Genomic DNA, 72,089 nt, shown 5'->3' on the forward strand with positions numbered 1-72,089 from the left:
GCTCCATGAGTGTGGAAGATTACTATAAGGAGATGGAAATAGCCATGATTAGAGCCAATGTTGAAGAAGACCGAGAGGCAACTATGGCTAGATTCATTGGAGGTTTAAAGAAGGAGATAGCTGATGTGGTAGAATTGCAACATTATATAGAGATGGAGGATTTGCTGCACAAAGCTATTCTAGTGGAAAGGCAATTGAAAGCTAAGAGTACTTCCAAATTTACTACTAGTTCCTCATGAAAATCGAATTGGCAAAATAACAAATCTGTGTCAAAGCCAAAAGAAGATGCAAAGGCCAAAAATTCGATTGCTGCACCTAAAGGTAAAATGGAAATTAATTCATCCTCTAGATCTCGTGATATCAAATGTTTCAGGTGTCAAGGAGTTGGACATATTGCTTCTCAATGTCCAAATAAAAGAGCCATGATACTGCTGGATAATGGAGACATAGAGAGTGTGAGCTCAAGTGATGATGACATGCCACCATTGGAGGATTGTAGTGATGTTGAAGTTGCTGAACCTGTTGTTGGAGATGTGCTTGTTACTAGGCGTGCTCTCAACATGCAACCTAAGGCGGGTGGTAATGAGGAGCAACGTGAGCATATATTTCATACAAGATGCCATATAAACGACAAGGTATGCAGCTTAATCATTCATAGTGGGAGTTGCACTAATGTTGCTAGCACCTTGTTGGTTGAAAAATTGAGTTTGCCCACATTACAGCACCCTAATCCATATAGACTTCAGTGGCTGAATGATTGTGGAGACATAAGGGTGACTAAGCAAGTGATGATTTCATTTTCCATCGGTAAATACAAGGATGAAGTTCTTTGTGATGTGGCACCTATGCATGCTGGACATCTACTTCTTGGGCGTCCGTGGCAATTTGATAGAAGGGTTATTCATGATGGGTACAAAAATAGATACACTCTTGTTATGAACAATCACACTATTGTTTTAACACCTCTCCAACCAACCGAGGCCTATGCTGATCAAATCAGAATTACAAGAGAGTGTAAGTTGAGAGAGGAGCAATTGAGCATTCAAGAAAAAGAGAGGAAAGATAAGAAAAATAAGAGTGAGCAGACGAAAGAAAAGAATAAATCAGAATCCAAAGAAGAGAAAAAAAAGAGAGTGAGTGCATTTGCAAGCAAAAGAGAGGTTGAGAGTGCCTTGTTAGCAAAAGAGCAGCTACTTGTGCTCATACACAAGGATGTTTATTTCACTAACGAACTCAATTCTTCTTTGCCTAGTATGGTTGCTTCTTTGTTACAGGAATTTGGTGATATTTTTTCAGAAGAAATTCCCCATGGATTACCTCCTACAAGAGGTATTGAGCATCAGATTGACTTAATTCCAGGTTCTTCAATCCCAAATAGACCAGCCTACAGAACAAGTCCAGAGGAAGCAAAAGAAATTCAAAGGCAAGTAGATGAGTTGCTGCAAAAAGGATTTGTGAGGGAGAGTCTTAGCCCGTGTTCTGCTCCTGTGATCTTGGTTCCGAAGAAAGATGGGACGTGGCGCATGTGTATGGACTGCCCAGCCATAAATAAAATCACTGTAAAGTATCGATATCCTATCCCTAGATTGGATGATATGCTTGATGAATTGCATGGTTCGTGTGTGTTTTCTAAAATAGATTTGAAGAGTGGATACTATCAAATTCGCATGAAAGAAGGTGATGAATGGAAAACAGCTTTTAAAACAAAATATGGTTTATATGAGTGGATGGTGATGCCATTTGGCTTATCTAATGCACCCAGCACCTTCATGAGGTTAATGAACCATGTTTTGCGTTCTTTCATTGGGAAATTTGTTGTAGTGTATTTTGATGATATTTTGATTTATAGCAAAACCTTAGATGAACATGTTAATCATTTGCATGTTGTTCTTAATGTTTTGAGAGAAAACAAATTATATGCTAATCTTAAAAAGTGTTCATTCTGCCATGAATCTATTGTGTTTTTGGGTTTTGTTGTAAGCTCGAAAGGAATAAGTGTGGATGAGGAGAAGGTAAGGGCAATTAGAGAATGGCCTACACCTAAGAATGCAAATGAGGTAAGAAGTTTTCATGGTTTAGCAAGTTTTTATAGAAGGTTTGTAAAGAACTTTAGTTCTATTGCTGCACCTTTGAATGAACTTGTTAAAAAAAATGTTGTGTTTAAGTGGAATGAAGTGCATGAGGAAGCTTTTAATTCATTAAAAGAAAAATTGACCAATGCACCTTTGCTTTGTTTGCCTAATTTTGATAAAGCTTTTGAAATTGAATGTGATGCATCTGGTGTTGGCATAGGGGCCGTACTAATACAGGACTCTAAACCAATTGCTTACTTAAATGAAAAGCTTAATGGGGCATCATTGAATTATTCCACGTATGACAAAGAGTTGTACGCTTTGGTGAGAGCTTTGCAAACTTGGCAACACTACTTGTGGTCAAGGGAATTCATAATTCATTCTGACCATCAAAGCTTGAAGTTTCTAAGATCTCAAGGTAAGCTTCAAAAAAGACATGCCAAGTGGTTGGAATTCATTGAGATGTTTCCTTATGTAATCAAGTACAAGAATGGTAAGGAAAACAAAGTGGCTAACGCATTATCCAGAAGGTATGCATTGCTTACTTCTTTGCAAACTAAATTACTTGGTTTTGAGTTTATAAAGGACTTATATGCTAATGATTCTGACTTTGGCCAAGTATGGGATTCTTGTTCTAAACATGCTTTTGGGGACTATTATAGGCATGATGGTTTCTTGTTTAAGAAAAATAAGTTGTGTGTGCCTGTTTGTTCCTTGCGTGAAATGCTAGTTAGAGAAAGTCATGGTGGTGGATTGATGGGACATTTTGGGATAAAAAGGACCTTAGAAATATTGCATGAGCATTTTTATTGGTCTAACATGAAGCCTGACGTGCAATCGGTCTGTGATAAGTGCATAGCATGTAAACAAGCTAAATCTAAAGTCATGCCCCATGGCTTCAATACACCTTTGCCTGTGTCTAATCAACCCTGGACTGATATTTCAATGGATTTCGTGTTAGGATTACCTCGATCTCAAGGTGGCAAAGATAGTATATTTGTCGTTGTTGATAGGTTTAGTAAAATGGCACATTTCATTGCATGCTCTAAAACCAATGATGCAACACATATTGCTGATCTGTTCTTTAAAGAGATAATGCGCTTGCATGGATTGCCTAGAACAATAGTAAGTGATAGGGATGTAAAGTTCCTAAGTCATTTTTGGAAAACTTTGTAGAATAAACTAGGAACAAAACTCTTATTTTCTACTGTTGCACATCCTCAAACGGATGGACAAAATGAAGTAGTAAATAGAACACTTACTACCTTATTGCGTGCTATCATTCAAAAGAATTTGAAAAATTGGGAGAAATGCTTGCCACATGTTGAGTTTGCTTATAATAGAACTGTTCATTCTACTACTTCTTATTCTCCTTTTGAAGTTGTGTATGGCTTTAATCCTTTGACTCCTTTAGACATCTTACCTTTGCCTACTAATGAGTGTACTAATTTGGATGGTAAGAAAAAGACGGATACTATTAGGGAGTTGCATGCAAAAGTTCGAGCCAACATTGAGAGGAAGAATGAGCAATATGCAAAGCAAGCAAATAAGGGGCGTATTAAAGTTATTTTTGAACCAGGAGATTGGGTTTGGGTTCATATGAGGAAGGAGAGGTTTTCCACTCAAAGAAAATCTAAGCTGCAAACAAGAGGAGATGGACCCTTCCAAGTTTTAGAGAAGATCAATGACAATGCCTACAAGTTGGACTTGCCAAGTGAATATGGTAATGTAAGTGCTATCTTTAATGTGGCTGATCTATCTTTGTTTGATGTAGGTGATGAATCTGATTCGAGGACGAATTCTTTTGAAGAGGGAGGGAATGATAGAGACGCAACCAATGATCGAGACGCAACCAGCCCATCTAAAGATCCTTTGCATGGAATTGAAGGTCCTATGACTAGGGCTAAGACTAAGAGGATGAAACAAGCTTTGGAAAGCCTGATCATAAAAATCAAAGGAAAAGAAGACCAACGTGAGATAGAGGCTGCACCTAATTGGGTCACTTTCATACAATTGGGTGAAGATGCTTTGAGTCCAACCTGAAGACAACACTTTGGAAAGTCCAAATCACATGACAAGAAGCATTCATGGGAAGGCCAACTTTCCTATTGTATTTGGATTTTCGTGCATACTTTTGGGGTGATATTTCAGATGATGTTTTGTATTCCCCAAGTCACATTCAGACTTTCTTGTAGTTCCCAAAGTCACTATAATTACTTTGGGATCTTTTTCCTAAGTTCTGGTTACTTTTCTAGGAGTAGGTGTAACATGCATCTTTTCCAAGCCTTGGTAAATGCAGCCTTGGAAAATGCATGACAAGTAGTGTTATGTAATTTCCTAGGAGTTGCTTCTCTTTGAAGCCATTTCAGCCTTAAAATAGCACCTGATTGTACTTGAGAGGGAGAGAACGTATGAATGAAATTTGAGAGTTTCTCTTATGTGAGAGCTTCACCTTTGTTCTTGGATTAGAACTTGATAGTGTTGGTTCTACCGGCAGGTCGCGGTTAGGGTCACGCTTCTTTTGATAACTTTGGTTCTACCGGCAGGTCGCGGTTAGGGTCAAGTTCCTCATTCTCTACCAGTTTCCAGGACGGTCCGAAGTATGCTCTTATCATAAAGTCTAATGCTTCGATTTAGAGGCATGTTGTCTTCTTTAGGAAGACCAAAAGTGGATTGGATGTGGAATTGGCATATTATATAGTTGTGGATCACTTGTGCACAAATGCCACACTACACCTTACCACATTTAGGGATCCATGTCGATGAAGTATTGATATTTGTAATTATGGAAGCTCTTGTGTTGATGAATAACACAATTACCGCCATAATTCTATATTGATATTTTTATTGGATCGGGTCCTGTATTGAGATGTTCTCTTCTGAATCATATTTATGTGGCCACAAAGTTGTTCAACCCGTGAGTCATTTTCCTAAAATAAGTATAACACTTTTTTTTAAAAAAAAAAATTCAACAATCAATGTTGCCCAAGTGAGAGAATGTAAAATTTTATTTAAAATGTGGGTTAATTGTGTGTTTTATACTATTTGCGAAAAACAGATTGAAAGTGATTTAGATAAATTGACGGGTAAAGCCCAAATAAAGTTGTGATCCATAAAGTTTTGGGCTATGGTCCATCTCAATGTTTTTCTAGTATATATACATATAGGAATGTGGTATGGAGGTGTAGGGCCTGGTTCTTGGCTATTTGGGTACCTTAATGGGAGGGCCCAATAACTATTTTATTTATTTTGGCTCGGTCCCCTCTCCCATCCAAAATCCTACTCTGACTCAATATTATATATATGAGTTAGAGGGTTGTCTGCCCCATTGTATGGCAATATAAACTAAGGAGAGAGAGAGAGAAAGAGCCGGCCCTAGAGTTTCTCCTATACGTAAGAACTATTCTTGAAAAAAAACTGTATCGGAATGGCCGGACTAAATGGTATGTGATTAACCTTTTTTTATATATATTTGAATTAAATTCTCTCGTGTTTTAATTCCTAGTATCATGATCCAGAAATTCTGACATGGAGATCTTACACAGGCGAGGTGTACCACAATGAAGTTTGACAAAAGGATCATCATTCAAGTTTGCCCACGAGCAATCCACTGTAGCCCGTTTCTCATTGATTAAAAGATGATCTTCCCTTGATATACATTGTGAGCCAACAAGAGTGCCAAAACAATGCAAAACAAATAAGATTTTCAGGACATTGACTATGTATATTCCAAAACACAGCTAGCAGGTTTGTACAATGATTATACTGGATCTATCAAAGATTTTACACAACATAAGAAAGAATGAGCCTGGCGAGCCCCATTCCAAATTAAACCAGTTTCAGATAAACCAAAATATAATATGATACATCCACAGTTTGCACTATAATTTTACACATGCAACTTTGTAAAGTCATGTAGCACACTAGGTAAGGTTCGCCATCTCGATACCCAACCTCATACCGGTACCACACTAGCACAGTGTCGGTATGGTACGATATGAATTTTTTTTGACATACCGATTGTTGGTACACCATCCATACTAGATACCGGTACGATATGGTACATTCCGTACTATCCGGTTCGGGTCGGTACGGCATATCTTGATACTGATGAGTAAAGTTTTTGCTTAAGAATTTTCTGAGTACTTGAGGACAATGCCACATTGCTAGTCACCTGCAACTCTTGTGAAGGATTGCACCTTTTGATTTAGATGGCAGTGCTCATGTGAGATTAATGTGTCCAAAAAAAAAAGAAGGATTGCACCTTTGTCATTAACAATAAATGGCAATACATCAAAACGGCACTAATGCAGCAGCAGGTTATATAATGTAGAAACCATATCTATTTATCCTACTTATTTGGAAGTTAGACTTCTCAGTCATTCTCTAGTATGTCTACTTTCCTTCTGTGACATCTGTAACTATGAAGAGTGAAAAGCTTCTTAGCACCTGCAACTATCAGCAAATAAGTGAAAATATTCATATCTATATATATATATATATATATATATATATATATATAATTAGATTTATAAGATCCTACAGTTAATCTGCTTTGCTCAGAAAAGAAAAGAAAGAAAGAAACAACAAATTCCCTTCTTAAAAAAAAAAAAAAATAAAGTACCTCATGAAAAGGTATGGCTGCTGTATTCAGCACTTCTTGAGAAGAATATGCTTCGAACTTAACAAAAAATGCGCACGACCAGATACTTCACTTCAAAGAGCCAAATCTTCAAAGCTTGCGGCCAGTGCATCTTTTCATATCACATTGCCCAGAATCCTGAAATAGTGGAAGAGTCAACAAAGAATATACCCACATCGCAAGCTGAATTCTAGGAGCCTGAGATTCTTCTGAAACAGAGAAGCCCACATACCTTGTTAAGCTGACTAGCTTAAAGACAAAAGGTCTTGTCAAACAAGAAAACAAGTTATTTGTTTATAGAACATTTCCAACTCAGGCAATCAAGCATACTCTAACCTCTATTTTACACAAATGGGACGTTTAATCAAAATTTATAGCTCCAACAATTTGGCAAATTGAGATATATTCACTACTGTCTCACATTTCAGGATCCATAACTTCTACTAGTATGCACAAACATTAATTTATATACATAAATAATGCAAGACTTGCCACAAGCTACATTCTTATAACCAGGAATAGCCAAGACATATCCCATCCATCGTTTAAGCTCATGAATCTTTCTTAACCAATCAAACTTCTGGTAACTAAACCTTGGTTCAAAGCAAGGTCATGTCCTATCCTTTAGAGTAACTTCTCTTTATACCTTCATATATCAGCTCCTGTCTGTTCTTCCTTTGAAGGATCATAATGTTCATGCTACATGAGCCTTCTCAAGCTTTCCTCATGCATGACCACCAACTTAATCAATTCTCCTTCACTGCAAATATCAAGGTTTAACCTGTATACTCACATAGAACCCTCATTAAAATTCTCATAAATTACACTCATTCTGCGTGTTTTTATTTACCTAGAGATATACATGTACATGCTTGATTTCGATGAATTTGGTCTATGGCTATACCGAACAGCTTCTCATGCTATAGACTTAAGCTCATGGTTTTGCTTTGTACTCTAATATGCTTATGTTACCATTGCTATATCCTTGCCTTACCAAAATGCGACTTCCTTCATCTATTTAAGGTCTTATTTGTAGGTCATATTCCACATTTTAGTCCTATCAAAGTAACAGATTCAGTGAGCCTTAATATCCATATTCACGAACTCTACTGTTTCTCTGATTTCTGTTTCACAACCCTTTTGAAGTAAAATCAGCCCCCTCAAAACATTACATTTTCCAAACTTCAAAGCATATACATGAACCACCTTGATTGGTTCTCCATTATATGTAATCCCCCTTTAACATGCTTATTTCTAACAATGCAATATATATTCAAGTTCAACGGATCTAAATCGGCACAAAGTGTGATAAACTTGACTTTCTGAGCATGCCCTTTTATTTTTGTCCAAAGCCAAACGCAGGCACTTTTTATTTTGCATAACCATGAAAAGAGCAAAAGTGCAGAACTTATTGCCATCCAAGATCATTGTTGATGTTACAGAGATGCATTGTTCATAAAATATGTCAAAGAAAAAAAAACCCTCCACTTCAGCCACCAGCTACAATTATCAGAAAGATACTAATTCATCTCCACCTTTCATATAACAGTACTGAGTCACATTATTACATGAAGAAATTTGTCTTGAGCTGAATCCATGTAAAGCTAGTTAAATTAAGAACTTTCTTAGGGTGAATCTCTAACCAGAGATATAAATGTTTCCAAAGTTTATGTAAGAGGTATCTTTTTGCATTTTCAGAATATTGAACACACAGAGCAAGTAAGTGTAACACAACTATTTACGACCTAGATATGTAGACAAATGAAATTATTATACAAAACTGCACACAAAAATCTCCACTTTAAGATCCAGAAAACCTAAAAAATATTCAGACCTATCAACTAAGAGACTGAAATCTCATGAAGGCCAGTAGCAACCATGGAATCTAAAGTCTAAACTCCGAAGAACCACAGAGTTGCTGCCTTGACTCTGATATCCCTTCTCTTCTCTTCTTTCTGAACATCAATCAACCTCCACTATGCCATAGATTCATAAGCAAGAAGGAATCTCGTCTCTAGCCCAACATGTTAACTGCACAGTGAGCTTATATAAACAGAACAGTATATACATGCACTATTATCATTTAGAATTAAGATGATTATTATTTAATATTAAGACTTCATGAAGACTGTACATGAAACATAATTCATAGCAGTCTGATAATTCCATGTAGCAGAAACCAGTAAAACCTAAACCCAGAAACATAAAAATTTAGTACCATGTCGATCCAACAAAAAGCTCGCACCTTTCTTATTCATCGAACTCAAATATTTTCTTAATTTGAAAGAACCTCCAAAACATCCAACAAACCTACTTGAACTGCGCCATCTCAATATTGCAAATGCAATTAAAGTTACATCAAAGAGGTAGATAGGTGCATAGATTGGATGAGTCATGATGTGAGGGAGAGAGTGCCGTCGATTCATAGAGGCATATGGCGGCAGGATTGTCAGATTCTTGAGCTTGGCTCGTGAAATACAAAGAAAGTTTGGATTTGTTAGCTTCTAATTCCGGTGATATTTTCGTTTTTCTCAATTCAATGATAAAATTCGGATCAAATTCATGTTATTGGGCTCCATTGGCACCCTCACAGCATGTGGTATAATTATTTCAGTCTTACTTTTCCACTATTTGTCATCAATCACCAACAAGTATTCAGCTGTATGGGTGCAAAATGTTGGTAACATTAGCTAATTTATGCTAAGCTTGCATCTTAGTTGAATAAAGTCATGGCTCGGACGCACGGGCGAGCAAACGCAAGGCGCGGACTCGGGGAAAATGCTGAGGGCACCCTCGTAACTGAGCTGGGCAAAACTGGCATTTCCCATCACTCCGTGTTAATTAGATGGGCTCTAAGGGGGTAGTTCTATATACACCCCCCCCTATTGCTCAGGACACCCCCCCCCCCCAAAAAAAAACCAAAAAAAAAATACCCAAACTAACCTTTAGTGTAATTACCATATTGCCCTTGAAATTTTCTCATACACCCACCCTTCCTCCTCCTCCGTTTCGTTTTGAAAAGAAAAAAAAAAAACCCCCTCAAACCCCCCTTAAACCCCTCGATCCATTTACATCGTTTAGACGATCTTTGAAGGAGATTTAAGCCCCATTCGAAGCATGGACAAGCAACTAGTGATTTGGGACGAAGAATCGGCCGCAAAGGTACGTGTTCCACCTTGTTTCGAAATTTTTTTTTTTCACGGTTCGTGCTCCGTTCGGCACTGGATCGCCGAACAAAAGGCTTCTGTTCGGCTGAACAGTGCCGAACAGAAGCCTTCTGTTCGGCAACCCTCACCCGAACAGATCTGTTCGGCTGCACAGTGCCGAACAGAAGGCTTCTGTCCGGCACTGTTTAGCCGAACAGAAGCCTTTTGTTCGGCGATCCAGTGCCGAACGGAGCACGAACCGTGAAAAAAAAAATTTCGGGAGAAGCCGGCGAGGTGGTTCCGGGAGAAGCCGGCGAGGTGGTCGGAGATCGGGAGAATGCCGGCGACGAGAGGGAGAAGGGGGAACGGGGGGGTTTTGGGCGTTGGCAAGGTGTTTTGGAGGGGAAGAGCGGGGTGGGGGGGGTTTGGGGGGTGTAGAGAGCAATTTAGGTGAGGGGGTGGGGAGGGTGGGGGGTAATTTAGAAATTTTTAATTTTTTAGGGGTGTCCTTAGCAAATGGGGGGGTGTAGAGAGTATTTAATTTTTTTTTAATTTTTGGGGGGTGTCCTGAGCAATAGGGGGGGTGTATATAGAACCACCCGCTCTAAGGGGAATCTTCTCGTTCGCACGTGGCAAATGCCTTGTTAATTAATCATGCCACATGATTGTGCCATGATTGGGCATTTGTCTTATCCCAATTGAAGCAGATATGATACCATCTGTCCCAATTTTGCTCCACGTGATCCATGGTTTGTTCCAATTTTAGGAAAGCAATGAGGATGAAACATCTTCTGCATCGTGAAGTAGGCGCCCGTGGCCTAATGGATAAGGCGTCTGACTTCTAATCAGACGATTGTGGGTTCGAGTCCCACCGGGCGTGCGTTTTTTTTTAAATATTTATTGCTCTCATGATATTTTAAAATGAAATTTTTAATTATTTGTTTTTTTCCCAATAATATAAGCCGTGCTTGTTTTTTATGCGTGCTTTTTTTTTAAAAAAAATTTATTGCTGTCATGATATTTTTAAGATTATATTTTTAATTATTTGTTTTCTAAAATAATATAAGCAATGCATGTTTTTTATGGAAGTAACTACGTATTATTTGTTTATGCACTTTTTTTTTGAGCTATTTTGTTGAGGTTAAATCATTTTTAGTTATACTCCTTCCTCTCTCTCTCTCTCTCGCGCGCGCGCGCACACACAATGGTTATTTCACTGCCAAATTGGCAATAACACTAGGACAACACCACGAATAAAAAAAGAAAGGAAAAAAAGATCATGCAATTAAGATAGTAGGAACGTACAATATGTCTAAAACGAGCATCAGGTGTGTCACTTATTTTTCCTTTTCTTATCATTGTAATTGAAAAATCAAGAAGTTCCCTATTATTTCAATGCATTTCATACTAATATGAAAAAAAAAAAAATTCCATCAAAAATGCTTCTTGAAAGTTTTTCGCAAGCAACAATAACTATAGATAGATTGAGTTTAATTAACTACGAAATAGAAAAGCCTAAAAGGAGCCTTGCATGGGGCCATACAAGAATTTGATAAGAAGAAAGAAGATGGCATGAGTGAAAGTATGCATAAACCGAATCATATTCATTGAAAGAGTTTTTTTTAAAAAAGAAAAAAATAAATCCTAGGATCATCCACATGATGAACATGGGCTCAATCAATTGAATGAAAGGGTCACTTCACAAGATTTCATAAGTGCAAAATCCTCCTAAATTCACATGCACCCTCCTTGATTTTCCCTACGGTACTTCTATATTAATCATACAAAATGTGGAAAATATGATCAGAAGTTGTGGCTTCTTTTGCTTATACCATCTATCACATTTTAGCATACCTTTTTGTATTTCTAAAACTTATAGCAAATAATGCTTGCATGCTATTTTACATTTTGAAAGGTTAACATATAGGGCTCGTTTGGTTCGCAGGAAAACGAGGGGGGAAAGTGTGGTCAACGGGAAAGTAATGAAATGCCTCTTGTTTGGTTGGAGTTTTCAAAGGAGAGAGATGGGAAAGTTGTATTCTCATGGGAATATGATTCCTACATTTCATGGGAAAGTCTTTCCCATGAGAAACATGGGAAAGTTACTTTCCCATGAGGTGGGAATCACTCCTTTTTTATTTTTTCCCAAAAAGACCCTTCAGCATTAAAGAAGCATTAAAGAGGCATTAAAGACCTAATTTTTATTAAGGGCATAATAGGAATTATACATAACTTTCCTAGGAAAGTGGATGGTCAACCAAACATAAGCACTTTGTAAATTAGTCACTTTCCCATGGTTAACCAAACATGTCAAAAGTACTTTCCTAGGTATCCTCTTCCTAGGAATCTGATTCCCAGGAATCATATTCCTAGGAGGGAAAATACTTCCCGCGAACCAAACGAGCCCATAACTCTATCACGTCTTTTTAACTTTTTGTGTTATAACTTACAACAAGAGACTCTCGGGTTTCCTGGGTTTCCAAGTATCTCTCATTATCATTTATTAAATAGAGAGCCCATGTAGCAAGGGATCTGTTAGGGGTCTTACTTTAGTCCAACCAGAATATATTTAAGAATTAAATCACTTATTTTGTATATAATATACTTACCTGCCTAGTGCAATCATGCCCACCAACAATTATAATCTTACCGAAAGAATAAAAGGTCAAAGCGAGCAACTCTTATCACATTGTATTACATAATAGTCATTCCATCAATTAATTATCCCTATAAGCTGATAAGTCTAGATCATTTGAGACACCATCAAGTCTCTTACCTTCCTACTGCAATCACGCCCACCTACAAACTATAATCTTACCCAAAGAATAAAGGTTAAAGCAACCAAATCTTACCACATTGTATTACATAATAGTCATGCCATCAATTAATTATCCCTATAAGCTAATAAGTCTAGATCATTAGAGACACCATCAAGTCTCTAGCTTACATGGTATCTCGCCACATTATTGGACTCTCAAAATAAGTTAGAAAACATTTGCAAAATAAATGTATATCTACATTTTATATGTTAAAATTTTGATAAAAAATCTCTAAATTGACTTGGTGAATTTTTATCCAATATTAAGAGATATAATCTAGAATATTCTCTTCTATAGTAGGAGTCATGGATTCCATATGCATGCCTGCAAATGTGTATAAAACTTTCATGTAGTATAACATATCCTATAATCTATCATTGGTCAACAATATCAAAGTTACATAAATTTTGCATAAGACTTAGTAAAACCCTCATGTCAATGAGGACTTTCTATAAACTATGATCAGAATATAACGTTTATTAGGATGGTAGTGGTTTAATAGAATTTCTATTTATTCTCTCCAAGAAGGTAATATCAGAGGAGGAGGGACACGGTAAAGGAGTTGTGCGTCTCCTTATCTTGGACAAGTGGAAGTTATATGATAGTAGCATCAATAGCTGTTTTCGATATCTTGCACGACATATGATGGCATAGGTAGAGGTCCTATAATAAATAAGAGAGAGCGAGAAAAAATATATGCAAATAGAACACATGGAATTATTAGTTGATTAGATGGCCACTATATTCTAATACATGGGTCTTTCCTCCACATGCTAACTATTAAAAAATTATATAGAGGGTATTTTTGTTCACCCGAAAATTTCATGGCTAAAAATAAAAGAAGTCTTGCAAACATTACTATTCCGATAAAGGTGGTATTATCTGAAAATTTTTTATATATTATATTTTTTTAAATAAAGTAACATATTAATCAAGTTGGCTTTTAATATTGACAAGTTGAAGATATCCAACATGAAAATATTATATAGCTAAGTTGAGATGTTCCTAGCATATACCTTCACTAAGATTTGCTTGGCCATGAGTAAAATAAGTATTAGCTCCGTGCTTAAGTCACCCACTTCTTTATAAAAAAGGAATCTTTTATATATATATATATATATATATATATATATATATATATATATATATATATATATATATATATATATATATATATATATATATATATATATATATATATACACATTCACAGATATAGCTTATTATATATCTACCTTCAAAAAGTATCGATTTATATATATTTCTCAAATTATTATTTTTTGTATAGATAACTTTCTGTTTGCTATTTGAATGATGGTATTAAGTAATATTATTTTCCTTGTATATTAATATCCTCGACAAAATTATATAAAAATATAGTTCTTTTAAATAAAAAATTGACTGCTAGATTTTTTAAAAAATATTAGAAGAATAATAGTGTCAAATGAAACTCACAATGGTTATTTTTTTAAGTCCATCAACCAAATGGGAGTATTACCTGTGCAAAAGCAAGATGAATATATATATATATATATATATATAAAAGGTAGATATGTGATAAGCCCTATTTATAAATATCGCAAAAGAGTGTTCAAAAAAAAACTATTTTTGTACGGGGCATGAAGCCTGATCTTGTACTCATTCCTGCTACGTGCCGTAGTGGACAAAAGCAGTGCCCGTCTTACACACGTCACGATGAATGGATATAATTGCTGTCCCTGAAACGCTCTCCACGGGGAACAAATCGCCTTGGTCAAGCAGCATAGAGAGGGAAAAAAAGGTGCGGGACATTGAATTCTGACCCACGAATAAGAGTATTTAATGTTTCTGCCCTTTTGACCAGGGCATTTTTAGTCTCAGTCCGTTGTCTTGGTGACCGCATATCAAAAATTGCCCTTCTAAAGCTGACACTCTCTGCTTGATTTGTTACTCATTGAAGCCTCGGGACAGCTCTTTATGACCCTAGAAATGCGCGAGCTTGCATGTTACCTTGCCCATGGCACCCCAAAACGACCAAGCGAGGGAGAGAGCATGACTATTAGGGCTGCAGATGGGTCAGATCACAGTCCGATCCGACCCGACCTGCATGAAATTCGAGCTGACTCAAATTGTAGAATCCACGGAGCCGGATCGGATCCTAAATTTGGATCCGTTCTATTTTTCGGATAGGGTCGGATCCATCCAATCTCGACTCGGATCCAGATCTGATTTGATTAATTTTTTTTGGGCCTCGAAAGTTAGAAAATGACAGCATTATTTGGGCCTACTTTTTCGGTCATGTCTGGGTTATATGGATCTGACCTGATTCGAATGATTCGTCGGATCAAAATTTGTAGGCATGGATTCGATCGGACTCGATCCAATTTTCAATCAGGTCGGATCTGGGTCTAAAATTAGGATTCGAACAAAAAACCGAGTCGGATCGGAGCCATTCAGGACCTGACTTGACCCGATCCATTTGCAGCCCTAATGACTATATGTTTTATAAGAGCCTTGTCAAATGTAAATGGCAAATCATACTTGACAAAAAAAAAAATATGAGCAATGCGATATTTTAGCTTATCTACAACTAAACCATTAAACAATTGAAAATGCCGAGATCATGAATTAGAATAATAAAAAATATGTATTTGACTTGATGTGTATGATAGCCTCAGGAGCACCAAATGGAGGGTTCCAAGGTTGGTTTGATAGGTATCTTATGTAGGCTAGGACCTCCAACGACTTTTAACACAATATGCTTTGAGAAACTTGATTCTAATTTGATCAACCTGGATCCAATTCTGCTTGTTGAATCGTTAACCATTACAATGGAATATCATACAAAATTCAAACCAAAGAGAGATCAGATTTGGAAATTAAAAGGTCTATCCCAATAGCCTCGCTTCTATGCTTAGCGATTGTAGATTCTGGAATTACCCTTACATAGTACGTCCTCAAGTATTTGAAATTGATATTCGAACCCCTAGGCAAATAACTTAATTTGCACGTGTCTAGAATGCCGGATAACTCGATTTCGAAGCCTCTTGGTAAGAACCGGATGATCCAAATTCATATTACCATTATTTAAGTGCATTGGAACATAAGACTAATAACTCAGAAGGGATTTAGTGCTAAGTTTTTCTTTTTAACCTAATTTACGGACTCAGCTTCACGTTTCAAAGTCCATCAAGTATTTTTTTTTATTAATAAAACCACTTCTTGGGGGCTGAAATCGGATGAGATTGTCTATATCTATATCTATATTTTTTTTATTTGACGAATACATATACAGATTTAGTCAGATATAAAAATTTATACTAAATTCGTTTTAAATAGATATAGGTACAAATCGGATACCAAAAGTATGATTATAGATACAGATACAAATTGCATAATTACATTTTATTATTACAGAATCAAAGATATTACTAAGTAAATGCTAAATCAAATTAATGTCATACTAATATGATTATTTATTTTTTAAAAAAATTACGTACACTGTATAAAATTAAATAGAGTTGCAAATGGACCGAATATTTGAATACAAATGGGATAGTATACCTATATCAATATCTATTTTTTTTTGATAGATATAGATACTATACGAATATTAATCGGATACTTAAATTTTTATTTATATTCAGATAAATTTAGATAAAAAATAAATTCAAACAAATACTATCCGATTTATTTTTATTTCTAATTTTTGGTCAAGGTCAAAATAAATTTTGATTCATCCTGGCTGTGACTGTGGCCCATAAACGATCTTTTGAGAACCTAATTGTAGCTGTAGTCGGTGCAGAAAGAATCATAACGAGCTGGAGTTTGGCTTCGCTCCAAAACCCGCCCAAACCACCGCAGGAGCCGCTCCCGCTCTTAGTTGTCGGCGGGATGCGATTCCAAAGAAGATGCCTTTTTGCGGAGGCCAACTAATGTACCAAAACAATTCTCAACATCACATGGCACAAGAAAATTGGTCCCACAGGGCCTGTGGGACTTGTCGCATAAAGCGGATCCCAGCCCCCCCCCCCAACACGTGGCCGCAAATGGCTTGGGGATCACAGTTGGGCTTCGAAGCAGCCATGAAATACCCACAGGGGAGGGAGCGCGCGCCGACTATTATATACCGTTGTTGTTAGCGTGAGGAAAAATAAATAAATAAATAAAAGAATAAAAAACCTTCTAATTTCTCTGTCTCTCTCAGTGGCTCCGAGCTGGAGAACGAAGAGAGTAGAAAAGCTCGGGCATTGTCCGAAGCATCTTCATCTCACTCTCTCAGTCTCTCTCTCTCTGGGAATTGCAACGCTCTTGCTGCTTGGATCGATCCGAGGTGAATCTGCGCCCATAGGATTCGGGTACTTTTTTTTTGCCTGTATCTGTAGTTTTTTTCTTTGGAAAATTCAGGAAATTTGGTTCAGAATGGATTAACTGGACTTATCCGTGGGCAATTTTGGGACCAAAGCGGTTGATTTTTTCTGGTTTTTGTCGTTTTTTTTGACATTTTGGGATGCTTTTTTTCGTCGAAAACGCATGCATTTGGTTCGCTTTTTGGGAAAAAGGTGGGAAATTTTGTCGGATTCGGGGTTGATACGTTATGTTTTGCTCGGCTTTAGCCCTGTTTCTGGAACCTGGTCCAAGGATTACTTCTATTCTGCTTGCTTACAGACGAAGCAAAGCTTGCATTTCGAATCGGTATACAATTTGGGGAAAAAAATCATCTTTTGATTATTCCTATTAAAATTAGATCGTTGATGAATTGATTTTGCCAGCTTGACTGTAAGTTTCTACTTCTTTTTTTTTTTGAAACATATGTAATGGTTTATGTGGTACTGTGATCTGTAGTGGCTTAGTTTGCAGATCTTAAAGCTCTTTATTTCTCCATATTTTAGCTTCTTAGAGGATGAAAGCATAGAAAGCCGAGATCTTGGTCTACTTAACTGCGGGGCGCTTTAGATTGGAGCAAAGCTGGCGGCGGCACTTGCTTTGAGGTATACCGGCAGCAATGGTGGCGGCCATGGAGCTGCCGATATGGTAAATACATGAACAAATCTGTTTTACTGTTGCAATCGAGCTACTTGCATTCTTTCATTTTTGGTGGCTACTTTTGTATCTCCAAAGTAGCTGTCAGTGTCATGATTTATTGATTGTGGGATTTATTTTGTGATTATGTTCTTCATGGTTCCTGGTTCGTGCTGAGTCTGTCTTGAAAATTGTGTTGCTTCGGGCTTGAAAGTAGAAGTCAGTCATCTGTTGTCTTAATTTGTCGTGCGTTGTGGTGTTGGAACCAATGCAAGTGTGATCTTCCTCTTGTATCTTGTGCCATCTGGACCTTTGAATGGCATAACTGTTGTGATTTCATTGATTGCTCATAGTTCTTTTATATATTCTAAAGATGAAGTCTAAGGAGTGCGAGGATGATTTCTTAGAGAGGAGATTGAATAGTGTTGAGATACTGGCATTTTGGTTGGCTTTATGTTCAATAGATCAAATAACAATGTTGATGCCAAAGATGGAAGCTTCATCTCACCCTTAACATGTGAAATGTTATGGATTATATTCAGCAAATCAAAGCAGAATTTGGGATTCCATACATCCCATAAAGAGATAGAAAGCTTTGTTGCATCATACCATCAAGGAAACCAAATCCAAGTGCTAGGGGACATTTTTATGATTTTGTTCATCAACTGCAATTCATGAAGCAGTTTAAACATTTTACAAGAAAAGGGAAAGGGGAAAAAAAAGTGTTGGGAGAAGCTACAAAGAAGAGTTATCTCTGGTCAGGAGTATATTATGCAACCACAAAATTAATTGGGGAGCATTACTTAAGGGCTATAAGTCAAACAGAAATGTTTATGATTAAACTAACAAGAAAATTATTATTTACTAAAAGTTGCTGCTACTTCAAAATGCATTAGATCATAGGATAAAAACAAACCCAATCAGATGTCAGAAAGATTATTTAAAAGTACAAAGATAATTTCAAATTTTTGGACAAAATCATTGAGTAATGACATAACTATCCATGTGATAGCTATTTAATACTTTAAAACTTTGAAGGATAAAGTAATTCAGATATGCTGTTTTTACTGTGATACATGAATCTTTTTATGGGTAATTGTGTTGTAACAACAAAATGAAATTTCCGTCTACTCTGGAACATGGAAACTGATCTTTGGCTTCGTTGATCCCCCCCTTCTCTCTTTAATTTATTTTCTCCTTTTATGATCACAGGAAAGAAACGTGGATTCTAAGGTTCAAGATCTGGAGTCCCCAACTCCATGCTCAGTCATGAAGATGGGCCCCAAGTGAGTTTTTAGCTAATTTCCATTGCCTTCTGGGGATAAGTTTGTATCATTGCCTTCTGCCCCCCCAAGCTGCACAGAGGTGTACATTCTTGCACGCACATGCACATTAAGAATGTGTCATTCATGTGATGAGCAATTGAAGGCCGTGCAGCTCTATTGAGTTTCTGCAAGTTTAAGCAGTTATTTTTCTTCCTTTTTTTTGGCTTTTAAAATTTCTGCCAGCTCTTGACTGCTCCTCTGCAATCCATATTTCCTTTAACCGTGCTAAATTCCTTGAGAGGACATTGAATGTCCTATGGTTGTTCAGAAGGTTTTGCTTTATATACTTGTGGTGCGTCTAATATAATGCATAGGAATACATATTTTTTTTCTACTTTTTTCTTCTTGTTCATTACCGGGAGAGAAAACACACCCAAGATTCCATCTTTTCTTCTAGTTTAGGTTGGTCAGGGTCAGCTGTCTATCTCACCCATCCTATCATTGCTTTAAAACAAAAAAGTGAAACCATATTAAGAAGAGAAGGCAGGCAACTAGTCTGGCCAAGCAGAGATGCATATTTGTTCCATGTAGATGATATAATTGAATCACTAAAGAGAATGATGTGGCTCTCCATGCATTTGACATTAAATTTTACGGTAAAAGATTGACATTGCCTATAATGAATTTAGAGGACGCAATGTTTATCTTTTTCGTCCTCATGCTTGGAATTTTTCAGCAAAACTGAGAGCTGTTTTTCTATGCCCAGTGAGTTTCTCATTAGAAATTCAGATGCCGTGCTTCTGATTAATTGAATATTTATATGTACATATTGAAAGTTCTGTAAAACATTCACCTCAAGTCATAAACGACTATTATCATACTCATCTGTGATGCAACATAACACATATTTAACCATTTTTGCTTTCTTAGCCACTACAAGAAGACCAATATTCCAAAGGTTTTAGTTGAAATTAATATCTGTTAGATACACAAATATAGGTATTGCAAGAAGGCTTCAAGGGAACTTTGTCGCTGTCCAAAGAGCATGAAAATTATAAGCCTATGTAGATACATCTTCTCATGAAGGCAAAAGTCATCGTAATGAACTTTATATTCATAGGAAGCTTGAGCCCATCTAGTGTGAAATGTAGATAGAGATTTTGGCAAGGACATCAGTCTTACCATTCATGAACTGAAAGGGATTAAATTGATAGGAGAAACAATGGATTTCCTTATGAATCCTTCAATCATATTACTCAAGTTCCAACAATATATTAGAAAATCTTGGTCTACAAGAGCATAGGTGCTGTGTACGTTGTTAAGAGTAGCTCTTTAAGGCTCACCTAGCCTTATGGTTTGAATTGTGGCTCTTAGAAAATGCCCAAGGCCTCATTATGAGGTAATATTAGCTAGGAACACACCACATTGAAGGGCTCATGTGGTGCATATGCCACTGCCCTTATACTACATTTTATGTGATGTACAACTTTGTTGCTAAATTAGACTTTTTTTCTTGAGAAAACGGAGGGTGTTAACCCCTACCCAGCCACTAGGTGTAAGCAAGATTTGAACCCAAGTCATTGTGTACCACAACCCAATGACTCTAGTGACTATAGTAGTTGGCACTTGTGATAGGTTAGACATTCCGGCGAAGGCATTGTGTTGTGTGTGGCATTCAGTGTCAAACTCATATTTTATTTTGAAATCTAAGCTTTAAGCATATATTAAAGCAAAAATGATTTAATAATATCTATATGCTTAGTTTCTGCTTGCTTTGATGTGTAAGCTTAGATATTTATCTTCACCAAAGTTTGATGTAGCAATTTGAAATACTACATATTATGCCCCAGATCTGGAGCATGATATGGTTGTGCTACCGAGGGGTACAACCCACGATAACACGAAGCCAACATTACATTTGGATTTCAAATCCATCTTAACTTCCAAATTCAATTTCGTGATCCATTAGAGGCGACCAATATTGGTTCTGAGCATCTATATCAAACATAAATACCAACCCATAATCCTCAATATTTAGAAAATTACTAAGCTATACATTTATAAACAACTAAAGAACTAAAGTTTTGCTATATAATTCGTCAAGCTTGCTAGCATAAACTCCAAGCCTGGATCATCCTTCGTCCTTACTAACCCTATTCGTCTGGAGAGAAAAATAAAAAATAGAGAAATATGAGCGACACAGCTCAGTAAGTAGACCTTTCATTATTTTACCGGATCAAATATAAGTTTTTTCATGCCAATGCATCATTTAAGAAAAACAACAGATATTACAAAATAAAATATTTCATAGTACAATATATTAAAACAAGTCATGAAGCCAATCATGCTTGCATAAATCATTCATTTTTTTCATAAATATAGTTCTAAGTTTGTATTGCAAATAAATTTGTAAAACATTCTTCACATCATTGAGCCCTATCATGGATCAAAACATTGCTCACAAATATTCGTGCTACGGTCACTTTATACCCATGATAGGGCCGTAATCGACTGCATGTCACAATCTGCCAACTATTATACCTGCTGGTGGGGCTGTTACCAACAATTATACCCATTGGTGAGGGCCGTTACCAACTGTTATACTCGCTGATGAGGGCCGTTACCAACTATTATATCCGTTGGTGAGGGCCGCATATAGCTATCTGAGAGCCTTTCAAATATTTATATCTTTTTTTTAAAAACATACATATAAATAGATGAAAAATACTAATGGCATGATCAGATTCATATTTTATAATAAAGCTATTTTCATTAAAACATTCATGGAACTATTTTTCATAATAAAGCATGATTTTCATGGCACAAATGCTGATCCATAATTTTAAGAAAAATATGATATTTTCATGAGTAAATCTTATGTAGAAAAAACATGATAATTTGAAATACAATAAAAAAATGTAAGATCTACTTATTTTTTTTATCTTAGACTATCAGACTTCACTAGATGACTCCACTAGATCTATTTAAAATATTAACAATGAAATTAATTTCTAATTGATGACTTTGGTAAAATGATACGAGAAGACATGAATAGTCGTATGGTGATTTCATGTAGGTTAGGTTTAGATGATTCGCTCAATGAATCGGACTCAATCAGGGCTAAGATTAATTAACATAGTTCATCAATGAAGGTTTCAGGAACATTTTATAGGGCTGGGATGATCGGTCTAGCATGCAGCTCGGGCACCAGGGCGGATCAGGGCCCTTTGCAGGGGTCAACTCGGGTTCGTAGATCAGATAGTTAGGATTTGATACTAGGTTCCATAGATGTTCTAGAGAGAGAAAGTAGATAGAAACAGAGAAGAGAGAGAAACCAAGAGAGAGAAAGAGAGATGGGTTCTCTCTCCTCTTCTTCTTTTCCTCTTTCTTCTTTCTTGGCAAAACAAAAGAGAAAGGGGGCGGTTGGTGGTTGGCCTTTGGATCCCTCTAGGACTCCCGGAGTCCAGCGATATCGAAGGAGAAAGAAGACTCCGGTCGGGAGTCTTCTCCTTCTCCCTATCCCGAGCAACAGGGCTCGCTTGATCTTAATGGGCCTTGGCCTCTTGGGCCAGTCCATTAGCCCAAATAAACCGGCTATTACACTACAAGTTGTATCCTCTATATTTAATTTTTCACATGATTTTTCATATTTCCCTTTTTTAATAAGACATGGTGCTTAAGCCTTATTCTTTGCCTCATTAAAACTTTGTTCCTAGCCTTATACTTACAATTTCTTAATATCAGTTGTGGAGTTCTTCTGTAATTGTTGATGAGATTCCCTGCATCTTGGTCTGTTATGTCATTCTATTATGCACTGGTGTCTGGTAATGGATGGCCATCCGTGTAAAAATGGTTTACAAGGGACTTCCTCTGTGTGGTGTCTAGTTATTTAAGAATTTTTTACCTGATTCTTGATGCAATCAAGGTATAAGACCATATATTCATGGCTATATGGGGGAGGCTTGGCTGCAAAGAAACTCCTAAATCATGTCTCTGTTTGCTGGGATTTAGTTAAATTCTAGTCGTCTGGGAGAAGGTCGGGGAGTTTTAGTTGTTTATTCAGCTTAATCTTGTTTTTTTTGGCCTATTTTAAGTAGGAATTTTCTATGTTACATCGACTTGGGTTTGTGTGTTGGGCGAGGTTGGGTGTCTAAGCATCTGATCCTTTTAATAGCTAAGCACTTCTTATGGAGCTACATCCGAGTTTCATAGCAATATCTGTATTCAAGTGCTGGATACTCTAGGCTAAATCAAAGAGCCCTGCTAATAGGGATTATTGTTCAAAGATCCTATTCTAGGACTAGGTTGGGTAATTAAAGGATTAAGTCACTAGAATTGTATTTTGATGGCTATTTTTGTTGGGTTCCATTAAACTGCGAACTTGACTTTCTTGAAATTGTTACATTTTTTTAAGATCATGAAGTGGATCATATGGTCCTTAGAATTATTCTGGCTAGATCTAGAGTTATAAAAATAGGAGTTCTCTTAGGAGTCTTGTCTAGCAAGTATGGTGCCGTCTAGTTTTATGAAAGGCAAATCTGCTATAACTGGGCTTAAGTTTTCAGAAAATAAGATCTCTGACTTTCTTCTCCAACAAATCCATCTTCTTTATTCTATTAATTTGGGACTGATCAACAGCCTTCGAGAGGTCCTTATTTTTGAAGATGTTCGGTAAAATACCCATAAAATCAGATCTAAGCTTTATTTTGAGATCTGGATCTTATGCAGGACATTCAATACAGGATGTTGCTGCATGAATTCTACAAGATACGTGAAGTGAAGGAAACTGGCATTCTAGATTGCAGTAGATTCTATGTTCCAAGGCCAACTTGTAGGTTCTAGGCTCCTAGCCTCCATTCTTGTCTAGATTGAAGATAGAGCTTATATTACAGAGAAAATGATCATATATTTCTTCTCTATGTTATATAAGGGACCTTTATATTGAGCAAAATAACTTGAGTATAGAATTTGAAGCTTATATGATTGTGATAAGGAAAAGCATATGATCGTGAAAGAAAAAGCCAGCTGTATCAATCATGTAAAATCTCTAGATGCATAGAGTTTATGCATACAGAGACCCCCAGTTACTCCATCGAATGAACTTCCACAGAGGCTGCGCCACTTGCTAAGTTCAAGTAGCCTCACATTTGAGCATGTGAAAATTTGTAGAAGGTAACATCACAAATACTTGCTCAACTATCTTAGCATTAAGAGAATTTCTACCTTACTAGGAAACCACAATTATATATTTTATGTTTACAGAGAACTTCAGATATGTTTCTTCAATGGCTATATCCTGACATATGGATGGTATCCATGAATATCACCCTTTCCTTGACAACCAACTTGTTTCATGAGTGGTCCTCAATGTCACTATAGTGACATGGTGGTGTCAAAATTCACCAAATCATCGCATCTTATATTTTTATAGTTGCATCACAAACTAGTATATTAGAAAGTTAAGATGCCGATTTCTGTTTATTGGACCATAATGATTCTCCAAAAAGCAATCTTCATCCATATTTTCTTGATAGTTCTAAACAAAGTTAACAACTGAAGCCTAGAATAGCTGATACTTGTGGATTCCTGTGACTTCTGGACCTCACTAAACTATAAGTTCCTTTCAGGGACCGCGGTGGTATGGAGGATCCAGATGGGACACTATCAAGTGTTGCCCAATGTATTGAACAATTGCGTCGGAGTACTTCAACAACTGAAGAGAAAGAAAACTGTCTGAAACAGTTGTTAGACATTATTGAAACTCGAGAAAATGCTTTGGGAGCTGTTGGATCTCATTCCCAAGCAGTTTCAATGCTTGTTTCTCTTCTCAGGTCAGGGTCATTTGGAGTGAAGATACAGGCTGCCACTGTGTTAGGCACTCTGTGTAAGGAAGATGAGCTAAGGGTAAAAGTACTTCTTGGTGGTTGTGTCCCTCCGCTGCTTGTCCTCCTTAAGTCCAGCTCAGTGGAAGGCCATATTGCAGCTGCAAAAGCCATTTATGCTGTTTCTCAAGGTGACACAAGGGATCATGTTGGTTCAAAAATTTTCTCAACAGAAGGAGTTGTTCCAGTTCTATGGGAGCAGATAGAAAGCAGGGTCAAGAATGGAAGCATGGTGGATGATCTGCTTACTGGAGCATTAAGAAATTTATCCAGTAGTACGGAGGGGTTTTGGTCCGTGACAATAGGATCTGGGGGAGTTGATATACTTCTAAATTTGCTTGCAACCGGACAATCGACTATCTTAGCAAACGTTTGCCATCTTCTAGCATGTATGATGATGGAAGATGCATCTGTCTGTTCTAAGGTTTTGGCTGCAGAAGCTACCAGCCAACTCCTCAAGTTACTGGGACCTGGTAATGAAGTTTCCATCAGAGCGGAAGCTGCAAATGCTTTGAAGGCTCTATCTGAGCAGTGGAAGGAAGCCAGACGTAAGATAGCTACTTCTAATGGGATCCCTGTTTTAATAAATGCTACTATAGCTCCATCAAAAGAGTATATGCAGGGGAAGTGTGCCCAGGCATTGCAGGAAAATGCAATGTGTGCCTTGGCAAATATCTCGGGTGGATTGTCCTATGTTATTTCTAGCCTTGGTGAAAGTCTCGAGTCATGCATCTCACCTGTGCAAATTGCTGACACTCTGGGCGCTTTAGCTTCAGCCCTTATGATATATGATGTGAATGCTGAATCTACTAGTCCATCAGACTCTTCGGTTATTGAGAATATTTTGGTGAAGCAGTTTAACCCGAAGTTTCCATTTCTTGTACAGGAGCGTACGATAGAAGCACTGGCTAGCTTGTATGGGAATGCAATTCTCTCAAGGACACTAATCAATTCTGATGCAAAACGCTTGCTTGTTAGTTTGATCACCATGGCAAGCAATGAGGTGCAAGATGAGCTTATAAAATCTCTACTTACACTTTGCACTCAAGAAGGCACTCTATGGCATGCAATGCAAGGCCGTGAGGGGGTTCAACTGTTGATTTCTCTTCTTGGCCTATCATCTGAGCAACAGCAGGAATGTGCAGTTGCTTTGCTTTGTCTATTATCTAAAGAAATTGATGAAAGCAAATGGGCCATAACTGCTGCTGGAGGTATACCTCCTTTAGTACAAATTCTTGAAACAGGATCTTTTAAAGCAAAAGAAGATTCTGCAACTATCCTTGGAAACCTCTGTAACCACAGCGAAGACATACGAGCATGTGTTGAAAGTGCTGATGCTGTTCCTGCTTTATTATGGCTGCTGAAAAATGGAAGTGAGAATGGGAAGGGGATTGCAGCAACAACATTAAACCATCTCATCCGCAAGTCTGATGCAGGAACTATAAGCCAGCTCTCTGCCTTATTAACCAGTGATCAGCCTGAGTCTAAAATTTATGTTCTGGATGCATTGAGAAGTTTGCTTTCTGTTGCACCCCTCAGGGATATATTGCATGAAGGAAGTGCTGCAAATGATGCCATCGAGACAATGATAAGGATCCTTATCTCCACAAAGGAAGAAACTCAAGCTAAATCAGCATCTGCTCTTGCAGGACTCCTTCACTGCCGCAGAGACTTGAGAGAAAGTTATATTGCCGTGAAGGCTCTTTGCACAGTAATGAAGCTGCTTAATGTGGGCTCTGAAAAAATTTTAGTCGAGGCTTTATGCTGCCTTGCAGCTATTTTTCTATCAATTAAACATAACAAGGAAGTTGCTGCTGTTGCAAGAGATGCATTGGCTCCGCTGGTTCTGCTTGCTAAGTCATCAATCCTGGGAGTGGCAGAACAGGCAACACATGCTTTGTCCAATCTTCTTCTGGATAATGAAATATCACTTCATGCATTTCCAGAAGAAATTATTTTTCCTGTCACCCAAGTCTTGCGTGATGGCTCTATTGATGGAAAAACACATGCTGCGGCTGCAATTGCTCGTCTTCTTCATTGTCACTCCATTGATCATGGGGTATCCGATCTTGTGAATCGTGCAGGAACAGTTCTTGCACTTGTTGCTTTTCTCGAATCTTCTAATATTGGAGCTGCTGCAACATCAGAAGTTCTTGATGCGCTAGCTTTGTTGTCAAGGTCAAAAGGAGAAGATGGACATGTAAAACCTCCATGGGCGATCCTTGCTGAATATCCTCACACAATAATTCCTTTAGTTTCATGTGTAGCTGAAGGGACATCTTCATTTCAAGATAAAGCTATAGAAATACTGTCAAGACTCTGCCGTGATCAGCCTATCATATTGGGTAATGTGATATCTAACACCTCTGGATGCATTTCATCAATTGCAAGACGAGTTACTGGATCCAATTGTGCAAAAGTCAAAGTTGGGGGAATGGCCCTTCTTATATGTGCTGCAAAAGAGCATTGCAAAATAATGGTGGAAGCATTAAATGCGTCAAACTTATGGACTGAGCTTATTCATTCTCTTGTTGGAATGATCAGTTCTACAAATTCATCTTCTGACCACGGGGATGATGAATGCAGTCTAGATATAAGCATTCGTAGGCATCCTAAGGAGCGACATAAAGATGGTGAAGCTGAATGTAGCACAGCTGTGATTGTACGTAACATTATAGGCATCTGGCTGCTTTCGGTTCTTGCCTGTCATGATAACAAAAGTAAAGTTGCTATCATCGAGGCTGGGGCAGTTGAAATTCTCACCAATAAGATCTCTCAATACACATTTCTAGATATGCAGGTATTTAATCTTCTTTTTTTTTTTCTTCCTTTGGTTGACTTCTTTGAACTAGAGGAGCCTAGTATTTTTGTGATTAGATACCTTTTAGGGTTGCTTTTGTTTTCTTGCAAACTTTATTTTTTGGACTATTCAAAGGTATTGATGAATGTGGGAAATAGAAATTGTACAGTATCAATGATTCAATATACAACCAAAAATACTCAGAACAAGCAAAAGAGTAATATAATCACATTGCCATACGTACAACTTTAAGCTATGTTTTTAAGGTGAGACTCACATCATTCTCAAGGGTTTTCCCTGTCCAATTATCACATATTGTTGTATGGATAAGATTTAATTGGAGCCTCTGGAGTTTGGAGAGCTTAACATTGTTGAAGGTCTTTCCTTTCCTTCTATTCCAAATATGCTAAACAAGAGCACTAACAGTCAAGCACACTCTGAAATGTGCTCTCGTTCTTAACAAATAATTTCTTCAGCCTTCTTTAAGACTTCAATGAGCTGCCTTTATCTACATCTAAGAATTGTGATGTGTCATAATCAGCATGATTAGGGATGCGGAATTAGTAGTTCTTGGTTCATTCCTTTCTATTTGAACATAGAAAACATATTATGACTAGCTGCAGGCCCCTTTTCTTAACAGAGTATTGGGTAGGCTACTTACCATACACAGCTCTCGAGCAGCCAGTACATTTTTCATAACGGTATCCTTTCTGCAAATATATCTGCACCAGCCCTCAGCTAACAAGATAGCTTCTTGTCACTTACCAGTTTCCAATCAGAAATTATAGAATCCATTAAATCCCAACTTTGAGAAGGCCTCATACCTTTTAATTTGGAGTTGGAAGCACTACGCCTCTAATCAGACTTCAAGCTGCATATACTTCCGTAGCAGTTGGTGGGGGCAAACGCCACCTTCCACCTTTTCTTTTGATGTAAAACCACCCTCTGCTTGACACAATTGTTGCTTAGTTACTTTGCATCGAAATTCTATTGGGCTCTCTTTCCTATGAGCTCCTTAATTGGACCTTATTCTAGAGTAGGTCATTATCTGTTCTGTACTTGATTGCTTTTTCTGTTATTATGCAACCTTGCATAGTCTGTTATGTGTATATGCTTCTGTCCATTTTGTGATGGGTACTTCCATTGTTTCTTGCGGCCAGCTTTGATGCTTATTTTCATATTTATGAACATAAAATCTGCAGAATGATTCAACAGAAGATAGCAATATATGGGCTTGCGCCCTACTGCTTGCGGTATTATTCGAAGAAAGAGATGCCATGCCATCAAATGCAATAGTGCACTCTCTTCCAGTGCTTGCAAATTTGTTGAGATCAGAGCAATTAGCAAACAGGTATTTTGCTGCACAAGCACTGGCCAATCTGGTCTGCAATGGTAACAGAGGGACTCTTCTGGCTGTTGCCAATTCTGGGGCTGCTGGTGGGCTTATATCTTTGCTTGGCTGTGCTGAAATTGATATATCTGATCTTCTGGAATTGTCAGAGGAGTTCTATTTGGTACGCCACCCAGAGCAAGTCACACTGGAGAAATTGTTTAAAGTTGAAGACATCAGGGTTGGTGCAACTGCTCGGAAAGCCATTCCTCCACTGGTTGACATGCTCAAACCAATTCCAGATCGGCCAGGTGCACCTTTTCTGGCTTTGGGTCTTCTAACTCAGTTAGCAGTAGATTGTCCCTCAAACAAGCTGGTGATGGTAGAAGCTGGGGCTCTAGAGGCACTTACTAAGTATCTTTCACTTGGTCCACAAGATGCAACAGAAGAAGCAACAACAGATCTATTGGGTATTCTATTCAGCAGTGCTGAAATTCTGCGGCATGAGTCTGCATTTGGTGCATTAAATCAACTTGTGGCTGTCCTACGTCTTGGTGGAAGAAATTCCAGGTACAGTGCAGTTAAAGCATTAGAGAACTTGTTTATGTCCGAACATATCAGAAATGCGGAATCAGCTCGGCAAGCAATTCAACCCCTAGTGGAAATTCTAAACACTGGTTTGGAGAGGGAGCAACATGCTGCGATTGCTGCACTTGTGAGAGTCTTATGTGATAATCCATTGAGAGCCCTTGCTGTTGCAGATGTTGAAATGAATGCAGTTGATGTTCTTTGTCGGATTCTATCCTCGAACTGTTCAGTAGAGTTGAAGGGAAATGCTGCGGAGCTATGTTGTGTCCTATTTGGAAATACAAGAATTCGGTCCACGATGGCTGCGGCACGCTGTGTGGAGCCTCTGGTGTCTCTACTAGTAGCTGACTCTAGCACGGCTCAACATTCAGCAGTTCGTGCATTGGACAAGCTATTGGATGATGATCAATTGGCAGAATTGGTTGCTGCACATGGTGCTGTTGTTCCTCTTGTTGGTCTTCTGTTTGGTAGAACTTATGCACTTCATGAAGCAATATCTAGAGCTTTGCTGAAGTTAGGAAAAGACAGGCCAGCTTGTAAATTGGAAATGGTGAAAGCTGGAGTGATTGAAAGCATTCTCAATATCCTTAATGAAGCTCCTGATTTTCTATGTGTGGCATTTGCAGATTTACTTCGGATTCTAAGCAATAATGCTAGCATTGCAAAGAGCCCATCTACAGCCAAAGTTGTGGAGCCTCTTTTCTTTCTGATATCTAAGCCAGAGTTTGGTCCTGATGGACAATACAGTGCATTGCAGGTTCTTGTTAATATTTTGGAGCATCACCAATGTCGAACTGATTGTAACCTGACACCGGAACAGGCTATAGAACCCCTTATTGCTTTACTGGATTCATCAATTCAATCAGTGCAACAATTGGCTGTTGAACTCTTATCCCATCTGCTTGTGGAAGAACACTTTCAGAAGGATCCAGTAATACAGCAAGCAGTTGGTCCCCTTATTCGAATTCTTGGGTCAGGTGTGCACATGTTACAGCAAAGAGCTATAAAAGCTCTTTCTAATATTGCGTTAATTTGGCCAAATGCAATTGCAAAGGAGGGTGGTATGTATGAGTTGTCCAAACTGATATTACGAGCTGATCCTCCATTGCCTCATGCTATGTGGGAAGCTGCTGCTTCTATAATATCCAGCATTCTACAGTATAGTTCTGAATTTTACCTGGAAGTGCCTGTTGCTGTGTTAGTACAGTTACTTCGCTCTGGAACAGAAACTACAATTATGGGTGCACTAAATACCCTGCTTGTGTTAGAAAGTGATGATTCAACCAGTGCAGAAGCAATGGCTGAAAGTGGTGCTATAGAGGCACTTTTGGAACTTCTCAGGAGTCATCAGTGTGAGGAAACTGCTGCAAGGCTAGTAGAGGTGCTACTGAACAATGTAAAGATCAGAGAGACAAAAGCAGCTAGAGCTGCCATTGGACCATTATCCCTGTATCTTCTAGATCCACAAACACAATCCCTGCAAGGGAGGTTACTGGTAGCTCTTGCTCTTGGCGATCTTTTCCAAAATGAGGGTCTTGCACGAACAACAGATGCTGTGTCAGCATGTCAAGCACTGGTAAATCTTCTTGAAGATCAAGTAACAGAAGAAATGAAAGTTGTGGCTATTTGTGCCCTGCAAAACCTTGTAATGTACAGTCGATCAAATAAAAGAGCGATTGCAGAAGCTGGTGGTGTTCAGGTTGTGTTAGACCTCATTAATTCTAGTGATCCAGATACATCTGTTCAAGTAGCAATGCTTATCAAGCTTCTCTTCTCTAATCACACTATCCAAGAATATGCTTCCTCTGAGACAGTCAGAGCTATAACTGGTATGTTCTTGTCATATCCCCTTTAATTCCCGTTGAACTTTGCTAGTCGGAGGATGCTCCTAATAGAAGCTTTAAATTTGGCAACAATAATTCTAGCATGATTAAACAACTGTCCTGGATAACTGTCTGAAGTCTGAACTAAGAACCAAATAGCATAAGAAACAAATTATATTCCACTTCCATTTATAAGGTTAGAGGAAGCCCCAAGTAGGTAGGCCAGGGTTTAGAATTTCAATGCAGAAGCATGTTTTGGTCCAATCTTATTATGAATTTCAGCCTTTTGTTCTCAGACAACATTGGATCAAACTGTGCTGAAACTAGAGAATGATACATTCTATTCAGGTTAAGGAAATATGATTATACTAAAATCTGATAAATATGGAAAAGCTACCATGACAATTTAAGAATTTAAAAATGTTTTTGATATTAAAATATTCAGTGGTTTATATTCCGACAATCAAAACTCTGTTTTGCTAACCATTTTATCTGTATGAACTAGAATACTAGATAAATGTATTACAACTCATACATTTTTCTTCATATATAGAAAATCTTGTAGCTAATAGTGTTAAACTTCATGCTTTTTGGTAGTCATGGAATTTATGTTAAATTTGGCTATTTATTTAACAATTCATGCCTTATTAATGATTGCAGAGGCCTACATCAAAGCTTGCCTTTCCCACTCTTCATCTATTCTCCATACTCTATACTCTTTACCACTCATGGTCAGCCTGAAAGGGTCTAGATTATCTGAAGAACTGTAATGACCTGTACATCCTGGTATTGGGTGTACCATATTGAACCTGTTAGGTACCAGTATGATATGACACATGGTACAACTGTTGTCTCACCTTCAAGTCTTCAACAATGTACAATGTCTTGGAATAAAGGTGTATTGTACTGACCTGACATATACCAGTTAGTCACGGATACAAGGTCCGGTACTAAGACTAAAAACCTTGATCTGAAGCATCAAATTTGAGTATCTTTTGTTCAGTTTTAGTTATCAATATACATTAGAGTTAAGGGGGAATCTAGAGTTTCAGGCTTTACACTAGCATGATCTAACTGACCTTGCTATATGACAACTGCTAAAGAGACCATTAGATTTGTTAAGTGTAGTCTGTCGTATATGCTATGGTAATGATAAGGGGATTCCAGAATCTTCTGTTCCTAACCCATTGCTACAATATGGTGGATTCGTGATAACTAATCTTGGTTCTGAAGTTTACCTTAAGGGTGGTAAGTGTCTAGATGAAGTGAGGATATGATAACTTTTGATACAGGGAACTATGATCATCTTTCAGACACGTATAAGCGAAAAAGGGGTGTGTGTGTGTGCATTGAGGGCGGGGCAGGGGGGGTCACCAAAATTTGTAAGCAGTGCTTTTGCTTTTTCATTTGCAGCATTAGTTTCGTCAATGCTTGCTGATAGCATGTTCCATCCATTATGCTTATGCACACGCTATCTTTTACAGTGACCAATTAGTCTTTTTGCCTGTATGCAGCTGCCATCGAAAAAGAGATCTGTGCTAGTGGCAGTGTTAATGAGGAATATTTGAAAGCATTGAATGCACTGCTTAGTAACTTCCCTCGCTTGAGAACTACTGAACCGCCTACATTTTGTATTCCTCATCTCGTTACCTCCCTGAAGACTGGCTCAGAAGCAACTCAAGAGGCAGCCTTGGATTCCCTTTTTCTTCTAAGGCAAGCTTGGTCAGTTTGTCCAGCTGAAGTTTTCAAAGCTCAATCTGTTGCTGCATCGGAGGCTATTCCTCTACTACAATTCTTGATCCAGTCTGGCCCACCTCGGTTTCAAGAGAAAGCTGAACTCCTGTTGCAGTGTTTGCCAGGAACCCTGACGGTAGTTATAAAACGTGGTAACAATTTGAGGCAATCAGTGGGAAATCCTAGTGCTTACTGCAAACTAACTCTTGGCAATTTTCCGCCTAGACAGACCAAGGTAACATATAAGTCTAATCACTCTTCTTTGCAGGGGAATTGTAATTTTCTATGATTTGACTTGTGGACCATAAATTTACTAGAAATGCTATGATGGATGATTTACTTGCATAATTTATTCATTATAATATTATGTTGCAAACACCCTTGACTTGCCTGTCCATGAGTCCCATTATAAATATAATCCACTCTTTAACAAATATGATCCTTTTAATACTCCTCTATATGAAAAACTAGAAACAATAGAAGTATGTTAATAAAATAGTTGGAGTGGATGTATTAGTTTGCATTATACCTTCCTTCAGAGTAGCCATGCCCTAAACCTTGGACTCCACCATTGTCCAACAATAAATTTTATTAGCAGTCCCCTTTTTAATAAATATCCTGTCTTGGTTCAGTTCTTCCTACAAGAGAGGTCAACAAGCAATGCATCTAGGAAGAGTGGAGGGGCACCTATAAGCAGGCTACCACCATCACCGTAATGATCAGGCCTAGTCTGAGCAATCTGGGCTTGACTTTATGGTCCTTGTTTTCCATTTGTTCCTGTTAAGGGCAAAGTTTGCTTTTATGACAGGCTAGTAGCCATCTCTGGTCAAAAGGAATCACAGCCAACACTTTTCCTCTCACATGAATTGCACATGCCCAAGAACCCTCATAATTTTTCAAAGCATTTTTGTCTTTACATCTGGTAGAGATACTAAGGTTATTATCTTGTAGATTCTGATGTTAATCATGGGAATGTTTCTAAGTTCAATCTGGACATGCCTGAGGAATCATGCCTGTTCAATCTTTTCTTTTCATCTCTGTTTTAGTGTAAATACAAACATAAATATGCCTTAATTCTCTGTCAATTTGGTTTTTGTAAGAGGCTGCTAAATATGCCTCTTCATTGGGATGCTTTGGTTTATTACAGTTGCAACAAGGAAACTGGTTAGATACTCAAACCAGAACTGTTGGATATCTAGGTATGAAAGTAATAGGAATATGCAGCAAACTTTTTCAGATGGGCATTTGTTATAGCCTTAAGTAGTTGTGCGCAGTACTTAAGTATTTTTGCGTCACTTGAGTACAGGTCTGTAATGGAAAATTCTTAGATATTGCGAGAATCCAGTATATAGACATGACAGATGCATAATGTAAGCAGCGACATAGCTGAATGCTTGAGCTTCATGTGGCATTAAATTTCAGATATGTTCAGGTTACAAGTTTGTACTCTTCCTATATTATCATTTTTTCCCCACTTATGTATGGTCTGTTGGTGCTGCTGTTACATGGTACACAATCTTGAATCTCTTACAACATTATGAACCTGTTTTAAAGTAGAATTTACAAAGTCAATGCTGATGAGATTGGATAAGGCTTCTTTTTACCCACACATTCACCTTGTAGATATACGAGTAGGTGCTTTTGTTTCAAAAGGGCTTTCCACTCTTTCCTGGATTCCTGGACCGTTTGCTTCGCCATCCAAAAGGAAAGAATGCTGTTGAGCAGTTATTGCTCTGATACCTATTGATATTAGAAAGTGTTGGAATTAAGGTCCACTGTACCACCACATACTGACCGTACTGGTATTATATCAGTACAATATCGAGAATTGGTTAGGTATATGAGCTGAACTGGTTTGTAACACCTGAAACAAGTGTAATGGCCCCATATGCCTGGTCCGACCCATGCTGTGGTTGGCAGTGAGAAAAATGTTGGAAGCCTGTCTCAATACAAAGTGCATACCATGCTGTACTGATCGTACCGTATCGTGCCGATGACGTTCTGATACAGTTCTCGGTACTAGTTTTGCAATCCTTGATTGGAATACTACAAAAGTATAATTAGTCCACCATGTGGCACAATAACCAGAATATGAATGCTGTGAAGCTCATTAGGCAGATGCTGAAGTCAGACTTATCTACTTCGTTATACTTATTCTTTTTTTTTCCATCAGTTAATTGCTTATGGCTTTGTGTGCTTTTCTGTATTCCAAAAAACATCAGCCTGACAGATGCTCTGCTTTTAAAAAATAATGTATGTAAATAATATAAGTATATAGTTTGTGTATTAAATTACAGCTATTATGTGTCAGTTGCAGAATTATGTTTACACAATGTTATACTTGATCCATTAGCTAATATATATCACGTGATCTTTTAGGTTGTGTCTAGTGGTCCTTCACCTGAATGGGATGAAGCTTTTGCCTGGGCACTCGATAGCCCTCCCAAAGGACAGAAACTTCACATATCTTGCAAGAATAAAAGCAAATTTGGAAAGGTAACTGCATGAATAGGGTACAGATGTCCCCTAGCTTATTGTCTATCAAATTACTCTGAAGGTTTGGACCTTTCATCATTTCTATTCAGATGAAGCTTACCTCAATTTCTTTTGGTTTGACAACAGAGTTCATTTGGGAAAGTGACCATTCAGATTGACCGAGTGGTTATGTTGGGATCGGTTTCTGGAGAGTACACATTGCTGCCTGAAAGCAAAAATGGAGCTTCTCGAAATCTGGAAATTGAATTCCAGTGGTCAAACAATTGACAACCTCGGATGAGGTATGCCAGTTTTCTTGTAATCATTAATAAGAATAAAACTGTAAGTTGTTTCTTTTTTTTTTTTACTTACAATCTTGCTCTTGTAATGTCATTATATATGGTCAGCTAAGTGTTATCTTATTTGTCAATACAGTCAAAAGCAGATCTGTAACATGCGTGGGTCTTCAACTCTTTCCCTGTAATGCATTATTCTTTTATTCTTTCTTTCTACATTTGCCATGAGACAGCGGAACAAAGAACAAGAAGTTTCTCATGCTTTTGCTTTCTTCTGTTTTTTTATTTTTTTGACCATTTGTTGCAAGCGATGCATGTATAAACATTTACACACACACACACACACAGAGAGAGAGAGAGAGAGAGAGAGAGAGAGAGAGAGAGAGAGAGAGAGAGAGAGAGAGGGGATATTGAGAGAGAGAGAGAGAGAGGGGATATTGAGGAAAATCTTGAATTTGTGTTGTTGGAATGTGCTCCAAGTAGAACGTCGATGTTGTTCTTTTGAGTGTAGAAGTCTGACGAACAAACAATATGACAATAGATTTCCATCAATTGTGAGAGAGAGAAGTTGCAGCGCTTTAACTTGGCTTTTGTGGTTTGCATCAAATGGTAATTGTTTTTTCTTTTTTTTATTTTTATTTTGAAGTGTTTTTCAGATTTTTATATCAGGTAGGGGTTGTGTTAGTCATAATTGGCTGATGCAGACTAAAATTTAGTGGTTTCAACCATCTTGTTCCTCTTAACATGCTTAGGTGATTCTGTTATATCTTTAGCTTGTAGCAGAATTTTTAATCTGTTACTGGTCTAATTTTATCAACTCTCTCACCTGTGACAAGAATTTTAGAATTTATTTGACCCTGCAGTATTTTTTCCTATCCGACTCATTTGAATAAACTTAAAACCAAGGTATGCTGAATCGACTGGAACCGGTGCCGACAGGCACTAGTACGGTACAACCCATAAAAACGGTTTCAACCCAAACTAGGTCGAAACCGATTGGTTCCGTACTTGTACTGGTGCGAACCGGGCCGGTTCGCGCCGGTCCAAACACATTTTCCCCATGCACGGCAGAGCGCCCATGCGGTTGGTACCCGCGTGGGCCACTTCATGCAAATGCCACTCTGTGGCATTTAACGCGTCCGCGCGGACGCGGAGTTTTTTTTTTGTGGGAATCGCGCGCGGACACGTGAGTGGAGAACGCGCGCCCGCGCGCGTTTCCCTACGCAGGAACCATGCCCACGCGCGTTTCCCCAGCATGGAACCGCACCCCTGCGCGGGGCAGCGCACCCACGCGGGCTGCCAGCCTGCGTAGGCCATTTAATGCCACAGAGTGGCATTTGAGAAAAAAAAAGCAAAAAAAAAAAAAAAAACAGTGCGCGCGTCTCCGGTTCGGTACCGGTTCCAATCGATACCGTACTGGTGTCGGTGCTTACCGGTACGCCGGTATAGTCGGTCCGAACCGGTACCAAACTGGTACCGTACTGGTGTCGGTGCTTACCGATACGCCGGTATGGTCGGTCCGACGAACTTTGCTTAAAACCGTTTATCAGTATGTTTTATGGTTCTTTGAGTTGGTTATTATGGTTTGCCATCAAGCAATAGGGGGTTTGTCCAATTGACGTCATTTGAGTATATGTTCTGATCTTATTTCAGACCTCATTTGGGATAGAATATATGTTTTCTTTTTCAAACCAGACAAATGATTCTACAACCTTTTTCTGCATCACTTTATGTTCCATAATGACATCTCAATGCATGTTTTACCATCATAAAGAAAAAAATTGACTAGTGAGAATGCAAGCTTGAGATAGTTTCAGTTTTATCCCCCTTTTATATCTTAAAATCACTCTTCTGGCAATATTTAATAACCTAAGAGTGCTCAATCTACGGGCTTTCTGAATCACCACTTTTTCCTTTTTGTATAGGCACCATATCATGTGCTGGTGAACATCTATAATGATGAATTTGGTTTACATGGCCTGTAGATAGATTTTATTAACACATATACATTGGGTTAGCACTGCTCTAATAGTTTTTATGTTCATAACTGCTACTAATAATATTAATGATCATATACAAGTTCCTTAATTTGACAATATTATGCATGGCTTGAAGGAAGGAACCATTACAAATCTAATCTTTTCATTTTACGACTGGTAGGGAAGTCGAATGAAATTTTGACTTTACACAGTAGGCATCCATTTTGATTGTCCTTTTTAAGATTGTGCAGACTTTATGTAAAGTCACAGTACTGGTACCTCAATACGATGTAGGCTAGTAGAATATAGTTTGCTTGTTGGTGTTGATATAACAAAAGTTAGATGCAGTAATATGTTTCTGAAACCAGGGAGGAGACGACGGAATAGGAACACTACAATCGAATGAACAAAGATTGGAATACTTGTTATCTCATTCCTCTTTGATAATACAAATATTTATAGAATCTGATCATAAAACAGATCCCTTTATTCTTGGAAACTACAAGCTAAATTAGAGGGATAAGAGAGAGAAACAAATAAATTTAAACTAGCCAAAAAAAGCAACAATCACAACCGACCAAATCTGAAAATTATTCTCTTCAACAGATTTGGTCTTAAACCGAGATTGAATCAGATCAAATCTGATCCCACTAATCACGGAAGGATTCGTGATTTCAACACTCCCCCTCAAGCTGGGCTATATACATCGAACAAACCCAGCTTGTCAACCAATTTCTTAAATGCAGGTTTGAAGAGTTCCTTTGTTAGTAAATCTGCAGCTTGTTCAGACGAAGGTATATAAACCATACAAATCGTTCCTTCTTCTATCTTCTCTTTGATAAAGTGACGATCCACCTCAACATGTTTTGTCCTATCATGATGAACTGGATTGTGTGATATTGCAATTGCTGCCTTGTTATCACAGTAGGCTTTCATGGGTTCATTCTTCTCAATTCTGAGTTCTTTTAACAATAGTTTCAGCCATATTATTTCACAAATCCCATGGGCTACAGCCCTGAATTCTGCCTCCGCACTGCTTCTTGCTACAACTGCTTGCTTCTTACTCCTTCAAGTCACTAGGTTGCCCCATACAAAGGTACAATATCCAGTGGTTGATCGTTTATCTTTTACTGAACCTGCCCAGTCTGCATCTGTAAATGTTTCAACAGTCCTTTCCTCATTCTTTCTGAAAAGTAGACCACGTCTTGGAGTTCCTTTCAAGTATCTCAAAATCTGGTAGATAGCATCCATATGTTCTACAAAAGGTGCATGCATAAACTGACTTACCACACTTACAGCGAAGGCGATGTCAGGTCTAGTATGAGAAAGATAAATGATCAGATTGAGCTTGTTTGTATCCCTGTTGACACATAGTTTTCATAAATCTACCAAACCATGCCCGCGGGGATTGCTTCAATCCATATAGGGATTTCCTGAGTCTGCAAACTTTTCCCTGAACTCCAGCTTCATCAAAACCTGGTGGCAATTCCATATACACTTCTTTCTCTAAGTCTCCATTTAGGAAAGCATTCTTCACATTAAGTTGTTGAAGCTTCCAATCAGATTTGCAGCAAGTGATAGGAGAACCCTTACAGTGTTTAACTTTGCTACTGGTGCAAAGGTCTCCTGATAATCTACGCCATAGGTTTGAGAAAAACCTTTTGCCACTAATCTTGCTTTGTAGCGCTCAACCGAACCATCTGACTTGTATTTGATGGTAAACACCCATTTGCAGCCAACTGGTGATTTTTCTTTCGGTTTTTTCACAACTTGCCAAGTCCTATTTTTTTCTAGTGCTGACATCTCTTCCTCAATTGCTTTTTTCCACTCTGGAATTGACAAGGCCTCCTGAATAGACTTAGGTATTTTTGAGGATGATAAATTTGCAACAAGAGTCTTGACCGGTTTAGATAAGTGGCTATAGGCAATGAAATTGGAGATCGGATGTTGTGTGCAAGACTGAGCACCTTTCCTTAGAGCTATAGGAACATCCAAATCATTGCTAGTAGAATCAAAGTGTGGAGTAGAGTAATTATCATTACCTGATATCGGTTCAGATTCATGACTTTGCAGTTGGTCCGTGAGGTGTTCTACTATCTGAGGGTTATTCCTCCTTGAATAAACACGGAGCTCTGGTGGTGCTTGGAGTTGCTCATCTCCCCTTGTCGTTGAACTTTCTTGATTCGTTGAAGGTTGAGTAGGAGTAACTGGAGTTCTAGACTCGAATTCAGAAATGGGGAGAAGAGGAGAGGGGGTAGTTGTTTTCCAAAAATTCCCATCACTATGATGCTCCCCTGAGGGGAATTTTGTGAAAAAATGGTTGATTTTCAAAAAACGTGACATCCGTTGAGGTATAATACTTATGAGTTTCTGGAGAGTAACACTTATATCCCTTTTGAGTAGGTGAATAGCCTAAGAAAATACACTTTCTAGCTTTAGGATCTAATTTGGTTCGTTCATAATCATGAATGTGAGTAAATGAAGTACATCCAAACACTTTTAAAGGTAATGACACGACAGCTCTATTTTTCGGGTAAGTGTTTCGGAAGACATTTAGAGGGGTTTCATAATTATGAACTCTGGTTGGCATCCTGTTTATTAGGTAACAAGCAGTAAGTACTGCATCCCCCCAAAAATATTTTGGAACCTTGCTTGTAAACATAGGGGCTCTAGCTGTTTCGAGAAGGTGGCGATTTTTCCTTTCGGCAATCCCATTTTGTTGTGGGGTTATAATACATGAGCTTTGATGAATAATCCCTTTTTCTAGAAGAAATTTTCCTAAGATAAGATTGAAATACTCACACCCATTGTTTGTTCGAAGGATTTTTATACTTGTATCATATTGGGTTTTTATCATGGAATGAAAGTTTTTAAAAACATCCTCAGCTTCTGATTTTTCTTTTAAAAGATAAACCCAACATAATCTTGTATGATCATCAGTAAATGTTATGAACCACCTTTTTCCCGTTACATGTTTAATCTTAGATGGACCCCAAATGTCACTATGAATCAAGGTAAAAGGAGAAGATGCCTTATAGTTATGAGATGGAAATGAAGAACGTGAATGTTTAGCAATTTGACAAATGTCACATTGAAATAAATCTGTATTACGAAACAAAGTTGGAAACAAATTCTTTAAATACGAAAAATTTGGATGACCTAGCCTACGATGCCATAACATTATTTGTTGTTCTCTAGGAATAGACTCACAACTCATGGTTTGAGCTTGTTTATTCAAGATGGCTTCTTCTTCGAAATAGTATAGTCCCTCACGTTCTTTAGCATTGCCAATCCTCTTCCCCGAAATCAGGTTCTGAAAAATGCACATAGACTCAGTAAAATGAACACCACATTTTAAATCTCTAGTCAATTTACTAATAGAAAGAAGATTGCAAGTTAAATTAGGGACATGTAAAACAGAGCGCAGATCAATAGATGGACTAATCTTAATAGTCCCAACTCCGGCAACAGTTGAAAGAGATCCATCTGCAATTTTTACTTTGAAATTTCCTGAACTTGGTGAATAGGAACAAAACAATCTTTCACACCCAGTCATGTGATCCGTGGCCCCTGAGTTAATAACCCAAGGTTCAATTTTGCTGCTCTTACATGCTGAAATAAAATTACCTCGTTGAGCAAGTAAAGAACCCGAAGAAGTGGCTGCTGCAGGGGCAAGAGTGAGCAATTTGTACAACTGCTCTAATTGATCCTTGGTAAGGGAAAGCTGCATGTTTTCAACAGAAGGTCTAGGCAGTGAACCCTCGGCTGAACTCTGATAGCTAGCAGTGTCTCGAGGATTCGATCTTGTGTCCTCTTGATACCCCTGTCTGCTGTCTTCTCGGTTACCCTGCCTTGCAGGCCGTCCATGCAGTTTCCAGCACCTGTCCTTGGTGTGATTTGGTTTCTTACAATAATCACACCAAACATTGCTTCTCCTATTTGGTCGAAATGTCTCCTGTCCACGAGCAGCAAGTGTTGAAGTTTCAGTCAGCAGGTTCTTTGATCCCCCGAGCATGACTCATTTTCGGCTAGCCTCCCTGCGAACTTCAGCAAAGATCTCAGCAATCAATGGTGGGGGCTTATACCAAGCAGGCGACCTCGTACCTCATCTAACTCCGGATTCAACCCAGCTAAGAAGTCATAAATCCTCTCCTTCTCGATTTGTTTTCTGTATTTCTCAACATCTCCAGGTGTTTCCCAATCAATTTGAACAAACAAATCAATTTCCTTCCATAGCCTTGTGAGAGCATTGTAATACTGGGTAACATCTTGTTCTCCTTGTCGTAAACTATTCCGAAGCTCAAACAATTGAGCCGAATTCTCAAGATCGGAGAATGTCATAGTTAGGGCATCCCAAAGCTCCTTGGCTGTAGCATAGTATAGGTAAGATTCCCTAATGTCCTCCTCCATAGAATTAACAATCCATGCCATTACCATGGAATTTTGAGCATCCCAGGTTGCGTAGGCTGCATCTCCTTCAGCCGGTTGCTTTGTTGCTCTCATAATGTAGCCAAGCCGTCCACGTCCTCGGATAACCATTAAAGCGGAACGGGACCATTGGAGAAAATTGGTGCTATTGAGACGGGTTGTGGTGATCTGTAGAGGTGAGTTTTCTGAAAAGTTTGCAGACGGCATATTGACGGTGGTTGTAGTGGGTGCGCTTGTAGGGTTGGGTCCAGAAGTCTCCGTAGAGCCTCTGGACTCCTCATCCCTGCGCGCACCGGTCATGGCTGTTTTAGCCATTCCTCTGTCTTAAACAACCCTCGGCTCTGATACCATGAAACCGGGGAGGAGATGACGGAATAGGAACACTACAATCGGATGAACAAAGATTGGAATACTTGTTATCTCATTTCTCTTTGATAATACAAATATTTATAGAATCTGATCATAAAACAGATTCCTTTATTCTTGGAAACTACAAGCTAAATTAGAGGGATAAGAGAGAGAAACAAATAAATTTAAACTAGCCAAAAAAAGCAACAATCACAACCGACCAAATCTGAAAATTATTCTCTTCAACAGATTTGGTCTTAAACCGAGATTGAATCAGATCAAATCTGATCCCACTAATCACGGAAGGATTCGTGATTTCAACACTCCCCCTCAAGCTGGGCTATATACATCGAACAAACCCAGCTTGTCAACCAATTTCTTAAATGCAGGTTTGAAGAGTTCCTTTGTTAGTAAATCTGCAGCTTGTTCAGACGAAGGTATATAAACCATACAAATCGTTCCTTCTTCTATCTTCTCTTTGATAAAGTGACGATCCACCTCAACATGTTTTGTCCTATCATGATGAACTGGATTGTGTGATATTGCAATTGCTGCCTTGTTATCACAGTAGGCTTTCATGGGTTCATTCTTCTCAATTCTGAGTTCTTTTAACAATAGTTTCAGCCATATTATTTCACAAATCCCATGGGCTACAGCCCTGAATTCTGCCTCCGCACTGCTTCTTGCTACAACTGCTTGCTTCTTACTCCTTCAAGTCACTAGGTTGCCCCATACAAAGGTACAATATCCAGTGGTTGATCGTTTATCTTTTACTGAACCTGCCCAGTCTGCATCTGTAAATGTTTCAACAGTCCTTTCCTCATTCTTTCTGAAAAGTAGACCACGTCTTGGAGTTCCTTTCAAGTATCTCAAAATCTGGTAGATAGCATCCATATGTTCTACAAAAGGTGCATGCATAAACTGACTTACCACACTTACAGCGAAGGCGATGTCAGGTCTAGTATGAGAAAGATAAATGATCAGATTGAGCTTGTTTGTATCCCTGTTGACACATAGTTTTCATAAATCTACCAAACCATGCCCGCGGGGATTGCTTCAATCCATATAGGGATTTCCTGAGTCTGCAAACTTTTCCCTGAACTCCAGCTTCATCAAAACCTGGTGGCAATTCCATATACACTTCTTTCTCTAAGTCTCCATTTAGGAAAGCATTCTTCACATTAAGTTGTTGAAGCTTCCAATCTAGATTTGCAGCAAGTGATAGGAGAACCCTTACAGTGTTTAACTTTGCTACTGGTGCAAAGGTCTCCTGATAATCTACGCCATAGGTTTGAGAAAAACCTTTTGCCACTAATCTTGCTTTGTAGCGCTCAACCGAACCATCTGACTTGTATTTGATGGTAAACACCCATTTGCAGCCAACTGATGATTTTTCTTTCGGTTTTTTCACAACTTGCCAAGTCCTATTTTTTTCTAGTGCTGACATCTCTTCCTCAATTGCTTTTTTCCACTCTGGAATTGACAAGGCCTCCTGAATAGACTTAGGTATTTTTGAGGATGATAAATTTGCAACAAGAGTCTTGACCGGTTTAGATAAGTGGCTATAGGCAATGAAATTGGAGATCGGATGTTGTGTGCAAGACTGAGCACCTTTCCTTAGAGCTATAGGAACATCCAAATCATTGCTAGTAGAATCAAAGTGTGGAGTAGAGTAATTATCATTACCTGATATCGGTTCAGATTCATGACTTTGCAGTTGGTCCGTGAGGTGTTCTACTATCTGAGGGTTATTCCTCCTTGAATAAACACGGAGCTCTGGTGGTGCTTGGAGTTGCTCATCTCCCCTTGTCGTTGAACTTTCTTGATTCGTTGAAGGTTGAGTAGGAGTAACTGGAGTTCTAGACTCGAATTCAGAAATGGGGAGAAGAGGAGAGGGGGTAGTTGTTTTCCAAAAATTCCCATCACTATGATGCTCCCCTGAGGGGAATTTTGTGAAAAAATGGTTGATTTTCAAAAAACGTGACATCCGTTGAGGTATAATACTTATGAGTTTCTGGAGAGTAACACTTATATCCCTTTTGAGTAGGTGAATAGCCTAAGAAAATACACTTTCTAGCTTTAGGATCTAATTTGGTTCGTTCATAATCATGAATGTGAGTAAATGAAGTACATCCAAACACTTTTAAAGGTAATGACACGACAGCTCTATTTTTCGGGTAAGTGTTTCGGAAGACATTTAGAGGGGTTTCATAATTATGAACTCTGGTTGGCATCCTGTTTATTAGGTAACAAGCAGTAAGTACTGCATCCCCCCAAAAATATTTTGGAACCTTGCTTGTAAACATAGGGGCTCTAGCTGTTTCGAGAAGGTGGCGATTTTTCCTTTCGGCAATCCCATTTTGTTGTGGGGTTATAATACATGAGCTTTGATGAATAATCCCTTTTTCTAGAAGAAATTTTCCTAAGATAAGATTGAAATACTCACACCCATTGTTTGTTCGAAGGATTTTTATACTTGTATCATATTGGGTTTTTATCATGGAATGAAAGTTTTTAAAAACATCCTCAGCTTCTGATTTTTCTTTTAAAAGATAAACCCAACATAATCTTGTATGATCATCAGTAAATGTTATGAACCACCTTTTTCCCGTTACATGTTTAATCTTAGACGGACCCCAAATGTCACTATGAATCAAGGTAAAAGGAGAAGATGCCTTATAGTTATGAGATGGAAATGAAGAACGTGAATGTTTAGCAATTTGACAAATGTCACATTGAAATAAATCTGTATTACGAAACAAAGTTGGAAACAAATTCTTTAAATACGAAAAATTTGGATGACCTAGCCTACGATGCCATAACATTATTTGTTGTTCTCTAGGAATAGACTCACAACTCATGGTTTGAGCTTGTTTATTCAAGATGGCTTCTTCTTCGAAATAGTATAGTCCCTCACGTTCTTTAGCATTGCCAATCCTCTTCCCCGAAATCAGGTTCTGAAAAATGCACATAGACTCAGTAAAATGAACACCACATTTTAAATCTCTAGTCAATTTACTAATAGAAAGAAGATTGCAAGTTAAATTAGGGACATGTAAAACAGAGCGCAGATCAATAGATGGACTAATCTTAATAGTCCCAACTCCGGCAACAGTTGAAAGAGATCCATCTGCAATTTTTACTTTGAAATTTCCTGAACTTGGTGAATAGGAACAAAACAATCTTTCACACCCAGTCATGTGATCCGTGGCCCCTGAGTTAATAACCCAAGGTTCAATTTTGCTGCTCTTACATGCTGAAATAAAATTACCTCGTTGAGCAAGTAAAGAACCCGAAGAAGTGGCTGCTGCAGGGGCAAGAGTGAGCAATTTGTACAACTGCTCTAATTGATCCTTGGTAAGGGAAAGCTGCATGTTTTCAACAGAAGGTCTAGGCAGTGAACCCTCGGCTGAACTCTGATAGCTAGCAGTGTCTCGAGGATTCGATCTTGTGTCCTCTTGATACCCCTGTCTGCTGTCTTCTCGGTTACCCTGCCTTGCAGGCCGTCCATGCAGTTTCCAGCACCTGTCCTTGGTGTGATTTGGTTTCTTACAATAATCACACCAAACATTGCTTCTCCTATTTGGTCGAAATGTCTCCTGTCCACGAGCAGCAAGTGTTGAAGTTTCAGTCAGCAGGTTCTTTGATCCCCCGAGCATGACTCATTTTCGGCTAGCCTCCCTGCGAACTTCAGCAAAGATCTCAGCAATCAATGGTGGGGGCTTATACCAAGCAGGCGACCTCGTACCTCATCTAACTCCGGATTCAACCCAGCTAAGAAGTCATAAATCCTCTCCTTCTCGATTTGTTTTCTGTATTTCTCAACATCTCCAGGTGTTTCCCAATCAATTTGAACAAACAAATCAATTTCCTTCCATAGCCTTGTGAGAGCATTGTAATACTGGGTAACATCTTGTTCTCCTTGTCGTAAACTATTCCGAAGCTCAAACAATTGAGCCGAATTCTCAAGATCGGAGAATGTCATAGTTAGGGCATCCCAAAGCTCCTTGGCTGTAGCATAGTATAGGTAAGATTCCCTAATGTCCTCCTCCATAGAATTAACAATCCATGCCATTACCATGGAATTTTGAGCATCCCAGGTTGCGTAGGCTGCATCTCCTTCAGCCGGTTGCTTTGTTGCTCTCATAATGTAGCCAAGCCGTCCACGTCCTCGGATAACCATTAAAGCGGAACGGGACCATTGGAGAAAATTGGTGCTATTGAGACGGGTTGTGGTGATCTGTAGAGGTGAGTTTTCTGAAAAGTTTGCAGACGGCATATTGACGGTGGTTGTAGTGGGTGCGCTTGTAGGGTTGGGTCCAGAAGTCTCCGTAGAGCCTCTGGACTCCTCATCCCTGCGCGCACCGGTCATGGCTGTTTTAGCCATTCCTCTGTCTCAAACAACCCTCGGCTCTGATACCATGAAACCGGGGAGGAGATGACGGAATAGGAACACTACAATCGGATGAACAAAGATTGGAATACTTGTTATCTCATTTCTCTTTGATAATACAAATATTTATAGAATATGATCATAAAACAGATCCCTTTATTCTTGGAAACTACAAGCTAAATTAAAGGGATAAGAGAGAGAAACAAATAAATTAAACTAGCCAAAAAAAGCAGCAATCACAACCGACCAAATCTGAAAATTATTCTCTTCAATAGATTTGGTTTTAAACCTAGATTGAATCAGATCAATCTGATCCCACTAATCACGGAAGGATTCGTGATTTCAACAGTTTCTATATGGAACAGTACTAAGGAGTGTTCTAGTTTGAATACCTTATGGATTTTGGTATGGTACTATAGTATGATATGGTGGTATGGATTGGTATAATACAATACTTAAACCCACAATTTTTTTATTTATTTTATTCACTTTTAGGAGGTGGCTATTTTGACCCAAGTGGTGGAATGAATATTGTTATGCTGGTTTGAAGTATTGAGTTGATACTTTTGATTTTCTATATCGTGCTACCTATCCTCATGCTCAAACACATCCAAGTAACTTGGGTTGGGCTTAAATATTCCAAGGATCTTGAAATATAGATCGTGGTCTGGAGAATCAGATATAGATTGTGATTCAGTGAATTTCGATAGTTTTACGCTTATTAAACATGTGTTCGCTGTGAATAAATTTAAATAACACATACAACAGATGATATAATATAAAACAACCAAACAGACAATAATTATTACGGCAAAATCAAATGACACTGAATCTGGCTCTGTGCACTCCGTAATTGGATGTTTAGTTTAAGCTTGCACGAGGCTATACACATTTTCCATGCAGTTCTCCATGTGTAAGTCTGGCATTGTGTTTCATTTTGCTTGGTCCTATAGATGAACTTCCTTATTTCCAAAATCTGCCTTCTTGTTGGCCTTTTTCCAGAACTTTAAAGAGTTCTTTTGGTTTCCATGACCTTAACTGTATAATTGTAAGGAGGTGCTTCCACTTGTCACCTGGTCTTCTAGGTTCATGACAAGTTTTTGGCCTCGTGCAAAGCTTCCCTTGATGTGAATTCGTCATCTAATTTTTAGGACTCTGGATTAGGTTGAGAAGTAGGTATAAATTATTCCTTTAACCTGGTCTGTAAAGTTTGACATGTGCACCATTTGTGATTGAAAATGAACAATTGCGATCTATTCATGTCATTAGACCAAAATGAGCGGCTATTATGCATCAATCCAATTAGATTTTCTTTTAGAAATTTTTGGGAATCTGAATTTGTTAAGAGAGGAAGAGGGTTGTTTGATGTTCAAGGAGAGTGTATGTTTGAGATTCAGAGAGAGAGAGAGAGAGAGAGAGAGAGATTTATGAGTTGAGAGTTTGATTATTTTTTTCCCCAATTCCATCTGGTCTCAATCCTGTCTTTTTTTTTCAGGTAAAACGATCCCATCTGATTAAAGATACTTAATGCCATTTTAGAAAGACCAATTTTTCAGGATTTAGGAGATGGAAATTAAAAGCCTGGTTTCTCATGAAGTCTAGTTACAACATTTTCTTTTCCCTCATTTTTTTCTAAAAATCCTGCTGTTTTCCTGGGTATGAGATCACATGTGAGTGTGCATTGAATGTCCTACAGTCAGTCACCTAGACATTCTCTTTTTATGTAGCAGGGGATTTTGATATCTGATCCAAATAGACAAGAAAGCTTGTTGATGAGATTTAATATCTCTACAAAGATGATTCATCATCTCTGGTTCTTTTCAGATCTTCATTATAAAGAATCTTCTGGCATTTGCCAGTCCCAAGAGGTCCATACTGGAGCATTAACAGACAGCTTGGTCCTCCCATCTCCCTACCTGCTTGCTGGTTTAAGATAGAGTTAGGTTATTAGATATTAGAATATGGGTGGTCGGTGTTTTTTCTTGTAATATGGCTTTAATGTAGATAACTTCTCAAGTCTCTCTCTCTGCCTTACCTGAGTCTCTTAAATATCAAAAGGAAATGGATTGGTTTCTTCTTGGTCTTCCCTTTCTTTATTGCCATGTCTATTGCTTTGGCCCCTCCAAATGGTATATACGTCAGAGCCACTGATCGGATTCAATAGCAAATATAAGTGTAGGGTGATGGACTTGTCTGCTCATGCTTACCACTATGGTTCAGTTTCCCATCCCTTTCCTATGAGGACTTTTCTTAATGGGCATGATTGGTGTGGATGTCCCCACCACCAGCCTCCCCTCTCACATGGTTGTCTACTTGTCTTTCCTTCTCTTTCAATTATTTAACTACTTAAAGTTCATTTGAAGGCCTTTCTAGCCCACTGTAAAGTTCATTTGCCATCAGATGGATGAAAGCTCTGTGAAGTTAAGGACCCCACCATTCTCATCTCTTGTCGTGGTGTTTGCACTTGCCACTCCATGATTGGTATGTAGTTGCCCCTTTTTTGTGTGAGGTCCTTTTCAGAGCTCTGTTTCTCAATGTTCTTTCCTTCCATTCTTCATCTGAATGTGAACATGGTTTCAAATAATGTTTCTTTAAGTCAAAAATAAACATTAGTAAAAAAAAAACTCATAAAAAAATAAACATTAGTTTCCGTTTTGTTTTGCAAAGATTCTTGCATTTTGTTGAATTGGTAGATTGGGACCTTAGGCAAATTTAGGATAGACAAGAAGTAACCTTCCCCTGGTATTCCTAAAGGCTTCCAACCCTAATGAAGGTGGCATTTCTTTAAAGAATACAATCATCAAAAGACTTTACCAGCAGGCCAGGTTTCACCCTCAGGAAATTATAAAACAAGCAGGGTAAAAACACATCAGTTTGGCATGTTAGCAATGTTTAGACAACTTTCCTTTAAGACAAAGCTTGCAGCAACCAGTATTCAATTCCTGTTGTGGGATGGGGTTCCCAGTTTAGTCCCACATCGGATAATCAGCGGAAAGGTCTGTGCCTTAAATGGGGGGTGCAAACACCTCTTCTCACCGAGGGCCCTTTTGTGGGACAAAACCGTGAGGGTAGGGGTAGTACCTCCGCGGACCCCCGCGCCGGCAGGGCTCGGGACTGTCATTGGGCCACGGCCCTGGGCGACCTCCCGCAGACCCGAAGCGGCAATCCCAGAGCGGACAATACCTCGGGGAGGACGCGGATGCTTTCCCTGCTCGTCCGGTGTGCGGGCTGGTGTCGGGGTTCCGACCCCACATCAGATGGCGCTAGAGGAAGGGCCCCGGCCACGCACAGACCTTCCCGCTGGGGGGGCTGTGTTGTGGGATGGGGTTCCCAGTTTAGTCCCACATCGGATAATCAGCGGAAAGGTCTGTGCCTTAAATGGGGGGTGCAAACACCTCTTCTCACCGAGGGCCCTTTTGTGGGACAAAACCGTGAGGGTAGGGGTAGTACCTCCGCGGACCCCCGCGCCGGCAGGGCTCGGGACTGTCATTGGGCCACGGCCCTGGGCGACCTCCCGCAGACCCGAAGCGGCAATCCCAGAGCGGACAATACCTCGGGGAGGACGCGGATGCTTTTCCTGCTCGTCCGGTGTGCGGGCTGGTGTCGGAGTTCCGACCCCACATCAATTCCTATTCCAGCTATTGAATCCACTTTGTGGTCTCCTTTGCTGTTATTTTTACGTAATGAGTAATTAAAGGCTACATCCTCCTACTTTTTGCAACAAAGTTCCAGCAGCTTTGTGTTTCTGCATTTTTTTTCTTTTTTTTAAAAAAAAAGGACAAAAAACCGAGCCTTTATCTGTTGCTTCTAGCTCTTAATTTGCTGCGAACCTGCCAACTTTTTCATAACTTTGAAGTTCAAACCGATGTTTAGTGAAGGGATTATGCTGATCCCTGCTCTTACATAGATGGTTTTCATCATTAAATCTGACATTTACGCTATCTCAATTTGGTGTTCACAAGCCAATGCTTGTTCGAGATATGGTTCTTTTCTTTAACACGAGAAATCCAGGAAATTCACAGTACGTGCTCGAACTACATTCTCCAGCATGACTAATATTCTTGGACGGTTGATCTGATAAAAAATTCTTGGTGATGTAAGTCCATATGTCAGTCAACAATTTGGTGCCATCCGCTTTGACTTGTCAGATGAAATAAGCTTAAACCTGAACAATCTATGCTTATCCCAGGCTTCGTGCATCCTAAAATTATTCTACTAATGAAATTGGTAACATGAAATTTTAACGATTGGTTGTCCCTATGCAATCACAAAGTCTTGTCGGCTTTTGGAGAATTATTGTTAAGAGTGAAAGGACTTCCACTTGCTCTCCTACAAAAAGATCAGAATTTTAATGGGGGGAAGGAGAACTTTTCTGCCCAGAAAGAAGACAAAGATCAGCATTACTTATTGGCAGATTTCACTGCATCACTGAATATCCTTTTATTACTCTATTCTTCTTATAGTTGATACGTTGGAACCGGACACTTTTCATTCTTCTCGTTTTTTACTCTCTCTTTGAATAATTTGACTCTGTAATTTGTTTCAATTGAATAAATTTTGAATGGCTAAATAATACAGGATAAAGGAACCTAAATAATACTTTCCGGCTAGCCATTTTGGATATTTTTATAATAATATATTAATTTTTTTTAAAAAATACAATAATACAAGATCTTTTCGTTTTCCTTCTCAGGAAAAAAGAAAAAAAATCGAACTTCTCCTTTTTATCCAATTACAGGGCTCTGACATCAGCCATCGCCTTGCAGCCGGGATGAAGAGGCTCCGAAAGGCTGTGCACCACAGCTTTCTTGCACTTGCGGAGAAGTGCAGAATTCTACTGACCACCCCCTTACCCAACCATTGCATGCGCGATCACTCTACCAGCGTCCCAAGAACGAAAAAAAAGAAATGACCCAGCTCTCAATGAGATGATGACTTGAAAACAACCACCCCGGGTCACGTGTGACGCCTCGTCTATATCTCCACTGTTACGTGATGGGATGTGGCAATCCACGTGAGGCCAAAGCCGCACATACCTGCTTCCTCATATTGTAATTTGGAGGGCAGAAGCCCAACAAATATCACGCAAGTACACAGCCTTTTTCTTTTGGTTTTTCTACAGCTGTGTTGCCTTTCCTTAAGCACATGGTTTCGCCTTCGGTGGCTGGCCCGCGCTTTTCAAACGCTTACATAAGGAGGGGGGGCTTGGAATGGGGAGGGAAGGTTCTGTATGAGAGAGTGGGAGCGGTGTGAGGAAACGCGTCCTGGAAGTTTCGTGCACCTTCCAGCAAATACATGGTTACCCACCCTAGCTTCGCTACGGTCTATACATTCTCAGCTTCGATTGACATCTCTTCTCATAACTAGCAAAATAGCCCTTGTTGCAGTTCAGCTCTTCGTTTTAGTTTGACCACAGGTTAAGGAAGCCATCAAGCTTGGAAAACTTTTCCACCCACTGAGACCAGTCTTTTCTGCGTCTCCTTCTCTGCGTCGATCTCATCAAGAAGAGCGGCTGCCTCCGTTCGGCAGGTCTATTTCGAGAAAAAGCTGCCTGTGGTCCTTTTCTGGGACCTTTCTGTGGTTTCTCATAGGAAAGGATTCGAACGTCTGTTAGTTCTTCCATACCCCATAAATCCTCGGCAGATCTCGAAGTTATTTTCTGCATAGCTCTCTCTCTTTCCTTCCTCTGCTAGCCCTTTGCTTCAGCATATCTTTCAGACGTTTTGGACCGCCATGGGAGGCACCCTGGAGTACTTTTCTGGCTTGCTGGGCAGTGGTCACGAGAAGCACAAGAGGAAGAAGCAGTTGCAGACCGTGGAGCTCAAGGTCAGGATGGACTGCGAGGGGTGTGAGCTTAAGGTCAAGAAAGCCCTTTCTTCCATGAAAGGTTTGATCCTTTTACCTGATCTCACTCGTCACTACTGGGTACTGGTTCTTTTTTATTTCTTATTTTCTTCTCTGAAAACTGGTTTCTTTAATTTGCAGGAGTTCAATCAATAGACATAAATAGGAAGCAGCAGAAGGTGACAGTGGTTGGCTATGTTGAACCGAATAAGGTCCTAAAGAAGGCACAGTCCACAGGGAAGAAGGCTGAGATCTGGCCTTATGTTCCTTATAACTTGGTCACCCATCCTTACACTGCAGGGGCCTATGACAAGAAGGCTCCCCCAGGCTATGTTAGGAATGTGGAGTCTGTTTCAGTATCATCCAGCCAAGCCAGCAAACAAGATGACCAGATCACCAACATGTTCAGTGATGACAATCCAAACTCCTGCTCAATTATGTAAAGAGCTCACATCTGTCTAAGCTCCTGCCATTCTAGATCATATTAGACAAGAAACAAGTTGACAGATGACATATTCTCCCCCCCATATATATATATATATATAGTTTGTTCTTTTTATTGTGCTGAAGAGGTCTGGAAGAGAGTTGCAGCTTTAATTAGGAGCAGGGAGGAGGGGTTTCTGCCCAGTACTGTTCCTCTTTAATATTTTCTTGAGAGCTTGTTAGTTAAATGCTTCAATGCTACCATACAATATAGAATGTAGGCAAGTCTCTGCTGGGTCCGGTTGGAAATGAGCTGTGGATTGTTATATGACAGCTATGTTTTACGTAATGAGATAATCTGTCCTTGAGCAATTTCTTTCCCTGTTTGGCTGTGGGATGCCTTGCCGACAATATCCTTGGGTTCTGTACCAAATGTCACATGACTAGATACGTGAATGATTGGTTCACAGGGATCCAAATCAAATACAAGTGCCTGTCTGTGGAACGTATATAACCGCTTTTAAAAATTATAGGGAGGGCTTTTCTCCAAAAAAAAATAAAATAAATAATTTACAAAGTAGTCACAGATTATTCTATTACATTTTGTGAGCGTGGAAAATTTCAACAAATTTGTGAAGTATTGATTTTCCTTGTCTTTGTTTAGAAGACTGACGAATCCAAATTATTTAAACTACCTATTATACTTGTACATATCAAGTAAAGATAATTAATAAAAGTTCAAGCAAAATACCTTCTCTCCAACCAAAACATATCCTAATACTACATAAAAGCAAAAATATTTCCTAAATTTTGAATGTCATAATACTGCTAATCAAATTTCTTGATTATACATCGTCCCCAATTTTACTATACTCTTCTTGATCCTAGGATTGTCATCGGTATCTTACAGTTTGGTAATAGGATTGTCAGTACTAGAACCTCTAGACCTGAATGAACCCGATCATGAGTATTTGGGGCATGGGTCTAAAGTCAATTGATTGAAACTTTGGGACTAGGTCTCGTTTTGAGGTTTTTAGACTCAATTTACTCTAAACCTACCTAAAGTACCCACTTTATTGTAAATGCGCACGCATACATACATACATATATATATATATATATACATACATATATATATATATATATATATATATATATATTAATTTTATTTGTATATTGTTTAATTCTTAAACTCTTGCATATGAAGCTTTATTCTATAACTTACAGTATAATTAATAAAAAGTAATGAAATGTTAAAACATATTTAGACATTAAAATTCGACATTAAATAAAATCTATCTTTTAAATTTTCATTCAATCATTTCTATAATTAATTGTCAAGTGCTTGTCATTCATGATTTAAGTTTTGTAACGTATATTGAATGTTTCATTGATTAACTTCTCATGTATGAATTATTTTAGCTTAATCAACTCTTCTAGGTATAATGTTTGATACTCGCTTGAATACAATCCTTGCTCGATCGAAACTCGGTATATATTTTTACTGCCCACCTAATATGTCAATGGATCATGTATGGAATAAGAGTGAGACTAGAATATCCAAGGCTATAGATCTAGTTTAGCAAAACCCGTACCTCACCCAATAGCATCCCTACTTAGCAATTGTAATCTTTCTATCTGTCCTGCAAACTCTAACCCTAAAGCCTTGTTCAACCCCATCAATTTGATAGTTGATGAAAGGCAAAATAGATTATCCTACTCCAGTGTGGAACCACCCAATTCCTGCTAAGCGGGCCCGACCTCGGGCCCTACCGAAGGCCGAGCCGACTTCAGGCCCTACCGAAGGCCGAGCCGACCTCAGCCAAAGGCCAATCCAATCTTAAACCCCGCCGAAGGTCGAGCCGACCTCGAGCCCCGCCGAATGCCGAGCTGACCTCGGCCAGAGGCCAGGCCGACCTCGAGCCCTGCTGAATGCCGAGCCGACCTCGGCGAGAGGCCAGATCGACCTCGGCCCTATCAACCTTGATCTTGTCAAAGATTCCGCGGATCCTTAGCACAAAAGGAATGGTTCCTCCCCAAGACCTTATATAGTCGATCTCAACAGCCCTGATCGGCCTATCCGGGCGGCCAAGCGGCCAGATCATGTCACGTGGCAGACCCAGAAGCTCCCACGAAAGATCTTTCTGGATCGCGGTATTAAAAGCCAGTCATCATGAAGGCCGTTTCGGAGGGCGGAGCATTGATAGTTGACTCCTCGCATACCATCAGGTAACGCCTCGAGAAGGAGCATGCATACAATGCATTGAAGAGCCCCCTCAACTACTTCCTTTTGAAATGACATGGCAGATCCTCAGAATAAATTTTGAAAGATATCTTCCGAATCCTCCGCCAGCGGGATCGCTCTCCGTGATTCATGTCACCTTCAGCTAATGGCCAGCTGATCACAGATCAGCCCAAGACTTCAGGTAACGGCCAAGACCCTCATTCTATAAAAAGAAAGTAGAAAAAGGCTTTCGGTAAGCCATTCTAGGCCATTAGAAGCAATTCAAAATACTCAGAAACCTCTCCAAAAATTCGGCTAACTTAGCCATCAGAGGGCCTTTGCTGAAATTTCTGGCTAAGGCTTTATGCAGGTACTCCGGAGCGCAGAAGGTGGCTCGCTTTCTCTGTCCCGGTCGGCGTCTTCTTGGCTTCCTCCGGCGTGGTCACTCTCAGGCCAAATTTCAACCCCAACAATAGCCATGATCCTTCATTTACAATAATCAATTTGTCCAAAAATAAAATAATTGATTCAGCATTTTAAAATTTAAAATTTAGCTAAACTAGACCATATCCCAAATCTTTAGATGCCACAAGCTTTTTTTTTTTGAGCAAAATGGTGAGAAGAGCCACCACAAGGAGCCACATACAATTGCATGTATATTGTAACTGTACATACATATTTACATATATACAATGCAGATGCATAGAAATGTATGCCCAAGCATATTTGATAAGCTAAACATTGTCATCTAATTCTAACAACTTCCTTCTCTCTATTCTAAAAAAATAATCATTTCCTTGACATACAAAAAATTGATGCTAGTAATCTTATATATTTTAATTTGAAAATTACTTCCAAAGCCAACAGAAGATTTGACTCTCAAATATCTAGACATTTTCTCCGTAGATAAAATTTGAGGAGTCAGATTGGTTGTGAACCTCCTGTACTCAGCTTAAAGTTAGGTTTCACAAAAATCTTGCCAACACCCAATGCCAAAAGACAATATTTTTTTATTGAAAAAATTACAAAAAGAACCTTATAATTGTACCCGAGTTTCACTCGCCCTCCTCTCTTGTTTTAAATTTTTTAATTAGTTTCTTTATGTTTATTAAGTGATACAACATAGTCCCAAGCCCTACCTGACATCAAACACCATCTAAAATGACACAATAATGAATTACCCTTGTCATTTAAAAAAAAAATATAGTAAGAACAAAAATTCGTATAAAATTTTAAGGGTTTCTTGAGCTCCGCTCCGAGCTTGGAACATGATCTTCTCCAACGGGTTCATCTATGGTTTATGCCACGGTAGATGCGGTGGTGCCTCCAGGTCTTGATCACGTCTCCACTTGGTCAAATTATGGGTAATTTTAGTTTCTACTTATAAAAAGGATAGTTTTCTCTTCTTTTGTTCTTTGCTTAGAAAAATACATAGAACCTCTCTTGTTCTCCTTTTCTTTTTCATTTCCTCCTAATTTTAGAAAAGGGAGGAAAGATGCCTGCCTCAAGATTTTATTAAGTAAATCAATTAAAAAAGTATAAACAACATGGTGCTAGAATTGTATCTTGGAGAGGCCAAATATATGAAGGGAAAAGAATAAAACATTATAATTGTACAAACATCGCAATTGCTATGCAAAGCCATAGTATCCAATCATTCCTTCATCATAGGCTAGTATAATTTTTAATTTATACTGCTATTATTGTAAAGATATAAAAATATTTTAAGTTATTTTGAGTTTGTTATTCTTATGTTACTTCATCAAGGAATCAAACATCTTCTCTAAAAAGAATAGATAGTACACATCCTATTAAACATCGTATAGAACTTTGTTGTGTTCCACAATCATATCATCACAAAAAAGGGATCAGAAATGATGAATATGACTTTTAATCAAGCAAGAAAATGAAAACAAGACTTACCTGCGAGAGAAGAGAGACGCCGGGAAGGATCAAAGCACGTAGGAACTAGAAAAGAGACATTCATTGAGCCTATATCTTATTAATTTTTCTTAATAGTCAAATTAGGTTGTTTGATGTAGGTTTTTGATTCCTGATTTGCTAAGAATCCTATACAATAGAAACTCCAACTTCCATATTAGAATATGATTCCGAATACAATTACAAAAAAAAGAATATAGTTTCAAAAGAGCATGTTAAGCAAAATGGAAACTTTGGGTACAAAGTCGAGAAATGAAAATCTAACAACTCAAAAACTCATCTAGAAAGGCTAGCTAGAAGGTTATTATTAGGATTTCTCAATCCAGTATAATCATCCAAGATTTACTCAATTGCATAGCCAATGTGACACAAACCACATGCCTCCATGGGTCAATTAAATTCCATTGGGCCCGAGAATAAGAGCCCCCGTCATAGTAGGCTACCCTAGGTGAAATATTCTTAAAAAGGAATGCTTGATAGAAAGCAAAACAAATTGGTTCTCAAGCATGCCCATGTCAAGCAATGGATGTTATCAGAACATGAGAATTGCTCCACTGCTTGTGGTTGTGGTCTTACGTGCATTCGTGGCCACTAGGAAGTTTTGAGTTTATGGAGAGCTGAGTTCAAACTTGGTTCAATCAGAGTCTATGGGACTCCAAACTTTGGAGACCATTTTAGGAAGAGATGAGCTCGAGGACGTGGACCCCTACTCAGCTAATTCATAACAGATCACATATGTCTGAAATTAATTTGTTTCGAGTTCAAATCGAGTGTAAGTTTGCAGCTTCAATTGACAAACCCTACTCTGTGGGTTACCAAATAATGTTTCCGCGTGGTTTTCTTTATCATTATACCTCTCCTTTTTGCCGCGTCTCGCAGTTAATTTTGAAAGATTTCCACAGATTTGCTCACGCCAAATGCCAGGATTGCAATAGATTCACTGAAGATATAGTGGGGGATGTATATGAAAAAAAAAAGGTTCGGACTTAGTGCACCCGCTCTGGCCACACTCGAAACCACACCACCCATTGACAGGTGGGGACCATGTGTGAGGCCCGCATTTCAGTGAAAGGGTGTGAGACTGGGTGGTGCAGAGCCTCAATCTCTTTTGAAAATTAATGCAAGCGAATTTAAGGAAAATGGTTAAGTGTAACAATCTAGGAATTTGAGCAAAAGCATTCTGTCGTTTATCTGGTATAGGGGCATTTTTGCCTTTCTAGCAATGCAGATGGAGAGGGAAAGAGATATCTGTAATTGATTGGTATGTGTAGGACCGGAGTGAAAACAAGTTTAGGGGATGCGGACTTGGTGAAATTTTTTTGGTCCAGGACTATAAATTAATTAGTTGTTGGTTCTCACTTGGGATTTAGTTAGCTAGATTATTTGAGTTCTCGGTGGCTGAATGGATGCTCCAAAATGCTATAGTAAATTTGAAGGCCTAGTGCCCAAAGAGTAATTTTAAGCTATAATTCTTACGTCGACTACTGACAAGAAAGAAGAGAAAGAATTGCAATGATTGGTTAACTAGAACTATTGCATACTCTAAAGGTATACTAGTATTTTACAGGATTTGAGTATCAATATCTAGGGATATTATTCTTAGATAATTATAATTTTATAGATTTGTTACCTTAAAAAAAACAATTTATATTTGCTACCTTTGTCGCACTTTATGGTTCATGTCATCATTATTGCATGCTAAGCAATGCACCAAAAATTTGTTAGAGCGTTGCTCTGAATTTTGAAGTTTGTTATTGTGGCAAGTAAAATCAAAGTGGAAACACTTCGCAAAAAATATAAACTACACTTTACTATAAATTGTTATCTCATATATGCATATAAGAGAGAAGGGAAGGAGTTTGGTCAGCAGCAGTGGCTATCACAACCCAAATAATAATGAAGGATGCTGAATGATTGATAATAATTGACTCCCTTGTGTATTGTACTCTTTCTCCAACTTTCAAGTAGAATAATAGAATACATAGTGGAATATTGAATCTTAAGGACCTCCTAGCCTCCCTTTATGGATCTTTAATCGTAGTTACCACTATTGGCAACCTAAATTGTTTTTTGTTGAAGAATCTAATGACTTCTATAGTCAAAGAATAAAAAATATTTAATACAATTTAACTTTTTATAGTATTATTGAAAATGAACATGTGTTAAGCAACGAAAAGATACGACGGATGCGACAAATTAAAAAAGAGAATTTCTACAAAAATTTATTACAAACCTAAGTGATGGATCCATATGAGATGAAAACCTGGCTAAAAAATATAATCACATTTCTAATACTAGATTATTTGAAATAAAGTTTATTACCATGATACCAATTCACAAAATTTCACTTATTTTTACTCTATTTTGTTTATTTTTGGGTCATACACCCTTCACTTATTATATGCAAAACTATCTCTCCAAGTGATTTTTTTCACAAATAAACACCTCATTCATTTTGATCAAACAATGTAAAAAACATTAGTTGATTAGCCAATTATAACCAATTAAATTGACCAAAAAGCCCTTGTGTTAATTCTCCTATAAATACCTCCCTCTCCTTTTGTTTCTTCACTTGACCATACCTATTAATCTCTTCCTCTTAGCAATAAGACCTCAATCTCTCCTAAATCTTTGTATTCAACACTTCCCTGTCATGGTTCGAAGGAAGATTCCCATTACAAAAATAACAGACCAAGCTAGTCTTCATATTACTTACTCCAAGCGTAAATCTGGTATTATTAGCAAATCCTATGAGATGTCAATACTTTCTAAAGCAAAAATTGCTCTCATATCATTCTCACAAGCTCATCGTTTGAATTTCTTTTCTGGAGTTAATAGGTAAAAATTTCAATCTATATATAGATGTAAAAATATATTTGATATTCTTTATGGCTTAAATTCTTTTATTTTCATTTTGCAGAATTGAAGATGTTATAGAGGATTACGTGAGGTCACCTAAATTTTTAGAAGTATAGTATGTTATCATCAATACCTAAAAATAGATTTCTATTTGTTCTTATTTTGGTTTGTTTTTTTTTTGTTAATTTGGAATTTTACTAAGCCCTCTCTCTCCCTCTCTCGTCACTTATCTTCATAATCTTCTATTTGGCAAAACTTACAGTGCTCCAGCACAACAAGAGGTATGAAACAAAGACATTCTTATACACAACAAAAGTTAAATATAACATATGTTTAAAAAAAAATTATGTGCAATACATATGACTTACATATTTTTATCACTTTATGTTTCTTTTCTTTGTTATATGTACAAATAAAAACATGCAGGAAGCCTTGAGGATACTCAGCCTGATAAGGAGTCAAAATGACAGTAGCTCATCTTGCCATATCAAGTTTGTTCTAACTCTCTCTTTTCCTATCCCTATCTCTATTGTTTTCCCACCTAAATAGAAAAACTATAAGCATACATACATATAGAATAATGAAAAAATTGCACATACACGTCATACAACTTCAATAATAGAGTGTTGAGTTTGCATATTTTGCATCAAAGTTCAATGCATTTTGGGTACTGCATTTATAACGGACGTCATGTTTCATTTAAGTGTGGAAAAAATTATGCTACTTAATTACGTGTATATTTATACAGAGGTGCATTGAGAGTTCATTGAATAGCAAACGTACTATGTAATTAAAAATTTTGCCTATGTAAGCTAGCACTCTAATATAATTTTGCTATTAATATTAAGTTACTTTATGTTATACAATGAGAGACCATAGGATCTGTGGGATTTATTCTTCTTTTCTTTTTTCTCGAGATGAAAATTTTAGATTATATAATTCCTTATTTACCATAATAAAATTAAAAACAATATTTATAGATTTATTTGAATGAAACTTTGGACAATAATGACATTTTAACAATATAGATTTCAAGAATTTAGTCAATTCCATTGCTATACATCAAATTTGAATGATAATCAACACATACATGATTTTTTTTTTCTTTTCTACTTTTTAAATGTTACATAGCATCACTTTAAGTAACTAACATTGTGTTTTTTAATCTAATAACCATTTTTGATATTTTGATCTCATGGACATGGGTCGTTCTGTGAAACTCTTGGGGTATCAAAAATTATAGAGCAACGGTATGCACATACTGACTACTAGCTCCTAATATATGTTTCCATTACCTTTATCTTGTACTTTTATTAATTAGTACCTCAAATAAATCAATCCGTTATTAACATTACAGTTTATTTTTTAGGCCCTTCAACAAGAGGAGGAAAGGAAGAAAGCGGAGTTAAGAAAAGCCATGGATACTCTAAAGTAAACAAAGTTCCATTGCTTTTTGAATGATGCAAAATAGAAAATATTTTAAAGTTATGTTTTTTGTTCATGCTCGGATCCTTGTGGACACTGTAGGACCTTTCAGGTGGAGGAAGGTGAAATCAGATTGACTGATTCAATATCTAAAATAAAAAGACATGAAAGTGTTCTGATCGATGCACTGCAAAAACTTTCGCATAGAAAGGTGGAGCTTCAATATATGCATGCTTAGTACTTTGAGAACAATATTAGGAATTATTTTGTTTATCTTTTGTTTTTTTTTTCTCTGGTTTTTTTATCCGAGGGGTAGGTTAAGCTGCTCTTATGCTTATTTTTATGTCTTATTCCTATTCAGGCATGCTTGCTTCCAACCTACAATTTGATGAATAATGGGCCATCAACTAACGAGGTAAGTCAAAAAATCACAATGCACTTGCTGAATAACATTGTCTTCTAGATTTATTGTATGAAATTTATCAGCTTTTATTCCGTTTTTTTTTCCTTTTTAGAACAACATGGTTCAAAATCGCTTTTGGTTGGGAGGAACCTCACAGATTCAAGTAAGGAATTTTTTTGTTAAAAAGAAAAAAGAAGAGCTGCAATTTTGAACTTGAACTTGTCAATTTCATGTTGCAGCCATTCTCTTTCCAGAATCACCTTCTAGAAAGTCAGGAAAGGCAGCTGTCTGATCTAATAAACAAAGAGGTCAATCATATTAGCTTCATGTACAACCAACTTGGTGCATAATATTAGCTTCTAGGTTTATTTTATGAAACTTATAGTTTTCCTTCCCCATTTTCTTTTCCCTTTTAGAACAACTTGGTTCAAAGGCAAAGCCGCTCCTGGTTAGAAGGGCCATCACAGATCCAAGTAGGGGATAGTTGTTTCTTTTTCCTTTTAGAAAGATCTGCAGGGAAAAATCAAACTTTCAAGTTCTCAATCTCATGCTGCATTCATTTTCTTTCCAGAATTGCCTGCCCCAAACTCAGAAATGGCAGCTGCCTGAGCCGTTAAACGCACAGGTAATAGAGCTTTGCTGATTGCAGTATCCCCACTCTTGTCTATTTGGCCGTAACTTGCATTCAAATTAATCTCTCAAACTGAACTTGAAAAATAATTGGTAACTTTAATTAAGAGCTTAATGTTCCCATTATACTAATTATACAATATTAATATTTTTTCCCAATGTTGATTAGGTGTCAAATGTGGTGAATAAGCAGACACATGCATATCCAGGTGGACCATCAACTTCCATCCCTGTGCAAAGGTGATACTCTTTATGCTCCTAATTTGTCCATAGCACCCACATCATTATCTTTCAGAATACGGATACATGAAGAACATGCATATGAAATATGCAATTGAAGGATCACAGGAGGTGCGATGAAAGAGTTACATTGCTGACATGACAAACAGGAGCGGCACAATGCATTTGGGGGTCTAAGGTGAACTCAAAGGTCCCAACATAAATGCATTTGGGGGCCTCAATGCATAAATAAGGAACGAGATAATAAATTTCATTAGATAAGAGATACGTTTCAACATAAATATATTTGGAGGTCTCTATGCATTTATAGCTATAAAGATACGTAGTATTTGAGGCCCTTAAATGCATTGGAGGCCTCAATGCATTTAGACACTCACCTTAGAACTCACTATAATAAATGTATTTGGAGGCGAGGCCCTCAGTCGCCTAAAAGTTGAGTCGGCCCTGATGACAAGTTGCACTTCAGTAATTGAGTTATATACCAAACCTATGTATATAATGTATTGTGCATACATACATGTGAGGGCGCCATACATATATATTGCAAAATTCTGCAATTAAAGATTTCTAAAAATATAGGATGCTCTTTTTGGAAATATTGTCTTAATAGAGGTTTTTAATAACTTCTTCAGTCCTAAAGAAGGAAGCACGAAATACTACCTTAACTAGAAAGTCCAATTAGTTTTAGCTTTTTTGGAAAATTGATTGGTACAAAAGGCCCATGAAAGATGGATGAGAAATCTCGGGCTTTGGCTGGCTCAGCCCAAGTAGATGAGGGCTGCTTTACTTGATATGCGGTAGTATGTAGGGCCTTGGTCTTGTTTTCTACACCCCAAAATAGAAAAACAAGAACAGGAAACATGGATAAGGGGAACACCTGTTTGCAAAGACCTGAACCATTGTTTCATTTGTAATAAAATATATATCAAACAATAGTTAATCTGTTCACATGGCCAATCCTTAAGCATTATTTAAGATAGGGGAAGTTAACATATAGGCCACAGATATCATTATCAGAGTTACAGTGGATAATGGATGTATTGAAAATTAAAGAACTAGTCCATGGAGAGACTGCATGTTAAATTTTGTTTAAGATATTTGTCGAGGCCGTTTATTTGACCATGCAATTCGATCACAACTTCCTTGGTCAGACATGGCACAAATGAATCTGTCTATTGTCAATTAACACTCTCATGCATATTTATTTTCGGAATGGTAGTTAATGAAATTTGTGTTTTCACACAAGAAAATGCCCAAAGTTCCGGTTCGTCGATATCGCATGTCTTGCTCAATAACATTCAGCTGGGGAATAACCAAGTGAAAAACATATATGGTAGCTGCTTAATCTCTCCTTTCTTTTTTGTGTTTCTGCTTGTTGTTAGTCTGCCATTCCCCTCGGTACAAGATCTGCAAAGCAATATATGGAGCCAACCTCCAGGCCTACATCTTCCACCTCAGAATGCTTGCAGCTCAAACCCTCCTGCTGCACAAGCAAATGCTTCATATATGTTTCAAGACATCGCAGAGGAGACTGCAAATGCCGTAATATAAAGCTCACCCCTGATTTTGCCATATGTCAGTTCGAATCATATCTTTGGTTCATAAGAACTAATTGAATACCTTCTTTTCATGATAGGGAGCAAGCATGCTGCCATCAATGGAGGCAACTGCAGAGGAGGTTGATTACTCAAGCATATTCTCGGACAGCTATAGTTTGTCAGATTATTTTGACCTTTAGAAAACAAGAGCAATGGAATACTCATGACTGACTTTTTCAATTGTTGTTTGAAAATGGTGTTTATGGATGTTAATCATCAGAAAGCATCTTAGATGTTGTTAGCTTTTTTTTTTTCTGCAATTGTTCATTTTATCACTTGAATGGGTGCAATTGCAGCTCCATGCTACTGCATCTTTCTCATTTACAGCTAATGTTTAAGAATAACCATTGATTGGAGATTGCAAAGCAGACTAGACTACTCGTCTGATGCAGGAGCACGAGCTCGAGTCATGATGAACGTACGTCGAGTTTGGATCCTTGCTTGGGTGTGCCCGAATAATAGTGGGTCCAAGATTTTCAGCACCTAGTTATATTGGGTTCGAGTATTTCAACGCCCAATTACATTAAGTCCTTTTTGTTTGTTTAGGCATATTAAGTCATATGGAGATTGAGTCCTTTAGTTTGGTTACGTTCAGTCAATTGGAGTTTGGGTCCCAACGCCATGAAATCATATTGAATCCATGGCGTTGAGGAGTCCTTGAGTGATTAGGAGTTATCTATTTGGTCCATGTGGCATTTGGGGAAGAGTCCTGGTTGATTTGGACTCTCTTCCATGCGTCATGAGGAGTTCTAGATTATTTTGAGTTTTATTCATTGAGTCCATGTATCGTTTGAAAGAGTTCTAGCTGATTTGAACTCTTAGTGCATGTATCTTTAAAGAGTCCTAGTTATTTGGGAGTCTTAGTTGGTTCAGTTGATTTCGTCAGTTGATTTCGTCAGTTGATTTCGTCAGTTAATTTCGTCAATTAATTTTGTCAGTTGATTTCGTCAGTTGATTTCATTAGTTGATTTCGTCAAATGATTGATTTGATTTAAAAGAGTCCATATTTAGTAGAGTCCTAAAATTTTGGTTGTAAGAGTCCTTATTTTTTCAACCTTTTACTCTGTATAAAGAGAAGGTTAAAGAATAAAATTCAAAATTAATTTTGGTTTTCAATTGCTTTTGAGATTGAGAGGCGTGAGGCTTCTTCTTCCTCCTTTGGTGAGACTCCAAAGATTTCTTTCTTCCTTAGTAAGAAGCCGAAAAATCATTGGGTTTAGAATAGAGGTGAGACTCTTCTATTCAGCCCATAGTTATTATATACTATCCAAAGAAGCAGCACTTTCCATTGATCCTTCTTCCATCCACCCATCTTCTTCGTGCAATATCCCTAATCCTTCGACGCCCTAATCACCATAAAGTTTTTTAGGTTTCAGATCTAAATCACAGGCCTAATCCCTTCCTCCCACGTCCTAACCTAAATTAGCTTTGGGTCCCATCATCTACTAAAATTTCAGCAGTACCCACCTTTGTTCCGTGATATAGTCTTCCTCCAATATTCCTAGACCAGTTCTTCTCACATCCATCATTGTTGTGGATAATATAATAATCTAAAAAAGGGAGCCGCTTTATCAAATTGACTGTTTCTTAGTGGTTATATCAAAGATCTAGGTTCAAATATCATCATTAATCAAGGCTTTAAAAGCAATGGATGGGGTCATCTCATTTTCTTTTGGAATAAAGTACACTGTGTAATGTTGAAAAATGGTAATTTACAATGCTCAAGATAGTGAGATGCCCCACTATCTTGCTAATATTTAAAACCTTGCCTTTGTCTATGATTTGGGCTCTCTCGGGAAGAGTAATCTCCCCTATCCTCTTGTTGTGCAGCCTAATATTCCAAAGAAAAAAAATAAATCTTAAAAAATACATATAAATTAATCAAATTTAATATATTGAACTGATAACTTGAAAAATGGCAATTTACATACATACTTATTATGCGTCCAATTCCCTATAGGTTGTATTAAAAAAAAAAACTACAATCATGAACTTTAATTGTAAACGGAACTGTTCGTTCCACTGACCGGCAGAGAGGGGTCGCTGTCTCCGTCGCCTTCCGCATCTTCGTCGTGTCTCCATTGCCTTTACTTTTCTCGTCGCCGTCTGCTATGGCTACAAAGGTCGAAGAGAATGTGAATGAGAAGGACCCTCGAACCCTCAACGAGGACGATATCGCCCTCCTCAAGACCTATGGACGCATCTTTCTGTCTCTTTCCTTTATTTAGGTGCATTTAATCTTTCAATCCTTGTTGGATATCAATCTTGAACCCCACATTTGTTTTTATACTGCTTCTTACTTTTTTTCCCTACTGAAATCTTCGTTGTTCTAGGGTTAGGTTCGGCTTAGACTGGTAGTTTCAATACTTTCCTTCTGTTGCCTAATGATGAGTTTATGTACTTTTTGAAAATTAAGCTGATTAGAGTTCTTCTTCTTGCATAGGGTTTTGGGTTGGATATTGTAGTCTAGAATTTCATTTTGTCCTGTGATTTACAATCTATTCTTTTCTTTTTTTCTTTTTGGTTTAGATATGGGTTTTGTACAGTTTGAGAAGTCTACTTTCTGCAAAATGATATAGAAGCATGAGCCCAAGCCTAGAGCATGCATGAAGCTTGAGTCTCCTCCTTGGTTGAGCACCAAATTATATTGGGTCCACAAAGTTTTAACACTGAATTACAGTGGGTCCAAGATTTTTAGCACCTAGTTATATTGGGTTCGAGTGTTCAACGCACAATTGCATTGAGTCCTAGTAGCGTTGAAGTGTCCTAAATTATTTGGAGTCTTTGTAATAGGTCTATGTGTCGTGTAAAAGAGTCTTAGCTGCTTTGGACTCTTAGTCATGTGTCAATTAAAGAGTTCAAGTTGATTAGGAGTCTTGAGTTTAGGAGTTTGGGTCCAACATTGGATGCATCTAATGTTAGATTGAGTCCTGAATTTTTAGTCCAAATTAGAAAGAGTTTTTGAGAGTTAATTGGATTGTTGACTTGGTCCAAAAGGGGCTGAATTTAGGATGGAATGAATGATGTATGTAAGGTCTTCTTGGGCGTTCATGAAGTCCATCTTATGGGCGTGCGCAAGTTGAAGAAATCCAATGTGAATCCTATTCCATGTGTCCCAGATTCCATGCACCAAGACAAATTCAAAGTCTAGTACGAGTCTTATTTAAGTTGTGGTTGATTGAGTCAATTGGAGTTTGGGTCCCAACGCCATGAAACCACATTGAGACAATAACGTTGATGAGTCCTTAATTGATTAGGAGTTGTCTATTTGGTCCATGTGGCATTTGAGGAAGAGTCCTAGTTGATTTGGACTCTCTTCCATGCACCATAAGGAGTCCTAGTTATTTGTGAAGTCTTAGTTGGTTTAGTTGATTTTGTCAAATGATTGATTTGATTTAAAATAGTCTATATTTAGTTGGAGTTCTAAAATTCTGGTTGTAAGAGTTCTTATTTTTCGAACCTCTTACTTTATATAAAGGGAAGGTTGAAGAATAAAATTTAGAGATAGATTGATTTGAGTTTAAAAAAAAAATTGAGAGTGATTCTCTTTTTTCTTAGAGTGCGACGCTCCATCCTCTTTCCTTGTTGAGATGCCAAGCTTTCGAAGAAGTTGGTGAAGATAAGACTCCTTCTCCTGTTTCACGCCAAGTCTTGAAGAGTTTAAGTAGAAATGAGACTCTTCCACCCATCCTCTTTAGTTATCCCTTTTTTTTTATGACGCCAACCTTTCATTCTCACGTTACCTTAATTAAGAGTCCTAGTAAAAGAAGGATTCTTTCCTTTTCTCATGCCATCTTAGTATTTTTTTCTCATGCCATATTGCTTTCTCATGCCAACCCTAGAGTCCTAATTCCATTAGGACTCCTAATCACTAGCCAACCACAAGTCCTTCACGTCCTAACCTAATCCCACAACGAGTCCAAGCTAACTTTCTATTGTCTCCATAATCCATCAGTAATTTCTGCACAAGGCTGAGTCAATCCACACCAATTGAACCCATGTGAACCCCAATTAGCCTTTATCCCATCATCTTCTTTCTCCATCCACAACGAAAACCCTAGCATACCCTAGCCGCCATTGAAAAAAAAGAGAGAAAGAAAATCAGCCGCCATCATCTCCAAATTTCAGCAACCTTTCCATCCCCGTCTATGTCACACGAGTTTCTTGTTCTGTTCTGATCTTGGATTATCATCATTTGATTGTGGTTGAACTAATTTTACATCTTATTGCTTTCATTTTCTTAAACATATATTGGAATTGCATGGTGACAGGGTCTAGGACCTTACTCTACGAGCATTAAGAAAGTGGAGAAAGAAATCAAGGAGATGGCCAAGAACGTCAATGATCTATGTGGTAAGTGTTGGCTATATTTATTTCATCCGAAATAGGGATAACTGGAGAGACACACACAGAGAGAGAGAGAGAGAGTAGCCATCATCGTCGTTGATTATGGGGGAGAGGGAGGAAGGGAGGGGGAGAGAGAGAGGGATAGGAACATGCGAGAGAGAGAGAGAGAGGTTGTTGTCATTTGGGGGGGGGGGAGGAAGGGAGTTAGAGATGGGGGGAGAGAGACTTACTTGGGTGGCGGCGGCGGTGTTTATCATTATCATTGAGCCTATCGGGGGTGGAGACATAGGGAGGAACCACGAACAGCTCTTTGCCTTTTTAGTTCAACGAAAGAGGCGGGGAGAACCATCAGTTGGAGCACCCAAAAAGGTTGGAAAATGTCTTTTCTAAGTTGCCTACCTATTTACTACTCTCATTGATTCTTTCATAAGGTGATCGCACAGGCAAGTCTAGTTCACAAGTAGTTGTGGAACATCTTTTCCGATTTGTGTTGGTGTGTAATGCCAGTTCCAGTAGAAAACGATCTCTCAAGATGGCATATCATAATCATTCGGTAGTGGACTAGCATAGGTGCTTTAAATAATCTCTCGAGATGACATATCATAATATCTTGCGTAGGTTGTCCCTCGGTCACTTTAAATAAGCTAAACTATTACATTATACCTTATCGGTAGCTGATCGGTTTGGTTCGTTATTTCTGAACTAGCCAATTTGGCACAGTTTGGCTAACATTACCGGTGCCTATTACGTTCTATTTTTAGTTATGTAAGTCATTACCTCTTTGCAAGGATGATAAGCCGCTCTTGCATGGATAGCATGAATCTTATGTTTCAAGTGATATTTGACTCAAGACCAATGTTGACATAGTAAGGTGGACGGAAGATACTAAACCCTATAGAAGTTTTCAATTGCAGCATGGGGGATGTCCTTCGGTGAAAATTATGGGCTATCTCTAGGCATCTTACATAAGTTGAAGTCATGTTATGATGATATTGTTGGAAAACATGACCTTAAATCTTGTTGCAATGCTATTCTTGGAAGCATCGAGGGATAGTTCACCATTTAGGAGTGCAAGTGTCTTTTTGCATAGAGGGCATATCATAATTCAGTCTACATTAAAAGATCTGGTTGAATAATATATGTTCCTCCAGGATGCCTTTGGTTGTGAAATTTGAATGACTTGAAAAATATACTTTGGAGTAATTAAGATTGGGGTTATTCCTAGTTCCAACATATTTGTTGGGTGCATGTAGAGGAAGAAATGTAATGGTTTAATTACAAAAAGTTCAATGAAGAGGGTGTTTCTCTGAAATTAGATTTTTAGATTCATAGAAAAATGGAATTTCTATTGGAGGAAAGACCTTAAGGTCAAATATGGAGAGTAAAAAAAAACCCAATGGTTTCTATCATGTTACTGGCCCGCTATCAGTAGTTGCCATTGGTGGCTTTAACGCTTTTCCATTGGGCCCTTTTTTTCTTCTTCTTCCTTTTTATATATAGATTAAGGGGCTAATCACCACCTGTTTTATCTTATATCCGCCCACCCTTGTGGGCTGGCTCTAACTGGAATCGAATTTTAACCTCTTACCCAAGTGGCAAGAGGTGATGCCATTCGAGCAAGCACTTGGTGGTTATAAACTTTGCTTGTAAAAGCAAAACAGTGACATGTATAAACAAATTTCCACCATCATCTTGCTGCATGCCTACTGTGATAGAGTTTAAGGACTTCTATTTTTCGTCACTTTTTATTCTTTTCTTTTCTTTTCCTTTCTTTCTTTATTTTTTTTTTGTTTTTTGAATGAGCACTATTTTTTCAATTGTTGAAACAACATATCTGCATCTGGTTAACGCTACATCCATAGAAAATGTTCTTTTTGCAGGCAAAGTTTTCCGATATACAGAAAGAATGTTTCCAGCTGATCTTTCAATTGCTTCTTTCCTGATTGATTTGGTTTGCTTCTGCATCTTACGGGATCACTTGCTGTTGTCATGGAGAACTAAGTATATTGTTTTTTTTTGGTCGGGGGAGAAATTCTCGAGTATATGGCAAGTAATGATCGCTAATCGGTCGTTGGTAAAATAACTTACAGGTATGTTGGTGGCATTGAAAGTAGTACCTCTGATGCTGCAAAGATTGATCAGTGACTTGTGACTATCGAAATGGCTTCAGACCGTTCTTTGGACCCTGATAATCCTCGACATAGCCTCTTGGTCATCAAGCTGGCAAATTCCAGCTCTGAATGGAGGACCCAAAATAACTTGAGCCTTCTTCGATGAGGCCGAACCTCATATGCTGTATCTATGATTGGACGCAATCCCTCTTAATAAAGGAAGGGAATAATGTGTGGAATCTGGGATATCCAGTCCTTGTTTTAGAGAGTAAAGTTGGGAAAACTGCATGGAGAACACTAATTGTAGGAATGAGGTGGAACGTGGAAAAACAAGTGTCGGCAGTGCAAAACCCATCAAATTATACAAGTTATTTAAGTGTTGTCATCAGGTGATCTTAATCATAATTGATTGGCCGTCCCCACTCCGAATCACCATCTCCGGTGTAGGAAAAATTTATTCCGAGAGACGTGGTGATATTTTAGGCTTGTGTGGATTTGAAATAGGTCCATTTCAAGCATTTGTTGATCGCGGGTGGAGTCTCTAATTTTATAGGTTAGTTGGATACTTAGGGAGAATGAACTTGCAATCTGCCATCTTGGTTGGTTGGTAGCTGATACTCAGATGATCCAATATCTTGATTTATCTTTGGTCCACATGGTAAATTGGAAGTTGGTGTTGGAATATATATAAGAAGGGCTGAAATATGCAAAGGGTTCTTGTCATGCTCGATTGCTATGTTTTTTTGACGGAGAGGAAGGCAAAGCCACTTGGCCTTCATTAAAAAAAAAGAAGTTTATAGAAACTATTTATAAAGGATTTGCAAAAAAGAAAAACATAAAAGAGCAATAATTTTTTTTTACAAAAGATAATGGTCGGTAAGTAAACTTGTTAAACTATTCAACAAGCTGAACAATCTCATAAGTAATTTGAAGGATCTTTGTATCTTCAATGTGCAACTATATAATCTTTGTATCCTGATGTGAGTCAGCCTTTTTCTAAAGAGATAGATCAACGTCTCTCAA

The 72,089-nt window shown here is 38.2% G+C and overlaps 2 protein-coding genes, 1 long non-coding RNA gene, 1 other non-coding gene and 1 pseudogene across 6 annotated transcripts; 4 read left to right on the forward strand and 1 right to left on the reverse strand.

The window, feature by feature from the left end:
- Window positions 1-5,566: 5,566 nt before the first annotated feature.
- LOC120111490 lies at window positions 5,567-9,542 on the reverse strand (annotated as a pseudogene).
- Window positions 9,543-10,667: 1,125 nt separating this feature from the next.
- TRNAR-UCU lies at window positions 10,668-10,740 on the forward strand. The gene has a single exon. It is a non-coding gene; the product is annotated as a tRNA-Arg (tRNA).
- A 6,095-nt stretch (window positions 10,741-16,835) lies between these two features.
- On the forward strand, window positions 16,836-36,089 carry LOC103713320 (protein CELLULOSE SYNTHASE INTERACTIVE 1-like). 3 transcript variants are annotated; one of them, XM_039128874.1, is made up of 8 exons: window positions 17,291-17,437; window positions 17,551-17,692; window positions 18,893-18,966; window positions 24,573-27,627; window positions 28,830-31,374; window positions 32,883-33,337; window positions 35,482-35,598; window positions 35,725-36,089. In XM_039128874.1, the coding sequence occupies exons 2-8, from the start codon at window positions 17,690-17,692 to the stop codon at window positions 35,863-35,865; spliced, it is 6,390 nt and encodes a 2,129-aa protein (XP_038984802.1). In that variant the 5' UTR covers window positions 17,291-17,437; window positions 17,551-17,689; the 3' UTR covers window positions 35,866-36,089. The 3 variants fall into 3 exon arrangements, with proteins under 3 accessions (XP_038984804.1, XP_038984803.1, XP_038984802.1); XM_039128876.1 differs by lacking the exons at window positions 17,291-17,437; window positions 18,893-18,966 and adding an exon at window positions 16,836-17,016; XM_039128875.1 differs by lacking the exons at window positions 17,291-17,437; window positions 18,893-18,966 and adding an exon at window positions 16,836-16,991.
- A 16,140-nt stretch (window positions 36,090-52,229) lies between these two features.
- LOC103713321 (heavy metal-associated isoprenylated plant protein 23-like) lies at window positions 52,230-53,660 on the forward strand. The gene is made up of 2 exons (XM_008800204.3): window positions 52,230-52,908; window positions 53,007-53,660. The coding sequence occupies exons 1-2, from the start codon at window positions 52,755-52,757 to the stop codon at window positions 53,306-53,308; spliced, it is 456 nt and encodes a 151-aa protein (XP_008798426.1). The 5' UTR covers window positions 52,230-52,754; the 3' UTR covers window positions 53,309-53,660.
- A 14,310-nt stretch (window positions 53,661-67,970) lies between these two features.
- LOC120111564 lies at window positions 67,971-71,110 on the forward strand. Its single transcript, XR_005512772.1, has 2 exons — window positions 67,971-68,961; window positions 70,836-71,110. It is a non-coding gene; the product is annotated as an uncharacterized LOC120111564 (long non-coding RNA).
- Window positions 71,111-72,089: the final 979 nt, after the last annotated feature.

The sequence above is a fragment of the Phoenix dactylifera genome, chromosome 8 (assembly GCF_009389715.1).
Source record: "Phoenix dactylifera cultivar Barhee BC4 chromosome 8, palm_55x_up_171113_PBpolish2nd_filt_p, whole genome shotgun sequence".
Classification (NCBI taxonomy): domain Eukaryota; kingdom Viridiplantae; phylum Streptophyta; class Magnoliopsida; order Arecales; family Arecaceae; genus Phoenix; species Phoenix dactylifera.

Bases quoted from the DNA above. Each gene is read 5' to 3' on its own strand.
- LOC103713321 (XM_008800204.3), top strand. From the start codon at position 52,755: ATGGGAGGCACCCTGGAGTACTTTTCTGGCTTGCTGGGCAGTGGTCAC. The intron at 52,909-53,006 runs GTTTGATCCTTT...TTTAATTTGCAG, and splicing joins AGCCCTTTCTTCCATGAAAG to GAGTTCAATCAATAGACATA.
- LOC103713320 (XM_039128874.1), top strand. The intron at 18,967-24,572 runs GTGAGTTTTTAG...AGTTCCTTTCAG, and splicing joins GTCATGAAGATGGGCCCCAA to GGACCGCGGTGGTATGGAGG. The intron at 33,338-35,481 runs GTAACATATAAG...GTGATCTTTTAG, and splicing joins TTCCGCCTAGACAGACCAAG to GTTGTGTCTAGTGGTCCTTC.